General features: G+C 40.5%; 2 protein-coding genes across 5 annotated transcripts; one reads left to right on the forward strand and one right to left on the reverse strand.

Moving 5' to 3' along the window:
* Nucleotides 1-9,891: 9,891 nt before the first annotated feature.
* H1-7 (H1.7 linker histone) lies at nt 9,892-11,091 on the forward strand (the record flags this gene model as incomplete). Its single annotated transcript, XM_082635306.1, is given in 3 exon segments — nt 9,892-10,002; nt 10,167-10,937; nt 10,939-11,091. Coding segments are annotated over 3 exon segments (1,035 nt in total).
* Nucleotides 11,092-15,534: 4,443 nt separating this feature from the next.
* ZNF641 (zinc finger protein 641) lies at nt 15,535-29,383 on the reverse strand. 4 transcript variants are annotated; one of them, XM_082634876.1, is made up of 6 exons: nt 29,152-29,383; nt 25,866-26,074; nt 25,150-25,241; nt 23,832-23,961; nt 22,934-23,047; nt 15,535-22,064 (listed from the first exon to the last, which is right to left on the reverse strand). In XM_082634876.1, exons 1-6 carry the CDS (start codon nt 29,157-29,159, stop codon nt 21,310-21,312), a joined length of 1,308 nt encoding a protein of 435 aa, XP_082491002.1. In that variant the 5' UTR covers nt 29,160-29,383; the 3' UTR covers nt 15,535-21,309. The 4 variants fall into 4 exon arrangements, with proteins under 4 accessions (XP_082491002.1, XP_082491005.1, XP_082491003.1 ...); XM_082634879.1 differs by lacking the exon at nt 29,152-29,383 and adding an exon at nt 28,739-28,858; XM_082634877.1 differs by lacking the exon at nt 29,152-29,383 and adding an exon at nt 28,677-28,713.
* Between the last annotated feature and the right edge of the window lie 42,706 nt (nt 29,384-72,089).

A 72,089-nucleotide genomic window follows, 5' to 3' on the forward strand; every position in this document is an offset into this window, starting at 1 on the left:
TGCTCAGACAGAGAAAGATAAACACCATACGAGGTCACTTATCTGTGGAATCTAAAAAAAAAAAGCACAAGCTCATAGATACAGAGAACAGACTGTGGTTGCCAGAAGTAGGGGGTGTGGGTGGGTGAAATAAGTGAAGGGGGTCAAAATGTGCAAATTTCCAGTTATAAAATAGCTAAGTCATGGGGATGTAATGTACAGCATGGTGACTAGAGTTAATTATACTGCATTGCATAATTGAAAGTTGCTAAGAGTAGATCTTAAAAGTTCTCATCATAAGAAAAAAAATTTTGTAACTATATATATAGATGGTAACTAGACAATATATACAAATATAGAATCACTATGTTGTACACCTGAAACTAATATAATGCTATATGTTAATTATATAAAAACAAACAAAATGCAAATTATTGGGCCTAACCCTAAATGTACTAAACCAGAAACTTCTGGAGTAGGACCCAGCACTGTTTTTTTAACAGGCTCTTCAAGTGATTCTAATATGTATAGCCAAAGTTTGAGAATTAGTTCCCAGCATGACAAAACAAAAACCGAAATTCTCCTGAAGATATATTTACAAGTATCTTGTTTATCATTTATACATTCTCAAAGGCATAAACTAGCAGTAATACTGGGAGTTAATTTTAATAACACTGCTTGTCAAAACTTGCTGATGGGCAGGAGAATGAGGTAAAGAGAAAGCCTGAGTGCTCAAGGCCACTACAAGCACGCTAAATGGAGAGCCTGTAGTGGGAAAGAACATCAAAAGGCGGAAACGCAGGAAGGGAAAGGGTATTTTCGTTAAATATTCAGAAATCTCTAAGCGCTGGGGAAAGGCCGTCTCCTGGCTCTGCCCACGCCGTTCATTCTGACTAAATGCCTTGTTTCCTTTTCTCTGCCCAGCCTAGTCCTTTGATAAGCAACTCTTCCTCACCTCAGGAGTCTCCTCAGCGGTCCACTTGGCCAGCGTATTCCTCTCCCCGGCCTAGCGAAGTAACCTTTGTTCTCTGCGTTCCTTTTGCTCTTTGGCCTTACCCCAATAGAGACTTTTCACGCCTTAACTGTTTGTCTTTTTTTGCTCTGGGTATCCCTCTCGGCACGTGCTCTTCGCCAGTGGTTACCAATTTCCTTCACAATTCCCGTGCTAGGCTCTGAGGAGCCTCCTACCTCCCGTCTCGGGGCAAAGGGTGGGAACACAGCAGGGGCGGGGCCAGCGGAAAGCTGCTCTCATTGGCCAACATTTGCTTCCCCGCCCCCCACCTCTGGGAAGTGGGGGTTCCTGGGAGGGGAAGCAGTGCCCTAATTACTGGGCTTCACTGCTATTGGGCGCATGGTTTCCCGGTCCTCAAGGCACTGGGTTACCTTCCTCTGTGGGCGGGGCAGCTCTGGGAGGCTCTACCCTCTCTCTGAAAGAAGTTTTCTGGAAACCACCGTTTTAATGTGGATTACTCTGAGCTCCTGAGGCCCCCGCAACCTCGCTGGCAGGCCTTCTGCCTACATCACTCACAGGACTTCCTGTTGTGACCCCTCGCTTCTGGAGGTGCGAAAGATTAAGAATTTTTGAAACCGGTTTTTAGAAGACCCGTTAATGGAGGTTTTCTGACGGTTTTTTGATGTTCTTTCCCACTACAGGCTCTCCATTTAGCGTGCTTGTAGTGGCCTTGAGCACTGAGGCTTTCTCTTTACCTCATTCTCCTGCCCATCAGCAAGTTTTGACAAGCAGTGTTATTAAAATTAACTCCCAGTGTTACTGCTAGTTTATGCCTTTGAGAATGTATAAATGATAAACACTATGGAAGGAATGAAAGAGGCAGATGGAGATTCATTATGTAATCAGTGCGGGTAAAGTGAACAGGAGGAAGATTCACTTTTTTGAGAAAATTTCTCAAATTTTCTTTGCGAAAATTTCCCTGGCTTTTATGGATTGAAAACCCCTACATCTCTGTGACCACGGGAGGAGCAGTCCTCCTTGGAGTCAATTTATTTGGGCATTCTTTCCCTGTCCTTAATTTTCTCTTTCTAAAAAAGTCCTGCCCTAACTTCTTCAGAGTAGATGCTTTCATTTTTAAGGCTCCTTTAGGAATACTCTTATTTATTTATCTATTTTTATAAATTTATTTATTTTTTATCTTTATTTTTGGCTGCATTGGGTCCTCGTTGCTGCGCACAGGCTTTCTCTGGTTGCGGCGAGCAGGGGCTACTCTTCGTTGCGGTGCTTATCATTGCGGTGGCTTCTCTTGTTGCAGAGCACGGGCTCTAGGCGTGCAGGCTTCAGTAGTTGTGACACGTGGGCTCAGTAGTTGTGGCATGCGAACTCTAGAGTGCAGGCTCAGTAGTTGTGGCGCACGGGCTTAGTTGCTCTGCAGCATGTGGGATCTTCCCGGACCAGGGCTCGAACCTGTGTCACCTGCATTGGCAGGCAGATTCTTAACCACTGCGCCACCAGGGAAGCCCCTATTTATTTATTTATCTGTAGCACTTTTTGTATTTTCCACATTCTTAACAATACACCTATATGAATCAGAAAAATAGGATATAAATATTACTTGAAAAGAAAAATAACTGTTGAAGTTCAGAGGCTGCACACAGGGCAGAATTCGTTTATCTAACATATTGTTTCAATTTTTTAGGACTCAAGGTGCCTTCTTCAACCTTATCCAGCTACAGGCAGAAAGAAACTTGGTACTGTATCTTAAGGATCTTAAGGCAACTGAATCCTGGCGAAAGGACCCAGGTGAGGAACATATAAAGAATGGCTAGATAAAAGCAACTAGTAGATTAGGAAAAAGGAGCAGCTGTATCTGAAAGTTCTTAAAGTGCCGAAATAATAGTTCTCAGCAGACTAGGTATTTTATCTGTAGTCTGGTCCTTTTCTTCTGGAAAGTCATATTTTAGAATTCTGATACATGAAATGAATGTGATTTTACCCTCTTTTGGATAATTAAGGCCTTTGGATACTAATCCTGAAACCGAACTTTTTTTGCTAGTGTTTAAACATACTTTATTGACAGAGACCCTAGAGGCTTTTTCCCTATTGGTTTTAAAAATAGTTAAAAAATTAGTTTAAACCATAACTTTTATTCTTTTGATGGTTGAAGGAGGAAGCATATAAGAAAGTGGGACAGGAACTATGAAGGGGAATGTTTCCCAAGCATCCAATAAGGGAAACTGGAAATGAGTGGCAAAGAAAGAGTACCTCAGTTTTCCTGAAATCTATGAAAGGTGGAATCTGATAGGCCAACAGGAATCCAGTGTAAGAGGAAAAACTTGCCAAGTATTTTATATATGAAAACTTTGGGTTGATTTTAAGTTGGAGTTATCCTTGAGTGTTGGACCATCATATCTGTTGTTTTAGAAGAGCAGTGTAGTTGTTGAAGGACAAAACTACTTCTGGTGGTGATGAGGGTGGGGATTGAAATATGTGGGATTTGTTTCCAGCACATGCTGTTTTGTGTCAGTTTATGCTAGATAAGTGATTCTCTAGCACATAATATGAATAGTAGAATTCTATGTTTTTAATAGTATAACTTCTGAATCAGTTTAAGTGCTTTGTAAAGTTAGTTCTTTAATCTGTTAAGTTTGTAGCCATCTTGCAGTTGTAGTATTGGTAGATAATCCAGATTTCTAGCCTGGGTCCACAGGTCCATGTATTTATTTCTTTTAGTATTTGTAGAGAAGGTTGCACCTCTTTTTGGCATATTTTTGTATATTAGCATCAAAGGAGACTTTTTTGTATAATACTTAGCTGTAAAAATAATTTCAGAACTCTCATATATATTGATATAGAGAATTTGTCCCCAAGAGGCAGGGGGTGGTATGAGGCAAGACTATGCATGAGCTTCCAGCTCATGCTTAATTGTCCCATACAATTTCACTTACCAGACACAAACTCAAAAATAAAGTTATTAAGAATTTTAAGAATTTTTAGATAGCAACCTCAGTATTAAACTTCATGCATGGAGCCCTGTGTGACTGCACCAGTCACATGACCAAGAACCTGGCCCTGCTAATTACATTAAAGAAATTTTCTCCAGTGTAAAAGATGAGGGATACACACTCCTTATGTATTCCTGCTGTGTTATTTATCTTGTGCAAAATAGAAGGCTCATTCACACTGATGACATTCAAAGTGTTTCTCCGTGGTGTGACTGCTCATCCATTACCTAAAGATAGAGAAATTGCCCCCTACTCATTGGTAACATTCGTAAGATTTCTGTCCAGTGTGAATTCTCTTAGGTTGTCTAAGGGATGAAAGATCAATAAGTGCTTTTCAACATTCATTGCATTCATAGGAATTCTCCCCACTGAGTACTCTCTTATGCACACTGAGCAAAGAACTTCAGTGGAAGGATTTTCTGTACTGATTACATTCGTAGGGCTTTTCTCTGATGTGGTTTGTCATGTTTACTAGGGGATGAAGTAGCACTGAAGGCTTTCCCACAGTCACTGAATTCCATTTTGTGTTCTGTTGTACACAGTAAGGGAAAAGCTACTCCTGAAGGATTTTTCATATTGATTACAAACATAGGGTTTTCTCCAGTGTGAGTTCTCATGAGTGCTTCCTGAAGATTGTTCCACAATCATGGCATTCATAGAGTTTCTCACCAGTCTTCTGTGTGCAGTGCAGGTAGAATTTACACTGAAAGCCTTTCCATATCAATTACATTTATAGGGATTGTCCCCAGTATGAATTCTCGTGCCCTCCAGGGGCAGATCTAATGCTAAAGACTCAAAAACACTACTTATGTTCATAGTGTTCTATTCTAGTGTGAATTCTCATATGTATCCAAAGGGATGAGTGATAACCAAAGGCCTTCCTATAGTTCTTACACTCTTAGGGTTTCTCTTCATTATATATTCCCATATGCATAGAAAGTTAAGAGTAGTACTGAAACATCTTCCACATTAATTACATTCACAGCATTTCTCACCAGTAGGAATTTTCTTGTGTTGAGTAAAGGAGGAAAAACCCTTTCCTCCTGCAGTGTCCCTCCAGTGCCATCTACTGACAAGGCTTAACATCATGTCAGCTGGAAAAGGAAAAATATTTAAAAGGCCCAGATCCATTTTCACATATCCAGCAACAAAGGGTGAATTTGGTGGAGAGGCAATAAACTGGTAACTGGAATAGCTAGTATGGTAGAAATTATGGTAGGAAAAGGAGAATATGTATTGCTTGTTCAAAGCTTTGATTAGTGAGATGATACAAGAAAAGAGAGATGGTGCTGCAATTTCTCTTCCCTAGGTGGAAGAGGAAAATTTGAGATCCTTGTTGGGTTTACTTGTGAGGTGTGGAGAATTCTCATTCTGACATTTTTCTTTTATATACCATTTACCTTCTCATCTGTAAATGTGAATAATATCCACTTTTCAGTGTTATTGAAAGAATTAGTGATAATTTATAACTAATTATAATGCCTGGTTCATAGGCCTTCAATAACTAGTAGCTCTTCTTCCCTAGATGGATCAAAGGCTGACAAAAATCCATGGGAGAGTAGTTGTGTTAAAATTTAAAAATGGGTGTTATTTTCCCAGGAAATGGAAAATTGTTTTTTGAATTGAAATACTTAGAACTGGAATTTTGAAGAAAAACTTGGGGGAAGTTATGCAGTACAATACAAGACTGTGTATTGTTAAATGGGAATGCAAATAAAGCCTGCTTTTGGCTGTATTCTTTAGCATGGACATTTATTTACATGGTTACTCAATTTGGTGGAAAGCAATTTTTAATAAGTGAATTCAATTTTGTGGAATTTTAGGTGTTTAGAGATTAGGATAGAAATATAAATGAATTCAATTTTGTGGAATTTTAGGTGTTTATAGATTAGGATAGAAATAAAATTCTTCATGGTGGGATTGGTATATCAAATTGGGCATGTAGGTATGAGATGTTTTAATTCTTGGACTATAGGAGTTAACATATACATGGTAAATGATTGCTACTTTGCAAATTTCTGTTTCTGCTTTGGCTTCATTTGTACAGTATTCTGGGAATTTGAAAAGGGGTGGATGGCTGGGAATTATGATAACAGAATTGAATGATGCCCAGAATGTAGTGTTATTGGGGAGCAGCATGACTGTGTCTTAGGATTTCCCAAGCCTCATGTTGAAAGTATAAATCCTCAGAGAAATGGGTTTTCAGCTTGAGATTTAACTGACTGTAGTAGAACAGTTCTTAGATGTCCCATATTTTAGACTCATGGAAAGACTTAACTATTAATAAGCCTTGGATGAAAGGCTTAATTTGTATAGAATATCTTTGTTTGGGTTAGGATTTTAGTAATACCAAAGCCCATATTTCTTTCTTGCTGTCATTTTTTGGGGGGATATAGATTTTATGTATGTGGGGATGGGTATGCTTAGAGCTTCTTGGGAGGAGTTAGAGAGACCAGATCTTCATATCTGCAGGCTAATTGCTGAGAGGTTTGCCTGGTCCTCCAGTAAGATCACCTGGATCTAGATTTTCTGTACTCCCTTCTGAACAGTTGTGCTGAGGATTAAAATGATGAATGTCCAATTGCCAGACTGTCTCCATGCTTTTAAGGAATCTTGATATTTTATCTTCGCATTCCTTTTTGTGAAACCACTTTAGTCCTCCCGAAAGCCATGAGTGGACTAGTGGGCTTATTTGCTCAGATGACTGTTATGGGGTTATTTGCATTAAAGTGGAAGGCACAATAGTAGTTCAGGAAAGGAAAAGGGTTTTAGAATATAAAGCAAAATGAGATGGCAAGTTACTTTTGCAAAAAAAGAGCTAGCAGTTTAAGGTCAGTTGTAATAGATTGTTGAACAGGTTTCTGTCATTCAGTTTGGGGAGAGATAAATCAAATCAGTGCAAGATAACTGAGTCAGAAAGACCTAGCCCCTGGGAACTCGAGGCCTGTGGATCAGGGAAGGGCAGTGAGATATAGATTGAAGTGAGATCAGAGTGTGCTACTAAATTTTGCTGTGCTCTGACATGGAGTTGTCCTTGGTGAAGTTAGAGTTATATAACTCTGTATGAGGGAATGAGATTAACAAAACCTTGATGTTCTTAGAATTTAATATAGTAATTAAAGGTTGCTTATTGTCTAAATCAACGAAGATACTCTATAGACACCTCATAGAGGCATGACTACCCCAGAGGAAGGGTCTTGTTTCCAACCAAGGACAAAACGATCTTGCTCTGGAACTTGAAGCAGAAGGATTATGACCAGACATTATTCCCAAGTATGCTTTTTCCTCTCCCCTGACCCACTGCCACCTCCAGCCCCCAGGACTTCCAGAAATTAAGAGCTATTGCTCTTTCTCACAACAGGGTGGTACTGTCCTCTCTAGGTGATAACTTCTAGTTTGTAATCATAGACCATTAAAATTGGAAGGGATAGTTCAGTCTTATATTTCTGGAGCTGGGGTTGGTATTTCCTGATTGGGGGTATGATGTTGGTTTGCACTGACTCTTTTCCTGAAGAAATCATTTTCTCCTGAAGTATGTTTTCCTTTTGGGGTGTCAGATGATGGGGGCTAGCAAGTAGATTTATTCTAAAGAGGGAGGGATTGGTGCTATGGAAAATGTCAACTGGCTTTCTTGTCCTCTGAACCAGCTGAGTGGTGGGGGGGCATTTGTTTCCTACCTCCCATTTTTGGTTATTCCTCTATTACTTACAGCATATTTATATAGAAATCTATGTGAAATGAATGGTTATATATAAGTCAAAATGTTTGCTCTTTTTTGCCATAGGTGTTTTTGATATTTTTTTCATGTATTTCTTTTCCTTTGATTTCTGCCTCTCCCAAAGGTTTCCAATTGGCCTCCTTTCTAACCACAGGGGTATCAATAAACATGGTTGTTTGATCTGGTTCTTTTCTTTCTTTTGTGATGATACCATTATGTGCAGCCAACCTGTTTTTACCTGGAGTCAGCTGATTTGAAGATCAGACTTCATTGACTTTCCTCCTATTCTCAAAGCAAACACTTTTGTTTCTTTTTTTCTCTGGTGCTTGCCCCATCCTGTGACCACTGGCCTATGCAACCATGAAGAATAGCCAGACCAAGAGACCACACAAATGGGAGAAATCAGCACCATGTGGTTATGCCTCTCCATCTGGCAACTCTTCCTTGATGCACTGTCCCTGTGCTGATGTGTTAGCCCCTGCCCCTGGAGATCCTCAGCATCACAGTACTCTGCCCTGATTGAAAGACTGGGAGAAGGTACAGTGAGTGCTTATAGATACTCTTGATTCTGAGCTGTGATTATAAACTTCCCTCTAGTCTATGATGGAGATGTATAAGGGGGTGGGAAGGGTCAACCTTGGAGAAAAGGAAACGTAGCATAGTAGTTTTAAGAGCTCAGGCCTTAGAATTAAGTAGACTTACGTTTAAATCCAAACTCTACCACGTACTACTGTGTGACCACTGACATCTGTGTCATTATTATTGTATCTGTCCTTCACACCTTGGCCCTAACCCACCTTTCCAGCCTCATCTCCTGCCACTTCCCTTTTCATTGTCTACTCTCCCCCACCACCCAACACTTGTGTTTTAACCAGGAACTACCTGGGAGCTTGTTGGAAAGGTAAAATCTCTGGATCCATCCCAGATCTAATGTATTGGAATCTGCACTTTATGAAGTAAGTGCACATTAAAGTTTAAGAAGCACTGGTCTAAGCAACTTCCTGGAACTTTGATTCCTGGAAGAAACAATGCCACAGTCTAGCCTATGACTGCTGATTATATGTGAATGTTCTCTGGAAAAGTATGATATGCTTTGCAATTTGAGGTATTCTTTGAATTATTCCCAGCTAAACTGTGTCCAAAATAAGAGGTCCACGAGCAGCTAGCTTCCTTGGTTGCCTTCATTTCCAGTCCTTTGAAATTCTTCCTGCTCTTTTCTCCTGATTTTCTGGGAGTTTCCTTCTCAATCCAGAGAAAGCCTCCTCACCAGCAAGGAACTTAAGCAGACTCAATCAAATGCCTGCTATATATAATGAAGGATAGTGTTAGGTACAGCATGGGGCATAGAAATTCAAAGACTGTCTGACTCTCAGGGACCTTTTTATTTAGTTGGAAAGACATAAACATTCAGAGTAAAATAACTTTGTGCTAATTTTATGCTTTATATTTGAGTAGCCCTTTGTTATCTACCATCACCTCTTTTGAATCTTTGCAATAATTCTATGATATTGGTAGGAAGGGATTATTAAGCCTTTTTATTTTTATTTTAGATAAAGAAGTAGGATTCAAAAATATTAAGGGATTATTAATGTCATATGGCTATTAAAGAGCTAGGATATGTATCCATATTTTCCAGGTCCAGTTTTTTTTCTTTTTTTAAATATTGTGCCACATTGTACCATCTAATACCAAATTAATTTAAAATAAAGAAAAAACAGTATAGGATTGCAGAAGTAATTGTGGGAGTTAAAAGGAGAGAAATTATTTGACTGAAAGAGTCTGAGGAGGCTTCAGTGAAGGAAGCATTTAGTAGGACTTTGAAAGATGAGCAGGATTTATCTGGACAGGGAAGGGATAGGCAATCCAAGAAGAGGACAAGAAGCAGAAAAGCACAAAGTCTGTTCAGAGAATAATGATTAGACCAGTGTTCTTAGGCTATTTGGAATCTGGATTGTTCCAATCCAATTGAATGAAGCATCTGAACTTCCTAGGTGTGGGAATTATGTTTAGGATAGAGGGACCACAGTGGGTTCTTCCTTTGTGTCATACTCTTCCAAAAAATCCACCGTGCAGAGAGTCAGGGAGATATGACTGCATATATCTATCTGGTGGGATGTAAAAGTGGGAGTTTCTCAGCCGGGTTGTGTTTTATAGACTACTACACCTACTTTCTAAAGGCATCGTATTACTTGTGGGTGGTTGGGAGCAACTTCTCTCACTTTGGAGAATGTGGGTAGATGGCGTGCAGGACCACAGGAAAAATAGTGACCTTCAAAAAGCGGCTGAGATCAAGATCAATGAGAAGTATGAACATAAGAGCAGGAAACAAAACCCTGGACATTATGAAGGTGATTCTTTAGGTCTGCATAGGCTCTGAAAATCCGGATTGGTTTAGACCTAGAAGGAAGTAGCGTCTGATTGGCTATTCAAAGTGAGAAAGACCCGCTACCTGCGTGGAATCTGCCGCCCTCTTACTAGGACGTGACTTACTTGCCTTTGTGACGTGGCCCAGCCGGCCTCAGCCTTAGCTCACACCTTGGTGAGTGAGGTCCAAAGCCAGCGGCCCCGCGGAAGTGGGAGCGGGGCCGTAGCCGAAGGGGACGAGACCATGGGCAAATTCCAACGTGCTGAAGTTAAAACCCAACAGACCACGGAAAATGTCCTCGGGGGACCGCTGAGGCGGCGCCCGCTCTCCGTGCTCAACGTGGCCCAGCTGTTGCTCCAAGCCATCGCTGCGCACAAAGGGCTGACTCTGGCAGCTCTCAAAAAGGAGCTCGGAAATGCCGGCTACAGAGTGTGCAGGAAGGGCAGCCGCCACTCGCGCGAAGGGTCCAGGTCTCGTAAGAAAGGCATCCTCCTCCGGGTCAGCGGCGGCAACGCCGCCGGCTTCTTCAGGATCTGGAAGATTATGAAGTCTAAGAGAAAGCTGGGATGCCCGAGGTTGGAGGAGGGTGTCCGCTCGCCCAGGAGAACCCCTCTGCAGACGCGGAGCCCACGCAGGCGCTGCGGGAGACGCAGGGCGGCCAAGAAGGCCCAGGAAGTGTGGAGACAGAGCTTGAGGGCAGACACGAGGATGAGGGCCAGGGAACCAGTGAGTTCCAGAGCCAAGGAGGAAGGGAGGGCCAAGGCAGTGGACGATGGGAGAGGACGGACCGAGAAGGAAGACTTCAGGCCCAGGACCCCCGACGAGAAGAGGCCACGCTCGAAGCCCAGGAAAGCGAAGAAACAGGCCCCGGAGAAGCTGGTAAAATGTACCATCCAGAAGCCAACCTCCGTTAAAAGCCGACAGGGCTTCGAATAGGCAGGGGAAGACTCATGACCCAAGGGCTGCTCGCACAAAGACTTCCATTAAATCTGAAGGTCCTCAGAATGCAGCCGGGACTCCACGGTGTGGGAGCAACTTCCCTTCCTCCAGGCACAGATGCCTTTCCCCATAGGCTCCAATGAGAGCAGCTCCACACTCACTGAAATGGGCAAAACTATTTACAAGACCTTTCCACCACATTGTGTCTGTTTCCTCTCTCTGTCACACCTGGAAGGGAAAGGGGGGCGGGTATTGAGGTGAGACCTGTAGCAGAAGCATGACGGGTGAAGAGAGAAAAAGGAGTTGAGATTCGGTTCCTGTTGCAGGAGCCAAGAAAATGCCTTTCAGAAGGAAAGAAAACAGGTAGAAGAAAGCCAGCAACTTCATGGGATTAGACGAAGTGTTGAGTTAATGTTAGATACCCTAGCAAATACATATTGAGTTCTGGGGGGACGGGCATGTAAGGAGAGAAGTGTGGGCATCACTGGGGCAAGTGAAGAATAGACAGCCTTTAGGCTAAGTGGTCCCACTGATCCAAAGTGTTCTTACCTGAAATTCCTTTTAGGAAAAAGTCCCTTCTCCCAAAATTGATTGTAATGGGTTTGTAGTTTTTGCCCTGATTTGATCATTGTTTTAACTTCGAAAATGTCTCATATGTTAATCCTTAGTTAAATAACAGTGTGTGTGAAAGCTAGCACAAGGCTTGACACATGGTAGGTGCTTATCACAGAGAGTTAAATACGAGTATAAATAATTTTTGATGGAGTCATAATGTGCTACAGCAGAAAACTACACTGGATCAGTACTTAATGAGACCAGGATTCTAGTCAGAGTTCTGCCACTCTGACCTTAGCTGAGTTATTCACTTAATCATTCATGGTCTTGGTTTCCTTCTCTGTAAAAAATAGTTGGAATTGGACTAGGATTATTTTAGGTGATATTAAGTGTCAGTAAAATGATAAGAGGGACTTAGACATCATGGTATATGCTTTGATTGACAAAATTCATTAAGGGAATTATCAACTGGGAAAGTAATAGCTCCTAGAGAGGAAACTATTCAGATATACAGAATGCATATCAGAAATATAAGACGGAGAAGGCTAAATAATGAATAGCTAGGTCTTTGCTCTTCTTAAAAAAACAACATGTACTAAGCATATACCAAATTGGAGCAAATGTATGATTTCTTTTGGTTCTGAAAGCAGGGGCTAAGCACAGTTTGAGAGTAGTTCTCAGGCCATAGGCCATGACAGGACACAGAAATGATGCCTAGGGGACTAAACATCAGTGTTTTTTTAGAGTATACCTGACCAATCTTTTCCCAGGAAAGTCTAGTATCTTCTACAAGGGGGAACAGGATTTGTATTTAAAACAAACAGACTTAAGTGATGCTAATATTCACTCTCACACCCTTAAATGGGAATCACTGCTTTAAGCCTATACAGTGTAACAGCAAAATGCTTGCAGTGTATCTCATCAATAGATGATTTGAACTTTGAAATCTGCCCCTGCTGTAATTAGGTTTATTGTGCACTTGAATTGTCTGTGAGTGGCAGAATGAAGCAAACAGTCAGAAAATAGACACCTGAAAAGAGGCAATGAGAAACATTGTCGGTTGAACACAGTTAGAACAAAATTAATCAAATGCTCTTATGATAGCCAGACGTATTGCTCCTTTATAGTCCCAGGATGTTTTTACCTAAAGAACAAGGTGGTCTGGAATTAGAAATCCTTTTCCCCTAAGTTAGGATGGGAAGGACACTGACAACAATTTGTTTTCTAGATTTCCTAAGAATCTTCATGCTTCTGTTTGTATTATGATGATTTCTTCATTTAAGCAGACTTCATTCACTCAGTAAACTTATCAAATTTATTAAGTGCCAGACTTATATAACTTACATAGCTAACAATGGTCATTTCAGATTATTTTTCATTGATAAGCTTTAGGGTGGTTCTGATGAAATATGAGCAATGACCTTAACTCATACGTAGGCTATCCAGATTATCTAGACCATACTTCTGTGGAAGAAATTCCCAAGAATAGCTCATCTTATCCCTGTTGTTCACAAATGACTAAGTGTCTGCAAGATTCTCAACCCTTTGCTGGGAATAAAGATGGATAAAACATAATCCCCACTTTTCAGTGCTCACATTCTAGTGGCATATTCGGGTATTTAACCTTGGTCAGAGCAAATAGAACATCGCTGACATCAATTCTTTGCTCACCTCTGATCTCAACTGCCTAGTGTAACGATGATCAGAAAATTGTTGGACTTTAGAGTTGTAATGTCCTCTAGCATCAAATATTCAATAGTTGTTGAAAAAACAAATACAAATGGCCTTTAAAAATATGAAAAATGTGTAACTTTACTCATAAGGGAAATGTACATTAAAACAATAAGACAGCATTTTTAATCTAAAATGTTTAAGAACCTACTCCATTGGTGAGGCTGTGGGGAAACAGGCACTCACATACAATGCTAGTGAGAGTGTAAATCTCCATGACCCCAGTGGAAGAAATTTGGCTTTCAGAATTACAAATTCAAATGTCCTTTGACCCAGCGGAACCACTTTTAGGAATTTACCTTTTAGATATTAATGCATTTGTGAAAAGACTTATGTCCAAGGTATTTAGTGCAGCATTGCACTAAATGATATTAATGGAAATATCACTAGGGGACTGGTTAAACTGTGAACCTTCAATACAGTGAAACAGCATACAGCTACAAAAAGGGGGAGATTCTCTATGTATTGTTATGACAAGCTCCCCAAGATAGATTAAGTGGAAAAAATTCAAGACATTGAGTATACCAAACTACATTTTGTGTAAAATGAAGGAAAATATATCTCTTTGCAATTGTATAAAGAAACTCTGGAAGATTACACAAAAAAATCTAAGTGGTTCTCTATTGTGAGGGAAGGTGATGGGAATTGTAGGAAACACATAGAAATGTGTTTCATTTAACACATTTTCAGATTCGTATAAATTGTAACTTGTTCAAAAATAAGGTAGAAATTTCCACATAATTGTCAGTTATAGCTTTTTCATTTATAAGGTGGTTTATACTTTCGCATGCACTATTTCATTTTACTTCATTACAATCTCTTAGATTTTAAATTAAAAAGCTAATGTTTAGAAAATGTACAACTTAGAAATTGACTTTTAACTGCAAATCCAGTGCTCTCTTCACTACAGTTATAGATGTTGAGTGGGGCCTCACCATCTACTCATTAGCTCTACATCTTTTTTTTATGTAGGGAAAGGTCAGAAGTTTAGAATTCATTTATACACTTGAGTGTTTTAATAATTTAGAGGTTTCTTGTAGGGAAAAGTGTTCTCCAACACACTGGGGGGAGTGTGTTTTCAGAACATGAAAATATTTCCATTTGTCAGTGGTCTCAAAGCAATAGATTTCTCCTATTCTTCTTTCTCCTCTGAGGACTTCTAACATGGCAAGGCTGTCTGGTTGGGCTGCAGATCCAGCCAAAACCTAAGTGCCTAGCAAGGACAGGAAGACAGGTTGCTTGGGGAATTAATTGAGGGACACCATGCTGGAAAGGACTTTAAAAAAGCCAAAAGATTTGGAAGAGAGGAACTGAAGACTGACGGAGTGTCAGCATGAGCCTGTCAATGCTAGGAAAGACACTGATAGGAGAGTAAGAAGGAAGTCAGGATTTCAGTCGACCACTGGAACTGGCTGAGAGAACAGGCCCATCAATGAACAATCATAGTTGTGTTTCTCCTCCCTCTGTCAATTCCTTCCCTCTTCCCCTTTTTGGTTAGGGGAAAGACCAGACATGTCAAACATTTTACTCCAAGTGCCTGGGGGGGAAGTAAGAGTGAACGCAAGAAAATAGTGAAACATATGCAGTACAAGGCAGGTAGCAAAACAGCCTGGCTGGTGGTAAGAAAGCTGCAGAGGCAGATCACCCCCTAAGCAGTAGGACTGAAGCTCTTGAAGGCAACTCCCATGAAGAAGAGCAAAGCCTTTGGGCTGCACCCAGTGCCTGCAAAGTGATTCCCTCTCCCCACCCCAGTGAAGCTCCATGGGTGAGAGGCCATGTCAGTGGGTCACAGGCTGGTGGTTTTACCCAGGCCAGGTTTCCATGTTTTTTCCCCACACTGTTTCTTACCCTGTCCTCTTGATACCCTCTACCAGATGCCCATCCTCTTCACCCTCAAAGGTGAATGCATCTGGTGGACCCAGTTCCTGTCTAACCCCATCTGTGCAGGTTTCCTCTGGCTCCCCCCAAACTTCCAATAATTGAAAATTTGTCTAGGGGGTCAGTTCAGTCACCACCACCATCTCAGGCTCCAGACTCAGGCTCAGCACTCTAAGGGTCTCTCAAGAGTGGATCAGCACTTAAACGACCCTGAGATGGAAGGCCTCCTTAAATTCATGTGCTAGGCCCTCACTCACCTCACCCTTGGCCCGGCCTGCTCAGCACTCTGCTCCCTGAGTCTCCAGAATGGGTTGCCTCCCTAGCTGATGAGAGTGACATCTGGGAGCCAAGACACTAGGAGGGAGGTGGGGAGACCTAACTTGTGGTATCTTGAGGTGTGTGTTTTGGGAGGGGCAGTGAGGGGGCTCCTGCATGGCTGCGTGACTCCCCCTGGAGCTGTCTGGTGTTTCCCACTCTGCTGCAGCCTTTTTATCAGGAGAGAAGAGCTGAGAATGGAAGGGAGAAGAGAGGATGGAGAAAGGAAGCCAGCGACACAGCCAATACATCCTTTATTCAGCTGACAGGGATCATACTGTATTATAGATCTCTAAAGATACAGATGAAGGTCCCTGGTTGGGTAATCCATGGGAAGTTCACTGTCCATCAGAGGGAACCAAGTCAGACAATAGCTAGAAATCTGGCAGGCACTAGGCTGTTGGGCTGGATGGCAAGTGGGCATACACCCCCAGAGTTGCCTGGAAGAGGGTCCCTTGGTGCACAGTGTCCTGAAGTGTGGCAGGAAAGTGGTGGCAGTGGAGGGGTCGGCTGAGGAACATGCTAAGTACAGGGGCCATCACCATACTCAGTCTCCCAGGCCTGGGACAGCCAGTGCCTGGGACGTAGTAAGCACACAAAAAATGGAAACTTCATCAAGGGAAGAAGAGCCTGTAGGGAGGAGTAAAGAGCCTGGATTTGGCAGTACAGGCAACCTTGGCCACGTCCAGATGTGCGGAGATGTGTATGAGAGAGAGAGGTAGAGTGGGGAGATGGCAGCTGAGGTGCTACAGCCAAGAATCTGAGGGAAGAAAGTGGGAAATATGAGCAATGGACTCTACTTAGTAGGCTTGAAGATGACAGAAAAGAAACTGGACAATAGGCAGAGGGACAGGTAGCAAGTGGGCTCACGATGGAATGGAACTGGCTAGAAACTTGAAGCGAGAAACTACAATGGAAGAAGGATAGGAATTGGGAAGAACAAATACCCTTGGAAAGGTGTGGCATTCCCCAGGCAAAACAAAACAGAAAGCCCAACCAAACCAAACCAACTGAAAAACAGAAGTGGGAGTGAAGAGTGGAGGAAGAGCTCTGCTTACTGGATGCAGGCTGTGGCAGGAAAGGAGAGAGGGAGAGCCTGAGGCCTGGAATTGAAGAAAGCTGTAGCCAACCTTCTCTGCCTTAGGAGACTGGGGTTGATTGCCTCCCCCAAAGAAACCTGGGTTCACTCTAACCTTTTGACCTTGCAGAGCCCCACAGAGGTGGTAGGTTTGCAACTGTCTTCATGGGTATGTCTAGGAGAGGGGGTGGAGGAGGTATCAGGGCCAGGGCCTGCAAGACAGATCCCTTCCTGTAGCCTGAACTGGACAGAATCTTCAAAGCAGGAGGATGCAGTTTTGACATAGGTACCATGGCTTAATTGGTTACAACCTCTACCTAGTAAACAGAGTCTAGGTTCAAATCTTGCTTGTGTCATATCTTACTAAATGAGCCTGGTTTCCTCTTATGTCCTGGGGGTTAATACTCCTGCTGCCCTTGCCCATGATTTGGGTTGGCCAAGTCATGGTTAGGAATCCTTTGCATGGCCCGTTATTGGTCTCCAATGCAATTGTGGGGTAGGAATACTTGGGTCCTTAGGGGCTTGGGACAGATGGCCTTACTCTCTACCTTTGTGCTGAATGCCCACGCCGCCTGCCTCCAGGGCAACTTATTAGGCCTGAAAAAGGACCAGATAACTAACAAAGGAGGACCATTTCTTTGGATTTTTCGGTTTTACATTGGATTTACCTTCTTTGAGGTGTCTGCTCCTTCTTGTCTTTTCAGATTTCTAGACCCATGAATTCTTAATACCCATTTAAGAAGCTCCAGCCCCAACCAATTACAACAGCTTGGTAGTTACCCCACCAGTTTCTGCAAGTGGTGACTAACCCAGTTCTTTCACTGACTTAAGGGTGGGGGAGTAACTTGGGACTCAAGAGGAATTGAACTGAGGAGCAACTAGCCTAGGATTTTGCAGAAAATAAATCTGAGAACAGGGGTGTGAAGATTCCATCTCTCCCTATTTGAAGACGGTGAGGAACCACTGATTAAAATGGAATTTGAATCTCCTAGCCAGTGGTTCTTAAACTTGAGCCTACATCAAATACCCTGGTTAAAAGGCATGTTAAAAGACCGATTGCTGGGTTCCATCCCCAAAGTTTCTGATTCAGTTTGTCCAGGGTGAGAATTTGCATTTCTAAGACAAGTTTCAGGTGATATTGATGCTTCTGGTCCAAAGATTGCATTTTGAGATCCATGGCCTAGTACAGCACTCTGAGGAATAGAAGTAAACTTTGCCATCTCAGGATCTCTAAGGGGCCTAAGGGAATAATTTCACTTTTCCGTTGTTGCCCAACCCCACTCACCCCCATCCAGTGCACTCAACTGAATAGAAATGGAAAGAACTTGTCTTCTGGAACCTCTGGTTCTGAGTCAGGGCTCACCTTGCCCTTGATGGAAATAGGAAACAGTGGTTTGATTGTAGGAGTGCTGGAAAAGGAAGGATTTTGTCCCAAATTGTCACCCCTTTGCTCCCTGAAGGCATAACATCACGTTAACAAGGGAAAATCTTTTCCTTTTTCCACTATCAGAACTACAGCTTAAAATGTAGATAGCTCTGAGAAAGCTAACCCTTTGGTTACAATCTCCACTGTAAGGGATTCTTTGCAGAGATACTCTGATGGGGTGGAAAGGCAAGGATACTTGGGCTCTGAATAGGGTAGAGGCACCACACAGAGGGGAAAAGGTGACAGGTTCCTAAAGATGGACTTCCCTATTTTACATTTTGCTCAGAGAGAACACGGAGATATTTTTTATTTAAAGGGGATAGGATAGGGTAGACATGTGGCAGAGGCAGTTGGGAGGAAGATGGGAGTGTTCCCTGTGGGAAAAATCACTCAAATCTCTTTGCCCAGCTGATGGCTGTTGCTTATTTTATTTTTCGTCCAAGGGAAGTGGTGTTGGACGGAGGTAGAGAAGACAGCAGTACAGCAGAAATGACCTAAAGGGATGCCCCTTCTGCAGAATGCCCTTAGACGCCATGTTGCCTTTCAGTTGGGTGCTATGAGTGCACCTACACTTTGGGGGCTTCACTTTCACACCTTACAATTACTAAAACAGGTATCAAAGGCTGGAGGTTAACACCTGGTTGTTAAGAGGCATGATCCGATGGTACGGACAGTCACCTCATACAAGTCTTTAAAACAAGGTTCGTGAGGAGCTGGATTTGTCAGCATGTCATATGAATTTTTTAAAAACCATAGAGTAGAATGTAAGCAATACCCTTCAAGTCATTAAAGACTAGACACTCCTTATATCCTATTGCCTCTGGTATCTTAGTCCTTAAAATGTTTAGTGATCCTTGCCTTGTAATTCTTGACACAAATATATAATGACCAGATTGGGTCAGGGTGACTCCCTTTCTTTGACCCCTGTTTAGTGAATCCATGGATGGGCTCTGAACCTGTTAAATGTGTATGCAAAACTAAGTGAATTACTAATATCTTTTTTTCCTCAAAAGTGAGTTTCTGGTTTTTATCAGATTCTCAAAAGGGCCTGTGATCCAAAACAGGTTTTGAACCATTGCTCACATAGAGCTGATTTGTATTAATGAATGAGGCATAGTGGGAGGGTAAAAGAAATGGCATAGTCCAGTTTTGCCAGTGGAACCCAATATTTTCCTGTGCCCTGGGGCATCTCCTAATACGGATCCTAAAATGCTCCTGTCTCTGAGGACCTGGGACAAGGATGCCTTACAAAGGGCTGGCCATTTTGCTCTATTCATAAGAACATAAGCAAGAGAAGTACATTCTGGGCAAAGAGGGAAGGCTGCTCTGAGTAGAAGGGAGGTAGGGGCTGGGTTGCTCAAGTCATATCCACTCTAAGAAGCCCAGTGAGCAAAATGACCCTATTTTTGGCTCCATTTGGGCCCAGGACTCTAAGGAGCTATGATTCACCCAGTTTTTCCTAAGCAAGTGGAACAGTCATTAAACTAGACTGTTGCAGCTAACTTCCTCTTGCCTCTCTGGTTAATTCCACCAACTGTGGTTGAGAAATGTGTGTTAAGGAAAAACCAGGATCTAAGCATTAAAGAGAAAATATCCCACTTCCATCCTCTTTGCTTTTCTCCCTCCCTAACCCCAAACTGCTCTTACATACAAGGTAATTTTTAAATGATAAGATTGGTATTAACATATCATCAACAAAGAGAAACAATGACCAACTCATCAACTAATGGATGCTTGAATACTTATGCAAGTTCTGGAGTTAAGAGTCTTAGTGCAGACACCTTTCCAGAATTGGGAGGAAAACCAACCAGAAAGCTCATTACCCTGCATCAGCTGAATAGCTAAGCCACAGCCATTTCCCCTAAAGTTCTGTTTAGGGGAATGAGATCCACAAGAATAACTCTGCCCCCTTGATGAGGCAGTCAAGGTCAAACAAGAGTGATGATAACAACCTGCAAGCACTGTGACTCCTGCCTTAACTTCCCAGCACTTAAAACAAGACCAAAAAATCCACTAAGCACAAAGCTTCTATATGTGCCTTGTTTGAAATCTGTAAGAAACAGCTCACCTCACTGAGGATGTCTTTCTCTCTCTACTTTGGCAAAAAGAATCTGTGGCCCAGAGATTCAGACCTAGGCTTAAATATCCACAGTTGTCTTGATCTCAGTGATACTGGGAAAGGCTTTATATCTCAACTCCCACAACTTAACACTTTAAACTAGGGCTCCCTTGATCACTCAGCTTACTTACTATCTTGAAACAAAACAAAAAAATCCTTACAATCCCCACTACCCTCATCCCCAGAACATAGCCCCTAGAAAATCTAGCTTATATAGTTTGCACTTTGCATGCTCTCTTCAAAGACCCTGCACACAGATACACAGACACATAAAGACACTGTCAAGAGGAAAGGGGTCTGTTCAAGGGGATAAAGTATTTTTCTTCTGTGTGGGCCTGGGTTACTTGGGGGTATAAGGTCCATCTCTTAGCACTGTAGTGTGGTCTCTCAGCTGGATATATGTATATGCAGGGTGAAGGGAGCAGGAATAGGGGTGAGAAGGTTATTGTTTCTGTTTTTCAGCAGGTTGGGTAAGAGGTGTGGATGTATATTCAGATGATCGGTGTAAGGATGATGGGCCCACACAAGAATGATGTCTGCCCCTCAGCTTTCATCTGGATCAAAAAGGGGGCTCTGGGTGCCTGATCACTATCTCTTTCCTGTTTCCTCGTTACTCTCTAACCCAGTGTTCACCAGTATGTTTCATGGAGTCACCAGTTCTGTGGGATGTGAGATAAAAAGGATACTGAAGTCAAATAAATTTAGGAAACACTGCATTAAGAGGCTTAACCGTTTGCTCTACTGCATAAATTTTCAGAGCCTTTAATATGCCAATATGGTCTTTCTCTTCATATATATATATATATATATATATATATATATATATAGAGAGAGAGAGAGAGAGAGAGAGAGAGAGAGAGAGAGAGAGAGAATAGTTATGTTATGGAAGGGTGATACTCAAAATATTTAACGACTGGTATGGCATAAGCTCCAACCAACCAATCCAAGCAGTTTGGGCCTTAGCCAAAAACTGCTGGTACCACTGTACCCTGGAGAATGGGCTCAGGCTGAATATCAGCCCATGCAGTAGGCACTGTTTCCCAAAAGTTTTGCCCAAAGAACTCTACTTTATGTGGCATCTCATAGAACTGGTGAGAAATACTCTGGCCAATGCTGGAACCTCATCTTTCTAGGGATGGACTGGGACTCATGACTCTGGCCACGGGGGTGCAGGAGAGGGTCAGCTCTGGCAGAGACTCCTGGTAGCACCGGTTGAAAGATGTGACCACAGCTGCAACAGAAACAGGTTTCAAAAGACAGATGTCCCTCTGTCCCAGCTGCTCCGGGGACTCTGTCCCTGGTGGGTCAGCAGGTGCCTGTCCAGGTGATGTTTACGGCCGAAGCTCTTCTCACAGCGTGGGCACTGGAAGGGCTTCTCCCCAGTGTGCGTCAGCCAGTGTCTCACCAGGTGGTGCCGTCGGCCAAAGCTCTTCCCACACTCCGTGCACACGTGGCACTTTGGCACTGGTGGAGCGCGCTGCCGCTTCCGAGCCCCAGGGCTCTCTCCAGCCTCTTGGCCCTTGCAGGACTTGCCTTCTGCGTGTACCCTCTGGTGGCTGGCCAGATGGGAGTTGCATCGGAAATTCTTGCCACACTCAGAGCACTTGCTGGGTTTGTCATGTAGGTGGGTTTTCTGGTGTCGGATCAGGTGATGTCTTCTCCCAAAGCTCTTCTCACACTTGAGGCAGCTGTAGGGCCTCTCCCCAGTGTGTGTTTGCTGGTGCCTGGCAAGGTGGGAGCCCCACACAAACTGTTTCCCACACTGGGGGCATGTGTGCGGTCTTAACAGGGAATCCATTTCTGTGCTACACAGAAGGTTTGAGAAGCTATCTTCCTGAAGAAACGGTGGGCCAAGGAGCATGCCTCTGGAGCTCCTGGGCATGGAATCCCAGCTCTCGTCCTGCTCTGGGTTCCAGAGAACGGTATCTTCAGACACACTAGATAACATTCTGGGAGGTTCTGCTTCTAGTTCAGGGGTATCCCCTTCGTGCTCACTTCCATCTCCTGTGGAGAAGGGAAAATACCGACCCCAAGAGGGGAGTCACAAGGGAGTACCCCAGGACCTGAGTCATAGGTGAGGTTGTATGATGCCTATTAGGGCCTAAACCTCACCCCATAAAGGCTGAGAGAACAGATTTTAATGTTGTATAAGACAGTGCAAGAGGTACAGAGGTTAAAAGCCTAGGCTTAGGAGACAGATACCCAATTTTGAATCTCAGGTTTCCCACTTAACTTCTGTAGGCTTTCATTTCTTCTTCTGTAAAATGGGAATCATAAAATAGATGTTATAAGACAGATAGGATAGTACCTGCATATAGTAAGCACTAGTAAATGGTCTATGCTCTTATTGTTACTTATTTATTACTGTTATTTATTTAGCACTTAAAAAAAAACTATTAATCACCATCTTCCTGCCTAAGCATAGATGGAGAGTTAAGAAATGTGCTACAATCATCACTGGCTGGGTGACCACCTGTCAGCACTAGAGACATTGTGGAAGGCATTTCCACAATGGGTGGCAGGTTGAACAGCAACAACAATTAACATATACTGAGTGCTTATTATGTGGCTGGTACTGTTCTACCATAGTTACATATTTAAATCTCACAATAATTTATAGATGAGGAACCCAAAGATAAGTTAATTACTTTTCCAAGGTTCCACAGGTATGGTCCTCGATTCAGATCCACAAAGTTTAGCTCCAGAGCCTGCCCTCTAAACCACTGTGTTACACCGTCTTGCTTTTGAAGAAAAAGATCTCCAAACCTTTCAGTACTATAACTCTCTGAGGCAGAGGAGGGATTAGAGGGACATGTAATGATGAAACTCCAAAAGGGGTGAAGGCCATGGCTGAGTGTATTCTATGTCATTACCTGTATATGTGACCTTCAGAATTTCCCTCTCTTCTAAGTCCTGGGGGTCAGGAACCCATTGTTCTTCCCCTCCTTCTAGTTGAGAAAGCATATCCAGTTTGGGGATTGGAAATCCTGCCCATGGGAAAGGAAAACAGAGATGTCAATTAGTTCAACCGTAATTCTCATTTCTGAAAAAAAGCTGTTTCCTAGGTTATTCCCTGGAACTCTATAGATAAAAAAAGGCCAGGGGTCTTCCCTGGTGGTACAGCAGTTAAGACTCCATGCTCCCAAGGCAGGGGGCCCGGGTTCGATCACTGGTCAGGGAACTAGATCCCGCATGCCACAGTTAAGACACAGTAGAGAAATATTAAAAAATAAAAAGATAAAAGGCCAGATACAAGCCTTTCCCTCTTCCCCCCTCCCGTCGCTGTTCAGTCCCTCTTCTTTCTTTCAGAAAATCATACTTTCTTCCCAATGAGTGCTCTCTTCCACTCAAATTTCAAATACTTCCAGTCCAACTGTCTTTTCTGGTCATAACTTCACTTAATTAGCCCTACTGCAGCTGTCTCACCACCTACACTCCCATCTTTCCCTAGGTGGTTTCTGAGTTTCCAAGGACTCAGTTCCATCTCTTAGATGTCCTTCTCTCTGCTTTGAAAGAACCTCCCAATTCCCAACCAAGAAGAGCCTAAAGTTCTCTTCTCTAAAAATTCACATCATTTTGTTGTTTTCAAAAATATGACACTTTACTTCCACTCCCTTTGAATTAAATCTAGCGTTCTTTCTCTAGTGGAAGCCTAGACAGATTCTCTGCCTAGAAAAGAACCCCACAGAGACACTCTCCAACAGCCCTGGAGCAGATGACTCCATTCTCCCCGAGTACAGTCATTTAGTGGCTGGGGAAGGTCATGCTTACTTAGAGAGACCACTATCCCACAGTTTTCCTGCATGACGTATTCTCCATAAAAGTCTGTCTGAGAAGGGTCCAGGCTCCGCCACTCCTCCTGAGAGAAACACAGTGACACATCCTTGATGGTTACCAGGCCCTGAAACAAAATGTAGCATCATCTGTCAGCAGCTGTTCCTTAAGGAAAACGCGTTCTCAGTATAAAAGGCTGAGGTAGTAGTAGAGGCGAGAGGGCAAGAGAGTGTCTAGAAAAAGAACTGCCCAGAGGTCCCTGGGCAGGGCACATGGTTTTGGTGAAGAGGAAATGAGGAAAGGGGTAAAGGTAATGGTCCGTGAATGAGCGAGGAAAACGGCTGTAGAGGAGTTTCCCAAATTGGGACCATGAGAAGTTGGAGGCACCACAAACTCTTTGGTCCCTCTGTTTAGTTACAGGCGTCTGCCCAGTCTCTTCTCACCGGCCTTATTCTTTTCCTTGTAGAAATTGTGTACTAGCTCCTCCTTTCTCCACTTGACCTTTCCTTTCCTATCAGCACGAAAAAACATAGACAAAATATTCTTTCTTGCCCCCTTCCCCTATTATGCCATATCCTTATCTTTTAAGGCAGCATAGTGTGGCAGTTAGGAGCCCAGATTCTGGAGCCAAATGTCTCCTAGCTCTACCACTTATTAGCAGTATGACCTTACACAAGTGCCTTAATCTTTTCCTGTCCAATCTTCTCATCTGTAAAATGGGGATAACTGAGTTTCTCTCAGGGTAAACTGAGTTAATATACATGAAGCACTCAGAGAACAGCAAGCATGGCAAGCACTTGGGGAGTATGGATACTACTACTACTCTTATCACTGTCTTCCCACGGCTCTCCCCTTGCCTTCTGAATCTAAACCTGTTTTCTCTCTCTGGCTCGGCCCCTTTTTACATCTTTCTGTCTTCTGTTCTTTTCCATAAATGCTCTATCATCCACCCAATCCTGTCTACTTTAAGTTCTTCCAAGCTTCCTTCAGGTCTCTTTTCCTAATCTTTCCAGATTTCTTTCTTAAAGGACATTAATGAATTGTTCTTAAATTCCCCCTGTGGATAGCACAGCCATCCATTCAAAAAACAAACAAACACCTAACCTCTAGGAATTCCCTTCTTCCCATCATGCCTCCATTCATTTTTTAAAAGGGTATTATGAGCCCCTTGGAAAGGGACAGAATCTGTTCAGACATAAAATGGACATACCCTTAGTGGTCACGTGAAATGACAAATCAATGGAATGACGCAAAGGCTGTAGAAAGGCAGCGTTGAGAAAACCCTGAGAGAGGCCAAGGGAAGAACACAGCCCACCTGTGATCCAGCTGCAAGAAGTGCAGCTGCCATCTCCCAATCTCCAGTGCTCCCTTCCTGGGGAATGGCAGGAACCCAGGGAGCCGACTGAGCTGGTGAGGGGAGAGAGGAACCATTAGAGATGGAGCATCCATCCTTTCCCAATTAGAGCCTGGGCCCTATTTTAGAGGAGCTTAAGGGTCACTTTTTTTTTCTATATTTATACCCATTGGTAAGACTCAAATGTATAAATGTAGTAGAAAAGACCCTCCCTCAAAATATCCTGAAAGGGTACTGAGTGGTTGTTAGTAGAGCATTTATCTCATCCATTTCTACTCGACTAGCTGTGGTTTGAATTTATATTATTTGAATGTAATTTTCATCTTGTAAAGTGCATTTTACTGAGTGTGTTTTCCAACAGCAGTCAGTGTTTCTGTCACTTCCTTTGTCTCCCATATTTGTTGCCACTAACCATGTAGCGTGTGGAGGGAGTGATTATGCAAGAAACGGGAGAAGCCCAGTTACATGGTTTGCAGAATCCAGGTGTTCATTATATTAATATTTCTGTGACCAGATCCCAGAAGTTCCCTATATTTCTGTGACCTAGTCCTGGTACTGACTATGCTGTTCAGTCACTCCCTGGCAATTTGGGGATTTTTAACTCTACTTTTTCAACAGAGATTAGAAGACTGTTCTCTGCACTGTGCTTCCCACACACACCCGCTCCGGACTCTCACCCTTCTCCTGAAGTGACTGTGGCTCCTCTTCAAGGTCACAGCACAGGTGCTCCAGTGGCCCTGGTGCTGTTCTCCGTGGCCCCTCTTCCTGGCTTCCCCTTTCCACCTGGGGCTCTGCTCCATCCAGCTGAACACTCATTGACTCCCATCCTGTCCCCAGGGCTGCTGTCTGTTCTGAAAGCATTTTTGCTACAAACCCAAATTGTGACCTGGAACAAATTCAAATCAGTTATGCCCATGAAAATGGAAAGGGGTGATATTCCTAAGGGAGTTATGGAGAACAGCCCAGGGATAAAAGATGACACTGGATAGGAAGAGCTTGATGAAAGATGAACTTTAAAAGCTTGATGTGTTCCAATCAATTGAACCTGAGCCAGAAAAGAGCAGGTGCTATATTGCAAAGTCACAAATGGTTATTTGGGGGCTGGAAGAACTTCATTAAAAAAAAAAGACCAATCCTGGAAATTCAAAAGCTATCAATTAATTTCAACAACTGAAAATACTCAACTGGAAATTTCAACCACTGAATGTAAGCAATCTGGAAATATGCAGGACAGGATGCAAACAGACTTGCACTCAACAAAAATAGATGTAATTACACATAAGATTTTCTGCCACAAATCCCATTCTCATCAGTTAGTTTAGAATGAAATGATTACTATAGGTAGAAGTCCTAGTCAAAGGGTGTATTTTTTATGAGGCTGTACCAAATGGTGCCTTACTTAGGACAAGCCTCAACAAACAGACATATAACTTGTCACTCTGTTGTAGAAAATGAGAACTGGTAGTAAATATGGTAGAAAGATCAATAACTTGGAAAGCAGGTATAAGACTCTAAAGCAACCCTAAAAGATAAGAGAAACTGTTCGTCAGTGAGGAGCTAACGTCTGATTGGGAAAAGAAAAAAAGAACAGAAAGGGTTTGGACTAGGTAGAAAAAGGGGAAGCAGGTGCTGCTAACATGACCCTGGGGTGAACTAACAGCCCTGTGATTTAAGACACAGGAAAGAACCTGAGACACAGGATAGAACCAGTCAGATCTCATTATAAAAACGTATTCAATTTTAAAGAAGCGTATGGTAAAGCCAGAGTGTGTTCCATCAGAAGAAACAAAAGTGAAGAAAGGGATGGGAAATATGTACATTGGGGGCAAGTTCAAAACAATGGACATAGTCTTCTCTTGACTAGGGAAGAAGGCTGATGAATGATGCTGCCAATGAATAAAAAGAGATGTTTTCTATCTCTATGTAGATCTCTTCTCTTGATTGCAAGAGAAGAGATTTAGGTTAGATTAAAAAAAATCCTAATAATCCTGCAGTGCATAGGACCTGGTTGAAGGCTTTTTGCTCTGGACATCTTAGGAGCAGGACAGGTTGTGTTGTGATAGCGGTCTCCCTGCCTTACAGCAGGGAAATAGTCTATGAGACTGTGAAGAGTCCCTTTTTGCTTGGCAATGTCATATTTTTGTGATTCTTACTCAATGCCCAAGCAGTCAGAGCCAGTGAAAGTCTTCCCAAAACAGGTCAGAACCTTGGTAACTGTTCTGGCTCACTCATATCCATCCAAAAACAATTGCAAGAATCCAAGAGCCCAGGATAGGTAATGACAACTGTCAAGTTGTTTATTTTCTTGCCTGTTTGTCTTCGACAAAAGAGGTAGGTGGGAACTCTAAGCTCAATGCACAGGACGGGAACAAATTTCCCTTTCATCTCAGAAGTCCAGAGATGTCTCAGGGCCTCATGGGAGCATCCTGGACGGATTCCCAGCTTACAAGGTTTCCTTTTCAGAGACTTCTCATGAGAAAGGAAAGTTCCCAATAAAGCAATAAAGGGAAAGTTCCATTTTAGCTTTTTCCTCTGAATTCCAGCCCCTGTATTCACTTAACTTTTAACATATAAAGCATGGATTCCCCCTCTTCACCAGATGTCTTCCTCATTCTAGCTCCGTTTGAAAGTCCTCCTTCAGGACTTCACCTCTAGGTAAATATCTGGACACCTGAGACCCACTTCATCTCTCCAGCAGCAGAGTCCCTTGATAGGAAGCCTCTTTCGCAGGCCAGATGTGAGCCTCTCCAGACCACCGAGAGAAAACCTGTGGAAGTGCTAGCAGAAATATCAGCAAAGGAGGGGGCAGGTACTTGTCCTCAGACTGCATTTGCTAAAATATTTGCTCTCTCAGAGCCAGCACCTGGGCAGTTAAGGTGTCAGCCCTAACCTGGTTTCTCCCTGCTCCAGGATGATCCCAGGCCTACTGGAGTCGGGGTTCTAAGACTTTCACTTCCCCCTTTTCCTCACATATCTGGGGGGCATGGCACCTGCAGAAGTTGGTTTCTGCAGCGAGTGTTGTTGGATAGAGAAAGGGCCATGCTACCGAAATGAGTAGTCCAAGGACACAGGGACAGTCGCGCTGTCAGAGAAGCCTGGCCCCTGCCCCGGGCGGGGCGTGGGCGGGACGGGCGCCCGCTCCGGAGTAAGGTTGCTTCTGCCCTCCTTGTCACAGTGCCCCTGGAGAGGGTCAGATTTCAGAGAACCCGAGAGCGGCAGAGCTGGAGCAGGGGAAGTGAGGTCAGAAAACAGGTTTCTCGTGAACTGGGGCATGAGCAAGTGAAGAAAAAGGAGCCGCGGGGTAACCTGCGCGCAGTGACAGCGGTGGGAACCCGCGGGACCTGACAGCGACGATGGGGGGACGGGGAGACAGGAGAGGGGCGAGCACAGAATGTCAGTGTGGCCGACCCACCCCCACCAGAATGGCAGCGACCCAGAGGCCGCGACGACCCTCCTCCCCGCCCCCACGGGTGACCGGCCCCACTCACCGCCCCGGGAAGCCAGGCGTCCCTTCCTACAGCCGCGACTCCCTCCGCCCGGCCCCACTCACCCCAGTCGTCTTGGCCTGCGGCCCGGTGCCTCCCTCCCGGGCGCCGCCTGCCCCTCCCCTCTGCCCTCGCTTCCTCGGAGCCGGCGGCCGCGGAGCCAGCGACAGGCGGAGACGGCGGCCCGGCGGGCGCGGGCGGGGCGGGCACAGGAAATCCCCGCCCGCTTCCGGGGCTCGGCGGCCGCGGCGGCGCCGAGGGGCGTGGGGGCCGGGGCGGGGGACGGGCTGCGGCTCCAGGGCCCCCAGGCGGCCCGGCCCCGCATCTCGGCGCCCGCCGCCCCTGGACGCGGCGGGCCCAGGCGCCAGGATCCCGGCAGACCTTGGCGGCTCGACCCCGCCCTCTCCCTGACTGACCATCTTCCATCCCGGCCACGCGGATTCCCGCGGGGTCCTTTGCACACAGGTTCATTAATTACCTCGACATTTAACAACCGCTGCTCACATGCCAACGATCGCTGTGAGAGAGATTTCTCGAGACAACGGTCTGGAATTCCTCAAGGAGCTCACCTTCTAGGTTTCAGGATAGCCACGGTGATGATAAGGGGCTGGAGAGAGCGTTGAGGAGGAGTCACTAATTCTGAACGAGGTTGAGGAGGAGTCACTAATTCTGAACGAGGTTGACTTCACCAAGACGTGTGTCTGAAGTCGGCCTTGGCGCCTGCATTGTCCAATTTGCGGGAGCCACCAGCCTCCGGATTGAGGTGTGTTGTAACATACACACCAGATTTAGAAGACTTAACTAACAAAATGTACAATAGCTAATAAGCAATATTTTGAGTATGTTCGGCTAAAATGTATTGTTGATATTCACTTCACCTACTTCTTTCAACTTTTTAAATATGGGTACTACGGTGTTTAAATTATATTTAATTTACATTTTATTTCTGCTGGACAAAGCTACCTCGAAGCATTAGACAGATTTGACTGGAAAAGATGAGAAAGGGCCTACAAAACAGAATAAACAGATTACTATTAGAATCTGTTTATAATCTACAAATCACATTCATTACTTCATCATCTGAACAATTCTGTACAATTTTATTTTATAGACTTAAAAAATAAGTGACTCACTTAAGGTCATAGGTGACAAACATTCCTTTAAAATATATTTATTTTTTGCTATGTGCCAGGCACTGTAACTAATTCCTGGAAGTCAAAGGTCCCAAAGGAATTGTCTGTCTGTGGATTCAAGAACTCAGTCTGTGGAAACACATGTCAACAAATATTTGCAATAAAATGTGACAAATGCTGAAGTAGAGGAATATACTTTGCACTAGGAGCATGGAAGTAAACATGTATGGGTGGGAGGTCAGAGAAGGCCTGACAGAAGTCTTGAGGGAGAGAAGAGTGGGGAGGGCTCCATTAATGAAAAAGAGGAGAATGTGCTAGACATGCAGTTGAGGAAGGGTATAGACCATGTTCTAGAGCAGATCATAGGGTATTTGGGGGAGGTGGTAAAGCCAGGATTTGTATCTTAGGTCCTGGAACTAAGTCCAGAGGTTCTTTGCATTTATGTTTCCACAGGTGAGAAATACAAGGTATGTTAATCTGGGTATGTTAACAATACCAGTGTCTCAGTGGTTTAACATAATAAAAGCTTATATTTCACATAAGTCACAGTGTGTAGCAGGCTTGTTGGAGCCAGTGGGTGGGGTGTCTGCTCCTTGCAATCATGGAAAGACCAGGTTTCTTCTATCTTGTGGTTCCACCATCCCCTGTTGCCTTGGAATCATCCAATCTGTGGGCCTCAGATAAAGAAGGAAAGCTGTGGCTGACTTATTGGAGATATCAGGGACAAGCCCTGGAAGTGCTGTATATCATTTTCACCCATTTCCTTAGCCAGAATTCATGACTAAGGTGCATGATCATATGGTTCCACCTAATTGCAGGGTGGCTGTAAAGTGTGTGCACCCCAGTAGAAAAGGAAATGGGGTTTGATGAACAATTAGCATTGCCTCTGTCACACATATAATTAAATTAAATTAAATAACCAAGCTGACTTTACTTGAAAGAGAGATCTGGGGAGAGCTGGCAGATTATATCAAAAAAGGAAAGAAAAAGGAGGCAAAATAGTCATCTTCGGCCTGATGGCACAATAATGGATCATTAATATTTAATAAACATCTACTTTATGCCAGAACTTTGTTTTTTAACATCACAGGGAAAAAAATATAAAAGACCTTTATATTTAGCTTATTAGCTTTAATGTGCCATCTCTTTAGCTTTCAATCGGCAAACTGTAGATATTATCTCAGCATGGGTTTAGGAGCATTCAGTGAGCCAAAAGGCAAAATTAGGAATTGAACCCTGGCCTTAGACTTATAATCTGGTGCACCTGTCACCAGAGTGGTACTTTACCTTTCACAGTAATATATGGACAAGTCCAAACTCCTGTGTAAGGTGGGGTAATTAAATATGCAGTGAGTAGCAGGCAGGTGATTCCATCTTTTTAAGACTTTCTGGTGGAAGAGTTTCAAGATCAGCTTTGAAGGCAAAATGTAGGAACAGCATCTTGGGTAGAATCAGAAGGCAGAATTGTACCTGCTGTGGGGTGAAGAACACACAGGTGTGGACATGCCTATCTAGAGTAGAGAAGAAATGGGGAAATTGATAGATTAGAATAGTGGGTCAAGGATTTTTAATTTGCCACGTCAAGTAATAGAGAGTCACTATATTTAGTGTTATAAGGAAGTGATATACCTGGTGGGTCCAATTATATCATTCTAAGGAAACTTGGTCATCCAGGGCTGCCCTGTTGATAGAGTTCAGAACGACAGAATGGGATGAGTTGGACCCAAAGCCAGATTCTAGTGTGTGGAGTACAGAGCTCCTCAGGACACAGCAGTGTTCTTCCTGGGGCTCAGGGAGAGGTCACAATCATTTAAGGTTCCAAGTTCTCCGCTGGACTTCAAAAGACCTTAAGAGACTCAGTCTCTTGCCTGTCAGCCTTAGCTCCTTCATTTCTGAACTCTTGTTCTGCTGTGGTTTGAATAAAAACATAATGCAGGTGTTCACCAGTTTAGGATTGTGTTATAAGAGTTTCTTTATTAGTCAGTTGATTGCAATGAATTAGTAGCTTGGCTTACAAAAACCTTTTCCGCTATAATAAACCATACCTCCAGTTGCTAATTAGAGCCTAATCACCATTTATGACACTGCTTTTCTTCCATTCAAAGTTTTGAAGCTTGATGTCAGAGATGAGTTTTCTACCAACAGGGCAGTGCAGCTGTTTGCGTCCTCTATGTCTAGGACTATAAAAGAAAGAGGAAGGTTGAGGGAAGTGTCAGGTTAGGATTCCTGTGGAAAGAAAGGGTAAGGGTCCCCTAGTCAGTAGTCAATAATTAAAACTGGTATTTGTGGAGCACTTCACAATTTGCAAAGTGCTTTTGTGTACATGTGATCTTCACAACTCACGGAGATAGATAAATTATCTTTATCCCTAGTTTATACTTAAGGAAATAGTGGTTCAGACATTTAAAATCGTAGAATCTCACTTTTTATTTTTATAATCCTGGGCAGATTTATGTAGATATACCTGTTTCCTAATTAATAAAATGAAAATCATTATACCTACTTTGTAGGGTTGTTGTGAAGAGTAAATGAGATGATGTAAATTGCCACCTTCAAATTGTCATTCGCCATCTGCCTCTACAAGGATTAGGTCACTAGCCACTGTAGTTGCTGACCTTCAACACACCCTAAAAGGAGTCCAGGGTGGAGGTCTTCTGCCAAAATGTGTGCTTGATTGCACGTATCGCCCTTCAGCAAAATCACATATATACTGACCTCCCCCCAACCTCTTCGAAGCAATTCCTCAGAGCTATCTGAGCGGCTGTCTCCCAGGCTATAGTCCTCATTTTGCCCCAAATAAAACTTAACTCACAACTCTCACATTGTGCATTTTTTTTCAGTTGACAAAATAGACAATTTAATACATAGTAAGAATAGAGTAAATGATAAGACCTAGGGATTGAAGCTGTATAATGGGCGAAAAGAAGACTTTAGTAGGGTGAGACAGAGCAAAGATGGGATGAAAGATCAATTTTATTCCTGAGTCTCAGTGAGGTAGACGAATTGGTTGAAGCTGAAGGTGTAGGTGGCAGAGTAGGATGCTTTAACTGGAGATTAGGATGGGGGTTGCAGTTGTTGGTAATAACTAGATGTAGGATGTGATTGTGAAAGTGGGTGACTGAGGTGGTGGACAAGATCATTTAAGGTAAGAAAAAGCCAAGGAACTGGGAGGCTTGGTATTAGCAGGGATAGTAATCAAAATATTTAACTGCCAGTACTAGGGTAGGCATGAATCCATCAAAATGAATGTAGCCTATCGTGCTGTGCAGGGTCTCGGAGGCACTAGTGGCTAGGAAAATGTTTCATTATTTTAATGATCATACTTGTGCAGTCGAACCCAGGCCATAAGATGGATCGTCCACATGGATATTACCAGGAATGATGATGGGGTTATGGAGAGTGAGATAGCAAGCTAGTTGAGGGAGTCTTTAATGAAGGAAGGAGAATGACCAGGACTATGGTAGGTGATAATAACAAGGAAGGGTAGTGTGTGGAATGGCTTGATGTCTCAAAGGATCAGGACACTATTTAGGGAGGAACGAGGAAAGTGGTACTTGAGGCAGCAATGAAGAGCAAAGAGAATATTTACTCCACTTCTAACCCTAGAAGGTGTAAAGCAGTGGCTTTCAAATTTCATATATTGTATATGAAAAAATATTTGAAAAAAACATATATTTGAAAGTCATCATTTATTATAATTGAAAAAAATCTTTCATGGAACAATACCTTAACTACATGCAGTATATGCTGATGTTTTCTATTACTTTATTTTTATTTTTATTTTTTTATTTTTTATTTTTTTTTTGCGGTATGCGGGCCTCTCACTGTTGTGGCCTCTCCCGTTGCGGAGCACAGGCTCCGGATGCGCAGGCCCAGCGGCCATGGCTCACGGGCCCAGCCGCTCCGCGGCACATGGGATCCTCCCAGACCGGGGCACGAACCCGCATCCCCTGCATCGGCAGGCGGACTCTCAACGACTGCGCCACCAGGGAGGCCCTATTACTTTATTTTTAAAGTTTTCTATTTCCTACCCACGATTTAGATTTCATAAACCATAGATGGGTTGCAGTTTACAATCTGAAAAGCATTGGTATGTAAGTTGTAGGAGAAAAAGTAGCCACCCCCTTGAGAGGACTGCAAAGGAAGCATGCTTTTTCCTCAAGAGGTAGCCAGGTTTCAGTTAGATAAAGGAGGTGAAAAAAACATCTATCAAAGAGGTTGAAGGATATAGGAGTATCTTAGTCTGTTCGGGCTGTGGCAACAAATACCATAGACTGGGTGGCTTATAAACAACGAACATTTATTTTCACATTTCTGGAGGCTGAGAAGTCTAAGATTAAGGCACTGACAGATTCAGTGTCTGGTGAAAAGTGCTTTCTGGTGTCTTTTTGCTGTGTCTTCACATGACCAAAGGGGCGAGGGAGCTCTCTGAGGCCTCTTTTTTTTTTTTTTTTTTTTTTCCTTGGCGGTACGCGGGCCTCTCACTGTTGTGGCCTCTCCCGTTGCAGAGCACAGGCTCCGGATGCGCAGGCTCAGCAGCCACGGCTCACAGGCCCAGCCGCTCCACGGCATGTGGGATTTTCCCGGACCGGGGCACAAACCCACGTAACCTCCTGCATCGGCAGGCGGACTCTCAACCACTGTGCCACCAGGGGAGCCCATCTGAGGCCTCTTTTATAAGGACATTAATCCCATTTATGAGGGCTCTGCCTTCATGACCTAATCACTTCCCTGAAGGCTGCACATCTAAATGCCATCATATTGGGGATTAGGTTCCAATAAATGAAATTTGGGAGGTCACAAGCATTCAAGCTATAGCAAGGGGATTTTTTTTTTTTTTTTTTTTTTGTGATACGCGGGCCTCTCACTGTTGTGGCCTCTCCCGTTGTGGAGCACAGGCTCCGGACGTGCAGGCTCAGTGGCCATGGCTCACGGGCCCAGCCGCTCTGCGGCATGTGGGATCTTCCCGGACTGGGGCACGAACCCGTGTCCCCTGCATCGGCAGGCGGACTCTCAGCCACTGCACCACCAGGGAAGCCCAGCAAGGGGATTTTATTGATGACAGATCCTGAATTCCAGAGGTCACAGTGGAAGGAGTTAGATGTTATTTTGGGGGTTATAGTCTAATTCAAATTAGGCAGTGTAGAGGACTACGATAAGGTAAGAATCTCTATGATGAGGAATGATCTGGAGGCCAAGGATTCTTGTGTTGTAAGCAGAGATATAGGACATGAGGGGATTAGTACTCTCAGGGGTAGGTGGATAATCAGTTCTAATTATAGCCCCCTTCTTGGGACTGGTCTAGTCATCTTGTCAGTGGTGAGGTGAGGTATAAGGGTTGGCTGGGAGTGAGTAGATGAGGTGTGTGTGGTAGAATGAGGATCTCATTAGAAGTGTGCTGCACTTGTGGACCCTCTTCCAATCCTATTGTGGACAGAGTTAAGGCTAGAGGGGCTGTCTTTCCAGAAGTGCCAGAGTTCCGAGGTCCCTTAAATCATGCTTGGCAATGGTGGTGATGGTGTCAAGGCTTAGGGAGTTCTGTGGCTTACCCTTAAGTCCTATTGTCCTTGATATTGAGGGGGAGGAAAGGAGTGGCCTTACAAGGAGTTACCAGTTTCTTGTGTACTCTTTAAATATAAAAATTTTAATTTAAAAGACAGTGCTAAATTGAATGGTGGGCACAAAGTTGTTCTAGAAATAGCACTGAACTAAGAACCAGAAGATTTGTTTTTAGTTCTGGCTTTGCCTCTGGGTGACAGATCAGAGCCTTAACCTCATCAATCAAATTGGTGTAATATCATGCCATTTTTTCCTTAAAAGCTGTTGTGAGGACTAAATTAAGTAAAAATATAGGCATATGGTGTAAAACTTATAAAGCACTATTTAAAGGCAAGAAGTTGGCAATTGGCGCTACTTGGCAGAAATAATTTGTAGTCAGTGTAAATAGTGAACCAAGTACAGGCAGCTGTCAGTTAGTGACAGCTGGTGTTGCAGTCAGGGTAAGACTAGATGTTTTATAAGATTTAAAGTTTTTTTGATGGTGGGACACAACTCAAAGACAGATAGATGAAAGGCAGAACTCTTTGTTACCTATAGCTCCAAACCAGACAAGGCTGTCACACAGGGCCACACAGGAATTTGCACCCAGGGACAGGTAACAATAAGCTGGAACTGCAGGAAATGCTTATGTATGGCAAACAGGATGTAGTAGCTAGGTTTCATAGGCTTCTAGGGTATTGGGTATTTTGAATAATTCTTCAGGCCTAAGAAAGAAGGGGCTGTCCCTTGGTATAGGTATGGAGAAGGGGGCCTCTGGCAGTTGGGTATATATGTATTATAACCCAAGAGTGGGCACTTCCCTGGTGGTCCAGTGGTAGAGAATCCGCCTTCCAGTGCAGGTGATGCAGGTTCATCCCTGGTCAGGGAACTAAGATCCCGCATGCCGTGGGGCAACTAAGCCAGCGTGCCACAACTACTGAGCTCGTGTGCCTCAACGAGAGAGCCTGCATGCCGCAAACTACAGAGCCCACATGCTCTGGAGCCTGCATGCCACAAACTACAGAGCCCATGCACTCTGGAGCCCATGCATCACAACTAGAGAGAGGAAACCTGCAGGCCATAACTAGAGAGAAGCCCGCGAACCACAACAAAGATCCCACAGGCTGCAACGAAGACCCCTCAGGCCACAACTAAGACCTGACACAGCCAAAAAAATAAAGAAAAAGAAAGAACCCAGTAATGTTAGAGCCTGATAAGGGAAGTAGTTGGGATGGGGATTTGACAAATTGCAGGTTAAGTGGAATAGAGGGTTTCAGTCATGGCAGGAAGACTAGGTCAAGAGAGCACTTGTTTTGTTTTTTGGCCATGCTGCGAGGCTTGCAAAATCTTAGTTCCCTGACCAGGGATTGAACCCAGGCCCCCTGCAGTGGAAGCATGGAGTCCTAACCACTGGATCACCAGGGAATTCTAGCACTTGTGAAATATCATGTTACAGGCAGATGGCTTCAAAGTGGTGTAATCTCAAATTGCCATTATTTTATAGTGCAAAAACTTACTCTAAGCAGATTTCTCATTGACATAGTATAGTTTCTTAATTTAGTTATTTGTTGTCTTTTTTAAATTGAAGTATAGTTGATTTACAATATTATATTAGTTTCAGGTGTACAGCAGTGATTTAATATTTTTATAGGTTATACCCCATTTAAAGTAATTATGATATATTGGCTATACTCCCTGTGCTGTACAATATATTTGTGTTGCTTATTTAGTTTATACCTACTAGTTTGTACCTCTTAATCCCTTTCCCCTATCTTGCCTCTCCCCTCACCCCTCTCCTCACTGGTAACCACTAGTTTGTTCTCTATACCTCTGAGTATGTTTCTGTGTTGTTATGTTCATTCATTTGTTTTATTTTTAACATTCCACATATAAGTGAAAACATACAGTATTTGTCTTTCTGTCTGCCTTATGTCACCAAGCATAATACTCTTCAGGTCCATCCATGTTGTTGCAAATGGCAAATTTTCATGCTTTTTTATGGCTGAGTAATATGCCATTGTGTGTGTGTGTGTGTGTGTGTGTGTGTATGTATGTATGTATGTATGATTTTATATATATAATCACAGCTTCTTTATCCATTCATCTGTTGGTGGACACTTAGGTTGCTTCCATATCTTGGCTATTGTGAATAATGCTGCTATGAACATTGGGGTGCATATATCTTTTCAAATTAGTGTTTTTTCATTTTCTTTGGATATATAACCAGGAGTGGAGTTGCTAGATAATATGATAGTTCTATTTTTATTTTTGAGTAAACTCCATACTGTTTTCCACAGGGGCTGTACCAACGTACGTTCCCAGCAACAGCGTACTAGGGCTCCCTTTTCTCCACATTCTCGCCAACATTTATTATTTGTTGTCCTTTTGATGATAGCCATTCTGACAGGTGTGAGGTAGTAACCCAGTGTGGTTTTGATTTGCAGTTCCCTGATGATTAGTGATGTTGAGCATCTTTGCATGTGCCTGTTGGCCATCTGTATCTCTTCTTTGGAAAAATGTCTATTCAGGCAATCTGCCCATTTTTAATCAGGTTGTTTTTTTGATATTGAGTTGTATGAGCTTTTTACATGTTTTAGATATTGCCCCTTATCAGACATACCAATATAAATATTTTCTTCAAATTCAGTAGGTTGTCCTTTTGTTTTGTTGATGCTTTCTAAGCTTCTAAGTTTAATCAGGTCTCATTTGTTTGTTTATTTTTGCTTTTGTTTTTCTTGTCTAAGGAGACAGATCCATAAAAAATATTGCTAAGACTTATGTCAAACAGTGTACTGCCTATGTTTTCCTCTAAGAGTTTTATGGTTTCTGGTCTTACATTTAGATCTTTAATCCAAATTGAGGGTTTATTTTTGTATATGGCATGAGAAAATGTTCTAATTTCATTCTTTTACATGTAGCTGTCCAGTTTTCCTGGCACCAGCTATTGAAGAGACTGTCTTTTTCCCATTGTATGTTTTTTCCACCTTTGTCATAGATTAATTGACCGCAAGTGCATGGATTTATTTTTGGGCTTTCTATTCTGTTCCGTTGATCTATGTGTCTGTGCTTGTGCCAGTACCATACTGTTTTGATTACTGTAGCTTTGAAGTATAATCTGAAGTCAGGGGGCATGATTCCTCCAGTTTTGTTCTTCTTTCTCAAGATTGATTTGGCTATTTTAGGGTCTTTTTTGGTTCCCTATAAATTTTAGAATTGTTTTTTCTTGTTCTGTGAAAAATGTCATGGGTATTTTGATAGGGATTGCATTACATCTGTAGATTGTTTTGGGTAGTACGGCCATTTTAACAATATTACTTTTTCTAATTGTAATTCATGAACATGGCTGTCTTTCCATTTATTTGTATCACCTTCACTTTCCTTCATCAATGTATTATATTTTTCAGAGTACAGGTCTTTCACCTCCTTGGTTAAGTTTATTCCTAGGTATTTTATTCTTTTTGATGTGATATTGAATGGGTTTTGTTGCTTTCTCTTTTTGATAGCTCATTATTAGTGTATAGAGAAGCAATGGATTTCTGTATATTAATTTTGTATCCTGCAACTTTCCTAAATTCATTTATTAGTTCTAAATTTTTTTGGTAGAGACTTTAGGGTTTTCTATATGTAGCATCATGTCACCTGCAAATAGTTAGTTTTATTTCTTCCCTTCCAACTTGGATGCCATTTATTCCTTTTTCTTGTCTGATTGCTGTGGCTAGGACTTCTAATACTATATTAAATAGAAATGGTGAGAGTGGGCATCATTGTCTTGTTCCTGATTTTAGAGGAAAAGCTTTCAGCTTTCACCATTGAGTATGATGCTAGCTTTGATTTTGTCATAAATGGACTTTGCTATGTTGAGATATGTTCTCTCTGTACCAAATTTGTTGAGGTTTTTTATCATTAGGGATGTTGAATTTTGCCAAATCCTTTTTCTGTGTCAATTGATATGATCATGTGATTTTTATCCTTTGCTTTGTTAATGTGGTGTATCACATTGATTGATTTATGAACATTAAACCATCCTTGCACCCTTGGAATAATCCCACTTCATCATGGTGTATGATTCGTTTTATATATTACTGAATTCAGCTTGCTAATATATTGTTGAGGATTTATATATATTAATCATGGATACTGGCCTATAGTTTTCTTTATTTTTGGTAGTGTCTTTGTCTGGTTGTGGTGTCAGGGTAATGGTGAACTCATAGAATGAATTTGGTAGTATTCTGTCCTCTCCAGTTCTTTTGAATAGTTTGAGAAGGACAGGTATTAGCTCTTCTTTATATGTTTGGTAGATTTCCCCTTGAAGCTGTCTGGTCCTGGACTTTTGTTTCTTGGGACTTTTTTCATTACTGATTCAATTTCAATACTAGTAATCAGTCTGTTCAGATTATCTGTTTCTTCCTGGTTAAGTTTTGGAAGATTGTATGTTTCTAGGAATCTATCCATTCCTTCTAGTATGTCCAATTTGTTGGCATGTAATTGTTTGTAGTATTTTCTCAGGAATACTACATGAATACATTGCTTGTAGTATTTGTATCTCTGTGATATTGGTTGTAATTTCTCCTCTTTCATTTCTTATTTTATTTGGGCCCTCTCTTTTTTTTCTTGATGAGCCTGGCTAAAGGCTTATCAATTTTATCTTTCCAAAGAACCAACTCTTGGTTTCATTAATCTTTTCTATTATTTTGGTCTCTATTTTATTTATTTCCTCTCTGATCCTTATTATTTCCTTCCTTCCCCTGACTTTGGGCTTTGTTTTTTCTCTTTTTTCTAATTTCTTTAGGTGGTAGTTTAACTCGTTTGCGATTTTTCTTGTTTCTTAAGGTATGCCCATATCACTATAAATTTCCCTCTTAACTGCTTTTACTGCATCCCATAGACATGGAAAGTTGTATTTTTGTTTTCATTTGTCTCAAGCTATTTTCTAATTTCCTCTTTGATATCTTTGTTGACCCATTGGATTTTTAGTAGCATATTGTTTAGTCTTCACTTGTTTGTGTTTTTTCCATTTTTCATCCTGTGACTGATTTCTAGTTTCATGCAATTGTAGTCGGAAAACGTGCTTGATATAATTTCTATCCTATTACATTTGTTGAGACTTGCTTTGTGATCTAGCATGTGAGGTATCCCAGAGAAAGTTCCATGTGCACTTGAAAAGAACATGTATTGGGCTTCCCTGGTGGCGCAGTGATTGAGAGTCTGCCTGCCGATGCAGGGGACACAGGTTTGTGCCCCAGTCCAGGAAGATGCCACATGCCGCGGAGCGGCTGGGCCTGTGAGCCATGGCCACTGGGCCTGCGCGTCTGGAGCCTGTGCTCCGCAACAGGAGAGGCCACAACAGTGAGAGGCCCGCGTATTGCAAAAAAAAAAAAAAAAAAAAGAATATGTGCTCTGCTGTTTTTTGATGGAATGCCCTGTGGATATCTATTAAGTACAACTGGTCTAATGTGTCATTTAAGGCCATAGTTTTCTTATTGACTTTCGGTCTGGATGATCTGTCCATTGATGTAAGTGGGGTGTTCAAGTGTCCTATTATTGTATTATTTTCAATTTCTCCCTTTATGTCTGTTAGTACTTGTTTTATATTTTAAGTGCTCTTATATTAGGTGCATATTTGTTTATGAGTGTTATATCCTCTTTTTGTATTGATGCCTTTATCATTACATGATGCCCTTCTTTGTCTTTTGTTATAGACTTTGTTTTAAAGTCTATTTTGCCTGACATGAGTATTGCTACTCCAGCTTTCTGTTTCCATTTTCTTGGAGTATATTTTTCCATCCCTGCACTTTCATTCTGTGTCTTTATCTCTGAAATAAGTCTCTTATAGCAGCATATAGATGGGTCTTGTTTTTTATACAAACAACCCATCCTGTTTCTTTTGATTGGAGCATTTAGTTCATTGACATTTAAAGTGATTATTGATAGGTATGTACTTATTAACATTTTGTTAGTTGTTTTCTAGTTGTTTTGGTAGTTCTCCTATGTTCTTTTCTTCTTTTAGTCTCTTCCCTTGTGGTTTGATGATTTTCTTTAGTGGTACGCTTGTATTCCTTTCTCTCTAGTTTTTATGTATCTATTGGAGGTTTTTGATTTGTGGTTACCATAGAGGTCATATATGTTAACCTATTATAGCTTACCTACTTGTTTTATTTATTTATTTATTTATTTATTTATTTTCTTTTTGCGGTATGCGGGCCTCTCACTGCTGTGGCCTCTCCCGTTGCGGAGCACAGGCTCCGGACGCGCAGGCCCAGCGGCCGTGGCTCATGGGCCCAGCCGCTCTGCGGCATATGGGATCCTCCCAGACCGGGGCACGAACCCGCATCCCCCGCATCGGCAGGCGGACTCTCAACCACTGCGCCACCAGGGAGGCCCCTACCTACTTGTTTTAATCTTGTTATTTCAGTTCAAACACATTCTAAAAGCTCTACATTTTTACCCTCCCCCACTATGTTTTGTGTTTTCAATATCATGTTTTACATCTTTGTGTCTATCCTTTAACTGTTTATTGTAGTTATATTTGATTTTACAATTTGTCTTTTAATCTTTGTACTAACTTATTTAAGTGGTTGATCCACAGCCTTACCATATATTTGCCTTTACCTGTGGGATTTTTCCTTTCCTATAATGTCTTATTTTTGTCGTAGTCTTTTCTTTTTCAGTTAAAGAAGACCCTTAAACACTTTGTAAGGTCAGTTTAGTTTTGATTAACTCTTTTAGATCTTGCTTGTCTGAGAAGCTCTTTATCTTTCCTTTAATTCTGAATGATAACCTTGCTGGGTAGAGTATCCTAGATTATAGGTTTTTCCCTTTCAGCACATTAAATATATTATTCCATTCCCTTTTGGCCTGCAAAATTTCTGCAGAAAAATCAGCTGATAGCCTTAAGGGGGTTCCCTTGTATGTGACCCTTTGTTTTTCTCTTGCTGCCCTTAAAATTCTCTCTTTAACTTTTGGCATTTTAATTATGACATGTCTTGGTGTGGGTCTTTTTGGTTTCATCTTGTTTGGGACTCTCTTTGCTTCCTGTACCTGGACATCTATTTCTTTCTTTAGGTTCAGGAAATTTTCACCTATAATTTAATCAAATACATTTTCTACCCCCCTTTTTTCTCTCTCTTCTCCTTCTTGGTGTATGTTTGATGTTGTCATAGAGGTCCCTTAAACTATCCTTATTTTTTTTAATGTGTTTTTCTTTTTGCTGTTCTGATAAGGTTGTTTCCATTATTCTATCTTCCAGATCACTTGTGTGTTCTGTATCATTAAGCTGCTGTTAATTCCTTCTAGTGTAATTTTTATTTCAGTTATTATATTCTTCAGCTCTGACTGGCTTTTTTTTATATTTTCTAGTTTTTTTTAAAAAATTCTTGCTGTGTTCATTTATTCTTTTCCCAAGTTCAGTTAGCATTCTTATTACTATTGCTTTGAACTCTTTATCAGGTAAATTACTTTCTTTGTTTCAGTAGAGTGGTTTTTTTTCTTGTTCTTTTGTTTGAAACATATTCCTTTGTCTTCTCATCTTGTTTTTAATATTCTCTTTCTTTATGAAATTAGGTGAAGCAGTTACCTATCTCAGTCTTGAAGTCATTTCCTTGTGTGGGAGCATCCCTATGTAGTCTGCATGTGCCCAGTGGCTTTGGTAGGAGAGCTGGATCTGAAGTGAGCATGGGCCACATCTTACCCTGGGTTCTGCTGGCAACCACCACCTTGGTGGGAAGTAGGGATGGATTTGAAGGGCTAGAGCCAGAGCCAAGTGTGATCAGGACTTTTCCTATGCTTAATGGCTATTGCAACCCTGTTGGAAGTAGGTTTGGGGCCCAAGGTGCTGGAGCAGGACCCCTGAAGCAGTTGTATTTCTCCTGGGTGTGATGGTAGTCTTTGCCTTGGTTGGGGTTATGGCTGGGGCCTGAGGGACTGCACTTCTATGCTGGTTTCACTTTTTCCTCTGTGTATATGCCTTAGTTAGAGGCTGGGTTGGGGCCTCAGTGCCTGGTGCTACACTATTAAGCTGGTTTTTCTCCTACAGGCTTTGGTGGTCTCCACCCTGGAACTAGTTTTTCTCCTCCCAAATGTAGGCAGGGACACATACACTGGAAAGGCTGCTTCTGCCCTGGTCAGAGGCAGGTCTGGAGTTCAAGTCAGCTCTGTTCCCTCTATGTGTGCACACTCTTATTGGCAATGGCAGCCTTTGCCTTAGTTTAAAAGTAAAAGGATGGGAAAGGATATAACATTATATACAATTATGAGAAAGCAGAAGGCATTATAGAAATCTAGGGCAAAGTAGACTTCAGAACAAGCCATAGTATAGGGAAAAGTATACTTCAGAACAAGCCATACTACTAGGGATAAATAAGGACACTTCGTGATAATAAAAAAATCAATTTTCCAAGAAGACACAACAGAGCTTCAAAATAATGAAGGAAAAACTAATGGAATTGAAAGAAGAAATAGACAAATTCACAATGATACTTGTGAATTTATTTTAACTCTCCTTTCTCAGTAACTAATACAAACAGTAGACAGAAAATCAGTAAGGATATAGAAGACTTGAATAACATAACCACAAACTTTATCTAGTAGACATTTATAGAACACTCCATTCAACAACAGCTGAATACACATGGAACAGTCTCAAGCTAGAACTATGATTATCCATTAAGCAAATTGATCACAATGGAACTAAATTATAAATCAATATTTGAAAGTATCTGGAAAATCCCAAAATAGTTAAATATTAAACAACACACTTTCAAATAACCCCAGAGGTCAAAGAAGAAACCACAAAGGAAATAGTAAGTTATTTTTTAACTGAATGAAAATGAAAACATCAACATTTGTGGGGCACAGCTAAATTAATGCTTAAAGGGAAATTAAATGCTTATATTAGAAAAGAAGAAAGGTCTAAAATCCATCTTAAGAAGTCACAGGGGCTTCCCTGGTGGCGCAGTGGTTGAGAATCTGCCTGCTAATGCATGGGACACGGGTTCGAGCCCTGGTCTGGGAGGATCCCACATGCCACGGAGCAACTAGGCCCGTGAGCCATGACTACTGAGCCTGCGCGTCTGGAGCCTGTGCTCCGCAACAAGAGGCCGCGATAGTGAGAGGCCCGCGCACCGCGATGAAGAGTGGCCCCCGCTTGCCACAACTAGAGAAAGCCCTCGCACAGAAACGAAGACGCAACACAGCAAAAATAAATTAATAAATTAATAAAAACTCCTAAAAAAAAAAGAAGTCAGAAAAAAATCAACTTAGACTGAAAATAAATATAAAGAAACAATAATGAAAAGTTGAAGTCAACAAAATAAGAAACAACAAACAATAAAGAAAATGAATTAAACCAAAAACTTTTTTTTAAATCAGTAAAGTCAATAAATCTCCATTAGATTGATTAAGAGAAAAAGAGAAAAGACAAATTATCAGTACCAGGAATAAAAGAGTGTACCATTACAGATCCTTCACAGACTTAAAAGCTAATAAGAGAATGTTATAAATGATTTTATGCCAATGAATTTGACAATTTAGTTGAAGTGGACAAATGCTTTGAAAGACACAAATTACCAAATTACAAGAAAATATAGGAAACCACAGTAGTCCCATATCAACTAAATAAATTGAATTTGTAACCATAAATCAGAAGGAAACCCAAGGTCCAGGTGGTTTTCCTGGTGTATTTGATCAAGCTTAAACAAAAGGATAGTAATTCTACAAAAATCTGTTTTCAGAAATATTTATTCAGATCTTGTTTTATGACACTAAATATAGTTTTAGTCGTACAAATTCTATACCTGTTTTGTTTAAATTTATTACTAGTTATTTTATGATTTTGTTGCTAATGTGAATGGATTTTCTCCTATTTTCAGTTCAAATTGATTATTAATAGGATAGTGAAAGACTATTTCTGTGTATTTATTTTTTGTGTTGCCAACTTAATCTCTCTTATTCTCATTCTTCCACCCAACCCTCAGCCTATTGAGTCCAAGAATAAAATCATATTATGTGCATACAAAATAAGTAATTTGGTATTTTATAATTATTCTAAGTATTTCATCTTCATGTCTATTACATTAGTTATAACTTTCAAAACAATGTTAGGAAATAGTGGAGAAAACAGGCATCTCTGCCCAATATCTGGTTTTAATCGAAATTATTTTAGTATTTCACCATTTATCTTGTTGTTTACAGTTTATTCAAGAAAGTAAAATATGCCATATATACTGAAAAGTACACAAAACATATATGTACAATTTAACAAATAACTGTAAAGCAAAGGTCTATGTGACCACTGTACAAGAAAGAATTTTAAAGGTTAACAGATAGTACATTACCAGCACTGGGACTGTACACAACTCCACTACAAGAACCCTGTTCCTTCTCCTCTTAGTGATAACAGAGGTTGCCCTAACATTCTTACTGATTTCCTTACTTTTTTAATAGTTTTATCATTTATATGTGCAACCCTAAATAATATAGTCCTGTTTGGCTTTATTTGAACTTTATATGAATGGAATAATGTTTTATGTATCATGTTGTTCAATATTATATCTAAGATTGATCCATGCTACTTCATGTGAAAAGGTTTATTCATTTTCTTTGGTTGTACTCACTTCACAGTATGGATATATCAAAATTTATCTTTTAATTTCTATTGTAGGTGTCCATGAGTTATTTCCTATATTTGGTTATTACAAACATGGCTACCGTGAACACTTTTGTACATTTATTTTGGTGCAGTGCGTATGAGTTTCTCTAGGATAAATCCCTAATAGTAGAATTTGGGGCCGAATTAACTTTACTACACAATGGGTAACTAAACCTTTTTCCCAAATGAGAGTTAACATTGTTCTACATTAATGCTCCAACCAAAAGACAGAGACTGGCTGAATGGATACAAAAACAAGACCCATACATATACTGTCTACAAGAGACCCACTTCAGACCTAGGGACACATACAGACTGAAAGTGAGGGGATGGAAAAAGATATTCCATGCAAATGGAAATCAAAAGAAAACTGGAGTAGCAATTCTCATATTAGACAAAATAGACTTTAAAATAAAGACTATTACAAGAGACAAAGAAGGACACTACATAATGATCAAGGGATCAATCCAAGAAGATATAACAATCATAAACAAATATGCACCTAATATAAGTGCTGTTTTCTACAGCCGCTGTACCAATTTACATTCCCACCAACAGAGTAGACGGTTCCAATTTCTCCAGATCCTTGACACTTTTTATCTTTTGTTTGTTTTTTTTAATAGTCATTCTAATAGGTTTGAGGTGATATCTCACTGTTTTTGATTTGCATTTCCCTGATGATTACTGATATTTAGCACTTTTTCATATACTTGTTGACCATTTGTATGTTTTCTGTGGAAAATGTCTATTCAGTTCTGTTGCCCATTTTTTAATGTGGTTATTTACTTTTTCTGCTAATCTCTTTATTTATATTGGCCAGTTAAGGTTTTCTATTTCTTCTTTTGTTTTTCTGGAAGACTTTATCTTGCCTTTATTTCTAAGGGACAGTTTTACTGGGTACAGTATTCTTGGTTGTTAATTTTTTTCTTTCAGCACTTTGAATATATCATCTCAATCTTTCCTGGATTGAGAGGTTTCTGCTGACAAATCCACTGATAGCCTTATGGGGTTCCCTTATATGTGATGAGTTGCTTTTCTCTTGCTGCTTTCAAAATTCTTTCTTTATCTTTGAAAATGTGATTATAATGTATCAGTATAGACTTCTTGGTTTCTTCTATTTGACATCCTTTGGCATCCTGAATATGGATGCCCATTTCTCTCTCCACATCTGGGACGTTTTCAGCCATTATTTCCTTAAATAAGCTTTCTGCCCCTTTCTCTATCTCTTCTCTTTCAGGACTCCTAAAATGTGTACATTGGCTCAGTTGATGGAATTCCCTGAGCCCTTTAGGCTTTCTTCGCCTTTTTCATTCTTTTTCCTTTTTGATCCTCTGGCTGTATAATTTAAGTGCTCTGTCTTTGAGTTCACTGATTCCTTCTTCTGTTTTTTTTTTTCTAAGTCTGCTGTTGAATTTTTCACTGCAGTCATTGCACTCTTCAGCTCCAGTATTTTTATTTTATTAGTTTCTTTTACAGGGTATGGCAGATTCTATTTTCTAAAGATGATGCAGTATCTCCTTTGACATTCTCACTGATTAGTGGGTCTGCTCTTGACCTCAAATCTGAGTGGGCTTAGACTCGCTTGTAATCAGAGTGAAGTAGAAGTGATGCTGGATGGCTTCCTAGGTAAGGCCAGAAAAGTCCATGCTACTTTTACCTTCTTCTCTTGAACTCTCATACTCAAAGCCCAGGAATGCCATGCATAAGTCTGACTATCCAAAGGGTACCATGCAGTGATGAAGCCAAACCACTCTGATGGGCATTCTCTGTCATCAAGTCCTCCCAGCCCATGTGTCAGATTCTGTGACTGAAGGAGCATATAGGTAATCTCAGCTCCCAGCTGTTGAGTCACCCCAAGCCTTTGACTCCTCCTAGCTGAAGCCCAGATGGGGTGAAGCACATAAAAGTCATCCTTACTGTGCCCTTTCCAATTTCTGACCCACAGAATCCCTCTTTCTGCTGTGTTGTTTCTGGGACTTGTTTCTGAATTAAAGGAGAGATGGATGCTAATGAGATTAGGGGGTGGAAGAGAAGGTAAATAATAGAACTTTAGTTCTCTCTGGCTCAGTAGGTGTTTGTTTATGGTCAGCAAAGTACCTGCATACTGGAGTTAAATGCAGACAGTGTGGGTGGGGTATGCCAAATTTTCCCTAGGTTTTGACATCATCTGTCATGTTTCAGAGGGAGGGGCTCATGAAAAGTAGTTTAAAAGTATGTTTTCAGTCCATCATCAATGAAACAGTTAGTTGACATTCCACCTGGATTTTAGCAACTGTTCCTCTCTCATTTTAAATCCATAGTGTCGTTGCCAGTTTTTCTCCTTTTCTGTATCTTTATGGTCATTTTTTAAATGGTGAGGTTTTTTTTTTTAATTGAGATATTGACATATAACATTGTATTCGTTTTAGGTGTACAACGTAATGGTTGATATATGTATATACTGTGAAATGATCACTGCAATAAGTTTAGCTAGCATCCATCACCACACAGTTACATTTTTTTTCTCTTGTGATGAGAACTTTTTTTTTTTTTTTTTGCGGTACACGGGCCTCTCACTGTTGTGGCCTCTCCCGTTGCAGAGCACAGGCTCCGGACATGCAGGCTCAGCGGCCATGGCTCATGGGCCTAGCCACTCCGCAGCATGTGGGATCTTCCCGGACCGGGGCACGAACCCATGTCCCCTGCATCGGCAGGCAGACTCTCAACCACTGCGCCACCAGGGAAGCCCAGTGATGAGAACTTTTAAGGTTACTCTCTTAGCAACTTTCAAGTATACAATAGAGTATTGTTAACATATTCGTCATGCTGTACATTACATCCCCAGGACTTATTTATTTTATAACTGGAAGTTTGTACCTTTTGACACCATCACCCATTTTATCCAACCCCCATCCCCCACTTCTGGCAACCACCAATCTGCTCTCATCTCCAGTATTTCTGAGTGGTTCTTTTTATTGTTTCTGTCTCTTTATTGATGTTTTTCATTTTGTTCATATATCATTTTCCTGAATTCGCTTAATTGGCTGAGTTCTACTGTAACTCACTGAGCTTCTTTTAGAAGATTGTTTTGAATTTTGTCAGCAAATTCATAAATCTCTATTTCTTTAGGGTCATTACTAGAGATTTATTTTTCTCCTTTGATTATATTTTCCTGAAAGATCAGTCGAGTCCCTTGTAGCTTTGTGCTGATGTCTGCATTTTTTGAAGACACAAACACTCTAAATTGCTCCAGATGACCAGCCTTTTTTTTTTTTAATGGAGGCTGTCATCTCTTATTCCCTCTGGTGTCTAACTTTGCTGGTTCTGTCAGCACTTGATGTGAGGCTACACAGAAGCTGGTACCGTGGGTAGGACCCTGAAAGGTAAAGACATTGGAGGCATGCCCTACTCCTCTGCCTCCCTTCTGAGGGAGAAGCCTCAGTTCTGCACATTTTCCCAATCTTGAAGATCCTTGCTAGCTGTAGGAAGCCATCCTCTGCTTTTCCTTTGTTCTTAGCCGCCCCAGGCATCTGGACTATGCTAGTTCCTTCAGCACTTGGTGTGAGGTGAGACAGGACCTGGCCCCTTGGGGAGTGAGTGCACTGAAAGGCTGGGAGGCTGAGTGCACACTCTATTCTCTTTTCCCCACATGGGAGAAGTCATTGGCTGAGGAGATCTCTCCTGGCCCTGGGCTGTGCAGTTTGCAGGGAGGGGCTGATGCAGTTAAAGTGAAATTGCTCTTCTTACCTGTTTCAACGTGGCTGTTCTTGGTTTTTGTGCTTATCTGGGGTGCTGAAACTTCTTATTTGGAATCTGGAATTCTCATAAAGGTATTTTGGTTCATGTATAACTTTTACATCGCTGTTTCTATGGGGGAACAACGATTGAGTCTTCCTATTTCTGCATTTTGCTGATCTCACTAGCAGTTTAATCTTTAAGGAACAGATTATTTCGTGATACTGTGGTGGAATATGTGTAGTGAGGAATTTAGCCAGGGTAGCTACAATGACTAGTGGGACAGTGTGCATCTTCATTTAGGGGAAGGTGTAAGAACTTCTTCACTTATAATAAGAGTGGTGTTTTAAAACCTGTATGATCATGTTATAACTCAATATTGAGACATATAATTAGATTGATTTATGAAAGGTTTAGCTAAAATAAAGCATGGTCAACAATGTATACACATATCTGTGTGCCCATTTTATCACTGTATTTCTTGATATTTCTTTATGTTTGTTAAGATAAATATAAAAATAATGCTCTCTTGATGTTTTAATTTGCTTTAATTTACTTCGACTTTTTTTTGTTTACAGTATATTTATACATCAAATACAAATACTGTATTTTTTAATGTATGCCTTCAGGCAAGAGGCTGTAGCAGAATGAAAAATCAATTTTTAGCATAACAATATGTTCAATCTTCTTATATGTATATTTATTTATTTATTTTTATTGTGGTAAAAAACACAAAACATAAATTTTACCCTCTTAACAAATTTTAACTGTACAGTATTGTTAACTATATGCATATTGCTGTGTAGAAGATCTTCAGAACTATTTTTATCTTCATGACTGAAACTCTATACCCAATGAGTAGCAACTTCCCAGTTCTCCCTTTCCCCTAGTCCCTGGCAACCACCATTCTACTTTCTGCTTCTATGAGTTTGCGTTAGATATCCCATATAAGTAGGACTACACAGTATTTCTCCTGTGACTGGCTTATCTCACTTAACACAATGGCCTCAAAGTTAATCTATGTTGTCACACATTGTAGAATTTCCTTCTTGTTTTAAAGCCGAATAATACTCCATTGTATGTATATATCACATTTTCTTTATCCATTAATCTGTCCATGGACATTTAATATGTTCATTCTTTGTGTTCACTATTCTTTGACTATTTGCAGGCACACATGCCATTTGATGCCTATGGTGCCACCAGGTCAGGTGAATGGAGGGTGCTGGACTGCCTTATCCTGGAGCATTGTCTGTGTCTAGTTTACTTGTTCTGTGCCCTTCTACTAATGGGCTCCTTTGTGTAACTCCACACATAAAAGTCCTGGGCTCAGAATGTTAGTTCTTGTCAGAGTCTTTGTTCTGGTTCAGCCTCCTCAACTGTAGTGAAGTCATTCTTTCTGGATTAGTTTCCAAAGGCTATGGTAGGAGCTAATGTCTGTGAACCTTTCCCCTAAGACCCAGGATGGGCCAAATACTTCTCTGACTACATTGCTTAGCTTTTGGAAGTTACTTAACTTTGAATAAGAAATAAATACAGTTGAAGTTAATTAAAAATCAAGTTATACATAAGCTCTAAGCCTACAAAGTTCTCAGCCCTTGTAGATTGGTTCTCTTATAGAACAAACATCATGTTGTGGTTTCTTACCCTGAGACACATATTTGCTGCCTCGGCATCCTCTGCAGAGCTGCCTTCACCTCCTGGTTCTTGAAGCTGTAAATGAGGGGGTTTAATAAGGAAGTGATCACACCATACTGTACAGAGATAACTCACTACAGGACTGATCCTGAAGAGGGGCTGATGTACCTGAATAGAGCCATCCCATTGAACAAGAGCACCATGGTGAGATGGGAGTAGCAGGTAGAGAAGGCTTCACCTTGGCTTTTAGAGGAAGAAATACTTAGAATGGCAAGAATAATTTGTGTGTTTGTGTGTGGTACGCAGGCCTCTCACTGTTGTGGCCTCTCCCGTTGCAGAGCACAGGCTCCGGATGCGCAGGCTCAGCGGCTATGGCCCACGGGCCTAGCCGCTCTGCAGCATGTGGGATCTTCCCGGACCGGGGCACGAACCCGTGTCCCCTGCATCGGCAGGCGGACTCTCAACCACTGCACCACCAGGGAAGCCCTATACAGTTGATCTTGAACCAAGAGAGAGTTGGGGCACTGACCCTCCATGGAGTGGAAAATCCACGTATAACTTATAGTCAGCCCTACATATATGCATTTGGGTTCCTCCACATCTGCTGTCTCACATCCCTGGATCAACCAACTACAGATTGCTTAGTACTGTAGAATTTCCTATTGAAAAAAATCCATGTATAAGTGGACCCACACAGTTCAAACCCGTGTTGTTCAAGGTTCAATTGTTTATAAATAATATATATAATCAAAATATATGCTAGCCGTAGAATAAAAGGCAAAAAAAAAAGAAATGCAGTTAAAAGGTTCTAGGGTCCTTCTGCTATTTAGAAAGTAACAGAAGTACTACTCTACATTAGACTTTAATAAAACAAGAACACATGTTATTTCTAGAGCCACTCCTAAAAATAGTGAAAAAAATTTATATCTAACAAGTTAGTAAAGGGGAAAAATAGTATAATAAAAATTCTTAGTAAATTGAAAAATAGAATAATAAAAATTCTTAGTAAATTGAAAGGAAGGAAATAAAAGGATAGAAAAAGGAACATAGAACATATGGAACTTAAAGAAAACAGTCAGTCAACTTAAACCAGAATGTATGAATAATTATATTAAGTGTAAATCTACTGAACACTCCAATTAAAAGATAAAGATGATCATATTGGATTAAAAAACAAAACTCCAGTATATGCTACTTATAAGGGACATGTTTGAAATATAAAGACACTTAGGATGACATTAAAAGGATGGAAAACTATATATCAAGCAACACTAACCTAAAGGAGGTTGGTGACACTATATTAATAACAAAGTAGAATTAAAGCAAAAAAATTTACTGGAGATAATAAGACACATTTAACAATGATAGAGGAGTCAGTCCAATAAGATCATATAAAATTGCTAATTGTAAGCACATGTGGATTAGATCATTGTTCAGCAAATATCTACTACTTAAACCCTTCCTCACCACCTCCATAGAGAAATACACTTCTCTATCCCATTGAAGTTGGGCTTGTCCATGGGAATGAATTGCTTTGTCCAATGGAATGTAAATAGAAGTGCCAGATTGCCAGCTCTGCGCATGCGCTTTAAGAGGGAATGCGTATTTCCATTTGTCTTTCTGAGAGCTTCTAAACTCCATGATGAAACTAATAGCCCTAGGAAGGCACTGCCCCTTCAGCCTAAGCCCCAGAATGAGACATTTGGAATAGATTACAGCCAGGAACCAAGTCCAGCCAATCTGCAGCTGTGCTACCTCAGCTGATCTGTATGCCCATGAGTGAGATCTAACTAAGTAGTTACTGCTGTATGCCACTAAGATTTTGTGGATGCTTGTTGTGCAACAACAGATGACTGATAGATCACCTAATAACAAAACTTATATATATATATATATATATATATATATATATAGAGAGAGAGAGAGAGAGAGAGAGAGAGAGAGTAAAAATGTAACTAAAAAAAAGAATAGACAGGGCTTCCCTGGTGGCGCAGTGGTTGAGAGTCCGCCTGCCGATGCAGGGGACACAGGTTCATGCCCCAGTCCGGTAGGATCCCACATGCCGTGGAGCGGCTAGGCCCGTGAGCCATGGCCGCTGAACCTGTGCGTCCGGAGCCTGTGCTCCGCAATGGGAGAGGCCACAACAGTGAGAGGCCCGTGTACTGCAAAAAAAAAAAAAAAAAAAAAAAAAAGACATAGACAAACCCCACCCTTAATAACCATCTGATAGAAAAGTAGACCAAAACCCAGTAAGTATGTGAAAGATTGGAAAAGAATGAGTAACATCTTGACTTCATTGACATACACAAATCACTGCAGCTCGCAACTGCAGAATGCTCACTGTTTTCATTTTTATGCACAGGAGACATTTTCTAAAGTTCACCATAAACCAGGACACTGCTATATTTAAAATAGATAACCATCAAGAACCTACTGTATAGCACAGGGAATGCTGCTCAATACTCTGTAATAACCTAAATGGCAAAATAATTTGAAAAAGAATAGATACATGTATATGTAAAACTGAATCACTCTGTGTACACCTGAAATTAACACAACATTGTTAATCAATTATACTCCAAAATAAAATAAAAATATTTTAAAAATCTAAATAAATTTCCAATGGATTGAAATCATACAGAGCATGATGGTCTCTAATTTAAGTACTAATCAATAAAAATAGCTAGAAAACCTTAAATGTTTGGGGGGAAAGCAATATAATTTCATGTAACCCACAGATCAGAGAAGGAATAACAATGGAAGTTAATTTGATATGTTAAGCACTCTGGCGGCCATTAGGTTTGCATGTTCAATGTAGAAACCCTATAATAATCCTCTCCCATTGTTTTATTAATGATTAATTATTTTCCTAATTACTAGTTAGAATGTGTTCCTCTGTTACAGTGCTAATTTACAGTTAAAAGACTTTTCCACAGTGAGGGGATATTTTAATTGTTATAGGCAATCGAGAGAAAATACTGATGACTATTCATTTCTTGGGTAAAGTGAAGGGTGAAAGACATCACAGTGCAGTGAAAAATAAAGGTAATTAGCAGTAACTGCATTATTAAATATGAATGAAAGTCTTTTAATTAAACAATGTTGTTTATTCAGTATTTCACTGAAATAACATTAAACTGACTATTTAATCAAAATAGCACATTGGAGATAAAAAGAGTTAATTGTTAAAAAGAAAAATAATGATAATTACAGTGACTCAAATGATAAACCATTATGCTCAGAATCAAATGAATAAAATTGGCCAGTCAAACATAAAGCAAGCAAATACAGCTAATGATAGTATCCATCCCATTAAGGTAGTTACTTGGAGTTTTATGAGTTTTGTAATATTGTGCATGTTTAATTTATATGTTTGATTTGATTTCACAGCGTATTATATGTCATAAAGGTAAGGAAGTTATATTTCCTCTTGTTTGAACATATTTTTAAATGTTATAATAAAATAATGCAGGAAAAGATTGATAATATTGAAAGGTTTTTTTATTTAAATGGGTACACTTTTTGGGTTAGAGAAACAACACCATGAAAATGAGTGTGTGTGTGTGTGTGTGTGTGTAATAAATACTTGTGAAATAACAAATACATAGTATATGTAATATGTACATTATATATATTGGTCTGCCCCCATGTTTCTACCAAAATTTTGTTTTTGACCCCAGTTACTGATATAAGGCTTTAAACACTTATCCATGGGGAATAAGTTCCAGGAATTCCAGTGGATGCCTGAAACCCCAGATAGTACTGAACCCTAAATATACAGTTGACCCTTGAACAATACGGGTTTGAACTGTGGTGGTCCACTTATATGAGAATTAGTTTTCAATAAATATGTATTATAGTACTACAAAATCTGCAGTTGATTGGTTGAATCCATGGATTTGGTATTGCAGATATGCAAGGCTGATGCAGATTTTTTTACTGTGTGGGGTCCATGCCCCTAGTCCCTGCATTGTTCAAGGGTCAACTGTACTATGATTTTTCTTATACTAATGGGCTGGTAGCATATACAGCATGGACAAGCTTGACAAAGGCATGATTCACGTCCTGGCTGGGACAGAGCAGAATGGCACGAGATTTCATAATGCTACTCAGAAAGGTGTGCAGTTAAAAACTTATGAATTGTTTATTTCTGGAACTTTCCATGTAGTATTTTTGGACCACAGTTTAATGTGGGTCACTGAAACCATGAAAAGTGAAACCACAGATAAGGGAGGATGACTGTAATTTCTTGAGTGATAACAGTCTCTGATACAGAGCTCCTAAATCTCTTACAATTTTCTGACTCATAGGAGTGTCAACTCTTGGTGGGCTCCTGGATGAGGGATGGTCATTAGACCAAACCATGATTAGAAGCTTGTAACTTTCAGCCCTACCTACCCAATCCTCTGGAGAAGAGAGAGGGGCTGGAAAATGAGTTAACTGATCATGCCTACATGATGCAGTCTCCATAAATATTCCTAAAGTATGGGGTTTAGAGAGCTTCCAGCTAACTAAACTTGTGGAGATGCCTGTGGGTGGCCTCCAGAAGGGCATGGAAGCTCTGTGCCACTTCCCACATGCTTTGCCCAATGCATTTATTTCATCTGCCCATTCCTGAGTTGTATTCTCTTATAATAAACAAGTAATCTAGTAAGCAAAATGTTTTCCTGAGTTCTGTGAACTGCTCTAGCAAATTATCAAATCCAAGGAGGGGGTCACGGGAATCCCTGATTTATAGCTGGTTGGTCAGAAGCACAGGTGACAACCTGGATTGTGATTGATATCTGAAGTTGGGGTGGAGGGCAGTCTTGTGGGACTGAGCCCTTAAACTTTGGGGTCTGTGCTAACCACAGGTAGATAGTATCAGAATTGAATTGAATTGTAGGACAGCTGACTGGTGTCAGAGAATTGGTCAGTGTGGGGAAAACCCCACACATCTGGTCACAGAAGCATGAGTGTAAGAGTAAAGGAAAACACTGAGCATTTTCCCAAGACACTACTAGTACATATATACTTGTCAGTGTATCAGAAATATCATGTATATGGTATCATTGTTTTCACTATTATATATTCTATTTCCAGTAACAATCACTGGAAATATAATCACAATAACAGAAAAATAGATTCCATTTATATAATCTATAAAAAAACACTAAGACTAATCCTGAACAAGAAACATGTGGAATCAGTATGAAGAAAAACCACCTATTTCTGTCCTAAGTAGAAGATCTCAGTGAGTAGAGAATTTCACTTTTCTGGATCAGAATACTGAATATTGCAAAATATTCTCAGGCACTGACATCAGTGGCAGTGGTTTAGGGCCATTTCAATACCTCCCATGCAAATGCTCTTGGAAGTTTATGGAACTTGGGAGGACATACTTAGAGAACCAATAAACACTCCTGGGGTTTCCTGTAAATGAAGGCAGGTCATAAGGGAGGGAACACATATCTAATAGTAGCTCATGAAAGCAAGCATCCCTCTGCCAAATCCTTCCAAATAGTTTATGTGACTCCATCTTTCATGCCCAGGTATGGCCAGGAGCAATGTGGATATCATGTTAAACAATTTGAGCTGGTGATTCTACTTCTGGGACTCTTTTTAAAGCAAAGAACCTAAAATACAGACCAGTATTTAGGCACAAAGATGTCAAGAACAATATTACTTGTAACAGAAAAACCTGACAAAAAGTCTAATAGTTCCACAATTATGAAAGAGTTCACATTAACCCAAATCAAATTAAAGAATGCCAGATTCTTGCTTTTCCCTCATTCATCAGATCTAATGGGTTATCAAGTTGTCTTAATTCTACTTTCTAAATATTTCTCAGATATTGGCTTCTTAAAGATGAAGTTCTAGGGAAATCAGATATTCTAAATAAGATATGTGGCTGGTTATGTTCTTTACCAAGACCCTTTATCTCTGAAGGAGTAAATTTGTTACCTCCAAAATAAATAAGGAGCTGACATCAAAGGATTAATTTCTGTATTTGAAAAAATTAGTATGAGTATTGTAATTCAATATAATGCAGTTATTGACTTCTTTGTTTAACTAAATTGTTTTATTGAAAACGAGGTTCTGATATATCTTAATAAAGTATAAAATACTAAAAATATCAGTGATAAGTTTGGAAGCCAGAGACACCTGGGCCAGAAATTGGGATGGTAGGATTAGAAAGTATCAAGAATTATTGACTGAGGAGATGACTTCTACTTCTGACAATATAGTACATTAATTGACTCAAACAATGTTTTTGGTTTAAATAACTAACAAGCTGAATTTTAAAAAATTAATGTGTTGCCAAGATGACATTTTTAGCTCTTCACAGTTCACAAATGAAGTGAAAGCAGAAATCCTATAAGTTAAGCATATACCCAAACCAGCTAGATGCAGGGGCAGGAGATAAAACCTAGAGACCATCTAGGCTAGTGAGTCTAATAGGAAAATTCCAATAGAAATGATCCTAATAGGAGAACTCCAACAGGGAGAATGATACACATTCACTGGAATGAACCCCAGAAGCACTATAGCCTAGCAGTTAAGAGCATAGATTCTGGGTCCAAACTGCCTGGGTTTAAATCCAAGCTCTTCCAATGACCTTGAAGAAGGCACTTTTCCTCCCTGGGCATCAGTTTCTTTATCTGTAAAATAAGGATAATAATGTAACTATCTCATATGGTTGTTCAGAGCATTAAATTAGTTAATATATATAAAGATCTTAGAGACGGGGAGTGGAGACTAGATGGCAGAGTACAGGGACATAAGCTCAACTCTTCTTATGAACACACCAAAATCACAACTAACTGCTGAACAACCATCGACTAAAAACACCAGAACCTAACAAAAAAGATACTCAACATCCAAAGACAAAGAAAAAGCCACAGTGAAGTGGTAGGAGGGGTACAATCACAATAAGTCAAACACATTACCTGTTGGGTGGGGGACCGACAAACTGGAAAATAATTATATCATTTCATCCCACAGGAGTGAAGTTCTGAGCCCCACATCAGGCTCCCCAACCTGGGGGTTGGGCAGTGGGAGAAGGAGCCCCCAGAGCATCTGGATTTGAAGGTCAGCAGGGTTTGATTGCAGGAATTCAACAGGACTGGGGGAAATGATATTCCACTCTTGGAGGGTGCACACAAGGATTCATATGACTAGAACCCAGGGGAAAAAGCACTGACCTCATAGGAGCATGGGCCAGCCCTACCTGTTGGTATTGGAGGGTCTCCTGCAGAGGTGGGGGGAATTATGGTGCACTGTGGGGACAAATACACTGGTGGCAGTAGTTCTGGGGAGTACTCATTGGCATCAACCCTCCTGGAGGCTGCCATTTTCTCACCAAGTCCTGGCCCCAACCCAACAACCTGTAAGCTCCAGTGCTGGGACACCTCAGGCCAAACAACCAACAGGGTGGGAACCAGCCATCAGCAGACAGGCTGCCTAAACTATTCCTGAGCCCACAGCTACCCACTAGACACACGCCTTGACATGGCCCTGCCCAGAAGAGGGACAAAACCCAGTTCCACCCAACAGTGGGCAGGAACCAGTCCCTTCCACCAGGAAGCCTGCACAAGCCTCTTAATCCAGCTTCATCCATCATGGGGCAGACAGCAGAAGCAGGAAGGACTACAACCCTGCAGCCTGTGAAATGGAAACTACAAACACAGAAAGGTAGGCAAGAAGAGATGGCAGAGGAGTATGTCCCAGATGAAGGAACGAGATAAAACCTCAGAAGAGCAACTAAGTGAAGTGGAGATAGGCAATCTACCTGAAAAAGAATTCAGAGTAATGATAGTAAAGATGATCCAAGATTTCAGAAAAAGAATGGAGGCACAGACCGAGAAGATACAAGAAATGTTTGACCAAGAGCTATAAAGTCTATAAAGAACAAACAGAAAGAGATAAACAATACAATAACTGAAATGAAAAATAAACTAGAAGAAATCAACTGCAGAATAAATCAGGCAGAAGAACGGATGAGTGAGCTGGAAGACAGAATGGTGGAAATCACTGCTACAGAACAGAATAAAGAAAAAAGAATGGAAAGAAAGGAGGACAGTCTAAGCAGCTTCTGTGATAACATTAAATAAAACAACATCCACATTAATAGGGTTTCCAGAAGGAAAAGAGAAAGAAAGGGATTGAGAAAACACTGGAAGAGATAATAAGCAAAAGCTTCCCTAACATGGGAAAGGAAACAGTCACACAAGTCCAGGAAGTGCAGAGAGCCCTATATGGGATAAAGTCAAGGAGGAACTTGCCAAGACATTTATTAATCAAAAATTAAAGACAAAGAGAAAATGTTAAAAGCAACAAGAGAAAAGCAACAAATAGCATACAGGGGAATTCCCATAAGGTTAGCAGCTGATTTTTCAGTAGAAACTCTGCAGTACAGAAGGGAGTGGCATGATATATTTAAAGTGATGAAAGGGAAAAAACTACAGCCAAGAAGATTCTACCCAGCAAGGCTCTCATTCAGATTTGATGGAGAAATCAAAAACATTGCACGCAAGCAAGGCTAAAAGAATTCAGCACCACCAGACCAGTTTTTCAGCAAATGCTAAAGGAACTTCTCTAGGCAGAAAAAGTAAAGCCCACAACTAGAAACAAGAAAATTACAAGTGGGAAAGCTCACTGAAAAAGGCAAAAATACACTAAATGTAGGAAGTCATCCACACACAAATATGATATCAAAACCAGAAATCATGAGAAAAGGAGAGTATAAATGCAGGATACTAGAAATGTATCTGAAAATAAAAGACCATCAACTTAAAAAAATATTGTTTATATATAGACTGCTATATCAAAACCTCATGGTAACTGCAAACTGAAAATTTACAATAAGTACACACACAAAAAAAGAAAAGGGAATCCAAACACAACCCTAAAGTTAGTCATCAAATCACAAGAGAAGAGAACAAAAGAGGAAGGGAAGAAAAAGGACTTACAAAATCAATTAACAAAATTGCAATAAGGATATACATATCAATAATTACCTTAAAATTAAATAGATTACATATTCTAACCAAAAGACATAGACTGCTTGAATGAATACAATAACAAGACACATATAAATGCTGTCTACAAGAGACCCACTTCAGACCTAGGGACACATACAGGCTGAAAGTGAGGGGATGGAAAAGGATATTCCATGCAAATGGAAATCAAAAGAAAGCTGGAGTAGCAATTTTTGTATCAGACAAAATAGACTTTAAAATAAAGACTATTACAAGAGACAAAGAAGGACCCTACATAATGATCAAGAGATCAGTCCAGGGCCTCCCTGGTGGCGCAGTGGTTGAGAGTCCGCCTGCCGATGCAGGGGATACGGGTTCGTGCCCCGGTCTGGGAGGATCCCATATGCCGCGGAGCGGCTGGGCCCGTGAGCCATGGCCGCTGGGCCTGCGTGTCCGGAGCCTGTGCTCCGCAACGGGAGGGGCCACAACAGTGAGAGGCCCGCATACAGCAAAAAAAAAGAAAAAAAAAAAAAAAGAGATCAGTCCAACAACCCTCAGAATGGGAGAAAATATTTGCAAATGCAGCAACTGACAAAGGATTAATCTCCAAAATTTACAAGCAGCTCATGCAGCTCAATATCAAAAAAAAACCCAACCCAATCCAAAAATGGGCAAAAGACCTAAATAGACATTTCTCCAAAGAAGATATACAGATTGCCAACAAACACATGAAAGAATGCACAACATCATTAATCATTAGAGAAATGCAAATCAAAACTACAATGAGATATCCTCTCACACCAGTCAGAATGGCCATCATCAAAAAATCTACAAACAATAAATGCTGGAGAGGGTGTGGAGAAAAGGGAACTCTCTTACACTGTTGGTGGGAATGTAAATTGATACCACCACTATGGAGAACAGTATGGAGGTTCCTTAAAAAACTAAAAATAGAACTACCATACGACCCAGCAATCCCACTACTGGGCACATACCCTGAGAAGACCATAATTCAAAAAGAGTCATGTACCAAAATGTTCATTGCAGCTCTATTTACAATAGCCAGGACATGGAAGCAACCTAAGTGTCCATCAACAGATGAACGGATAAAGAAGATGTGGCACATATATACAATGGGATATTACTCAGCCATAAAAAGAGACGAAATTGAGTTATTTGTAGTGAGGTGGATGGACCTAGAAACTGTCATACAGAGTGAAGTAAGTCAGAAAGAGAAAAACAAATACCATATGCTAACACATATATATGGAATCTAAAAAAAAAAAAAAAAAGGTCATGAAGAACCTAGGGGCAAGACAGAAATAAAGACGCAGACCTACCTGAGAATGGACTTGAGGACACGGGGAGGGGGTAGGGTAAGCTGGGACAAAGTGAGAGAGTGGCATGGACATATATACACTACCAAATGTAAAACAGATAGCTAGTGGGAAGCAGCCGCATAGCACAGGGAGATCAGCTCCGTGCTTTGTGACCACCTAGAGGGGTAGGATAGGGAGGGTGGGAGGAAGGGAGACACAAGAGGGGAGAGATATGGGGACATATGTATATGTATAACTGATTCACCTTGTTATAAAGCGGAAACTAACACACCATTGTAAAGCAATTATACTCCAATAAAGATGTTAAAAAAATAAATAAAAATTTAAAAAAGAGAGAGATCAGTCCAAGAAGAAGATATAACAATTGTAAGTATCTTTGCAGCCAACATAAGAGCACCTCAATATATAAGGCAAATGCTAACAGCTATAAAAGGAGAAATTGACAGTAACACAATAATAGGGAATTTAACACCTCACTTTCATCAATAGAGCATCCAGATACAAAATCAATATGGAAACAAAGGCTTTAAATGACATATTAGACTACAGATGCACTTAACTGTTATTTATTGAGCATTACATCTGAAAGCAGCAGAATACACATTCTTTTTTTTTTTTTTTTTTTTCTTTTTGCGGTACGCAGGCCTCTCACTGTTGTGGCCTCTCCCGTTGCGGAGCACAGGCTCCGGATGCGCAGGCCCAGCGGCCATGGCTCACGGGCCCAGCCGCTCCGCGGCATATGGGATCCTCCCAGACCGGGGCACGAACCCGTATCCCCTGCATCGGCAGGCGGACTCTCAACCACTGCGCCACCAGGGAGGCCCTACACATTCTTTTCAAGTCCACACAGAACATTCTCCAGGAGAGATCACATTCTGGGACACAAAGCAAGCCTTGGTAAATTTTTAAAATTGAAATGATATCAAACAACTTTATGACCAAAATGCTATGAGATTAGAAGTTGAGTACAAGAAAAAAAACTGTAAAAAACAAGAAGACATGGAGGCTAAGCAATATTCTACTCAAAACCCAATGGATCACTGAAGAAATCAAAGAGGAAATAAAAAAAATACCTGGAGAGAAATGAAAACAAAAGCATGATGATCCAAAACCTATGGGACACAGCAAAAGCAGTTCTAAGAGGGAAGTTCATACCAATACAATCTTAGCTCAAGAAACAAGAAAAATGACTAGTAAACAATGTAAGCTTACAATAAAGCAACTAGAGAAAGAAGAACAAGCAAAACCCAAAGTTAGCAGAAGGAAAGAAATCATAAAGATCAAAGCAGAAATAAAAATGGCATAGAATCCAAGAAATCAATAGAAAAGATCAATGAAACTAAAAGGTGGTTCTTAGAGGAGATAAATAAAATTGATAAACCTTTAGCCAGACTCATCAAGAAAAAATGGGAGAGGGCTCAAATCAATAAAATTAGAAATAAAAAAGGAGACCTTACAATGGATATCACAGAAATACACAGGATCATAAGAGATTATTACAAGCAACTATATGCCAATAAAATGGACAACCTGGAAGAAATGGGCTAATTCGTAGAAAGGTACAATCTCCCAACACTGAACCAGGAAGATATAGAAAATATGAACAGACCAATCACAAGTACTGAAATTGAAACTGTGATTTAAAAACTCCCAAAAAGTCCAGAACCAGATGGCTTCACAGGGGAATTCTATAACATTTAGTGAAGAGTTAACACCTGTCCTTCTGATATTCTTCAAAAAAACTGCAGAGGAAGGAATACTCCCAAATTCATTCTATGATGTCAACATCACGCTGATGCCAAAACCAACGACACCACAAAAAAAGATTACTGACCAATATTACTGATGAACATAGATGCACAATTCCTCAACAAAATACTAGCAAACTGAATCTAACAATACATTAAAAGGATCATACACCATGATCAAATGGGGTTTATCCCAGTGATGCAAGGATTCTTCAGTATCCACAGATGAATCAGTGTGATACACCACATTAACAAACTGAAGAATAAAAACCATATGATCATCTCAACAGATGCAGAAGAAACTTTTGACAAAATTCAACACCCATTTATAATAAAAACTCTCCAGAAAGTGGGCATAGAGGGAACAAACCTCAACATAATAAAGACCATATATGACAAACCTACAACTAACATCATACTCAATGGTGAAAAGCTGAAAGCATTTCCTCTAAGATCAGAAATAAGACAAGGATGTTGACTCTCCCCACTTTTACTGAACATAGTTTTGGAAGTTGTAGCCACAGCAATCGGAGGAGAAAAAGAAATAAGAGGAATCCAAATTGAAAAAGAAGTAAAACTGTCAGTGTTCGCAGATGATATGACACTATACTTAGAAAATCCTAAAGATGCTACCAGAAAACTTCTAGAGCTCATCAATGAATTTGGTAAAATTACAGGATACAAAATTTATACAGAGAAATCAGTTGCATTTTTATACACTAATAACAAAAGATCAGAGAGAGAAATTCAAGGAACAATCCCATTTTCCATCACAATAAAAAGAAAAAAATACCTAGGAATAAACCTACCTAAGGAGGCAAAACTCCTGTACTCTGAAAACTATAAGATGCTGATGAAAGAAATCAATGGTGACACAAACAGATGGAAAGATATACCATGTTCTTGGATCGGGAGAATCAATATGGTCAAAATGACCATACTGACCAGGGAATCTACAGATCCAGTGCAATTGCTATCAAATTACCAAGGCCATTTTTCTCAGAACTAGAACAAAAAAATCTTAAAATTTATACAGAGACCCAAAAGACCCCAAATAGCAAAAGCAATCCTGAGAAAGAAAAACGGAGTTGGAAGAATCAGGCTGACTTCAGACTATACTACAAAGCTGCACTAATCAAAACAGTATGGTACTGGCACAAAAATAGACTTATAGATCAATGTAACAGGATAGAAAGCCCAGAAATAAATCCACACACCTATGGTCTATTAATATACGGCAAAGGAGGCAAGAATAATACGGAGAAGAGACAGTCTCTTCAAAAAATGGTAGTGGGAAAACTGGACAGCTACATATAAAAGAATGAAATTAGAACATTCTCTAACACCATACATGAAAATAAACTCAAAATTGATTAAAGACCTAAAAGTAAGACAAGACACTATAAAACTCTTAGAGGAAAATATAGGCAGAACACTCTCTGACATAAATCACAGCAATATCTTTTTTATCTGTCTCCTAGAGTAATGGAAATAAAAACAAAAATAAATGGGACCTAATTAAATTCAAAAGCTTTTGCACAGCAAAGGAAACCACAAACAAAATGAAAAGACAACCCACAGAATGGGAGAAAACATTCACAATGTGACTGACAAGGGATTATTCTCCAAAATTTACAAACAGCACATGCAGCTCAATATCTAAAAAACAAAGAATCCAATCAAAAAATAGGCAGAAGACCTAAATAGACATTTCTCTAAAGAAGACATACAGATGGCCAAGGGACACATGCAAAGATGCTCAACATCGCATATTATTAGAGAAATGCAAATCAAAACTACAATGAGATATCACTTCACACTAGTCACAATGTCCATCATCAGTCTAAAAACAGTAATTGCTGGAGAGGCTGTTGAGAAACATTAACCCTCCTACACTGTTGGTGAAAATATAAATTGGTACAGCCTCTATGCAGAACAGTATGGAGGTTCCTTAAAAAACTAAACCATATGATCCAGTAATCCCACTCCTGGCTATATATATGGAGAAAACCATGGTTTAAAAAGATACCTGCACCCCAATGTTCATTGCAGCACTGTTTACAATAGCCAAGACATGGAAGCAACCTAAATGTCCATTAACAGATTAATGGATAAAGAAGATGTGGTACATATATAGAAAGGAATATTACTCAGCCATTAAAAAGAATGAAATAATGCCATTTGCAGCAACATGAATGGATGTGTACATTATCATACTAAGTGAAGTAAGGTGGACCGAGAAGGACAAATATCGCATGATATCACTTACATGTGGAATCTAAAAAAATGATACAAATGAACTTATTTACAAAATATAAACAGACTCACAGACTTAGAAAACAAAGTTATGGTTACCAAAGGGGAAAAGAGGGGGGAGGAATAAATTGGGAGTTTGGGATTAACATATACACACTACTATATATAAAATAGATAATCAACACAGACCTACTGTATAGCACAGGGAACTCTACTCAGTATTCTGTAATAACCTAAATGGGAAGAGAATTTGTGGAAGAATAGATATATGGATATGTATAACTGTATTACTTTGCTGTATACCTGAAACTAACACAACATTGTAAATCAACTGTATTCCAATTAAAATATTTTTTAAATGCTATACAGATATAAATATATCAAACATTAAATAAAATGAAGTTCTTAGAATGCTTAGCAGATAGCAAGAACTATATAATTGTTATAAATAGGGACAACAACATGTGTGTAATCATAAATAAGGAATAATTCACCATGTGGACAGGGGCCATGATAAAATTGGGTCTTTTGACATTGTAGTTGGTTAAATGAAGAGGAGGGTATTTCTTGAAAATTCATAACTACAGCTGGTGCTCAGACAAGTTTGAGGTCTGAATTCATGCTGTGGTTTGTTTGCTTGTTTGTTTGTTTGTCTGAAACCCCTCAAGCAGTATGATATGTGGAATCTAAAAAAACATACAAATGAATGTAAATGTAAAACAGAAACAGGTCACAGATTAGAAAACAAACTAGTGGCTAGCAAAGGGGAGAGGGACGGTGGGAGTGGCAAATTAGGGATTTGAGATTAAGAGATAGAAACTACTATGCATAAAATAGATAAGCAACAAGGATATATGGTATAGCACAGGGAATTATAAGCATTATCTTCTAATCACTTTTAATGGAGTATAGTCTGTGAAAATATTGAATCACTATGCTGCACACCTAAACTAATATAATGTCAATCAACTATACTCCAATTTTTAAAAGTGGGGCTGACACCCAGGTAACAATTAGAATGAAATAAATATCCTTTCTGTGAAAATAGAAACTTCAACTCAGACCACACGTTGAATTTTATGGCCAGAAAAATTATCTTTCAGGAAATAAAGTCATTTTCAGGCAAACGAAAACATTACTGAGGGACGGATACTTAAAGAGAATTCTAAAGGATCCAATTTAGACATGAGAAAATGATCCCTAATGGAAGATTTGAGATGCAAAAAGACATAGTGAGTTCAAGGAGCCTGCCTATATTTTATAAGGTCTCATGTGGAGGTGGGCTGGTATTGCATTTGTCATTTGTACCCAAAATGATATTCAATATTTATGAAGTGTTTTGAGTGCCTTCTATAAAAGATACATAAGATCCCAAGTGTTATGGTTTAATAAAATAATACCAAAATTACTGATAAATATTATCAGAAAAGTCAATATTTGTAGTTTGTAATTCTATTGTTAGCATTTCATTGGAATGTATAGGCAATATTGATATAAATAACTTTTAATTGTATACTCTAATAAATAATTGTTTTTTTAATTTAATAAGTTATGTGATCTATAGCATGTATAGGGAAAATCACATCATATAGTCTCCCGTGTTTTTTCTATATGTTGTAAAACATCATTATGGTGCTATAATAATTTGTATTTTGTTTGTAATTTTACCTTCATAAGTATAATTGTCATAAATCAAGTTTCTTCAGCATTCTGTAAGCACCACATAAATAACAACCATATTACAGTATTTTTAAAAAGAAAGGGCAAGCAATGATATGGTAAATATCTGGGCATATCTAAACAAAAACTGACTGAATAAATAAAATAGTAATAATATCTAATTTAAGGGGGAAAAGGAAAAACTAAATTACTGGATTGAAAGGGCATATAAGTTGGGGGTGATGTTGTTTTGAGTTAAAGTGTTTTATGGCCTTCATATTATCTTGAAAGAAGATAAACATACTAATTTTAGAGAGGAGATCAAGATGGCAGAGTAGAAGGACAAGGAGCTCACCTCCTCCCACAAATACATCAAAAATACATCTACATGTGGAACAGTTCTCAAAGAATACCTACTGAACATTGGTGGAAGATATCATACTATCAAAGCTGCAAGAAAGGTCACTGCATAACTGGGTAGGAAGAAAGGAGAAGAAAAGGAATCAGGATGGGACCTGTACCCCTGGGAGTGAGCTGTGAAAGAGAAAGTTTCTCTCACCCTGTGAACCCCCTTCCTCTGCTGGGAGATCAGCTGGGACAGGCAGGGAGCTTCAGAGACTCAGAGGAGAGTACAGCAGCCAGATTGTGGCAGGCAGAATGGAGAGAGAGCAGCACAGACAATCTGGCCACCTCACTGCACTGCCCAGCTTGAGACACGCATCTGATGGTGCATGCAGGGGCTGGGTGCTGAAACTCGTGCTTCAGCAGACAGACCCAGGGAGAGGACTGGGGTCCGTTGCATAGAGACAGCCTGAAGAGACTGTAGGTCAATCTGGGCCACAACCAAGAGTGTATACAGGATGGAGCTCGGGTCTGCCATAGAAGCCCCACTGTTAATGGGTGTGTGAGGTGAGGGGTGGGGCTCCACCACTGCAGCCTCATTCTCACCTTGCTCACAGTGGGCATGGCTCCACCTCTATGAGCTCTGGGAGTGTGAAAGCACTGGTTGGTGGCCCACATGCAGAGGTGGGACTGAAATTTGGGCTGTGTCCCAGAGGCTGTTTGAAGTCAGTGGATTTACACCACTGCCAGTGGCTTTGTAAGCTCAGGGCCTGTGGGACATCCGAGAGGACTACTGGTGCTCCAGTGGCTGGGGTAGGTCCGGTGTTAGCAGTTGTGGGCTTTGCAGGCACGTGCACATGGAGGTGGGGCTGGGGTCTGGGCTGATTCCATAGCTCCCACAGATGGGCCCAATGCCTGAGTTCCTCAGATCTGTACTGGTAGATTTGCACTGGTGGTTTGTGAATACAGTGCCTGAGGGACATCTGGGCCTATTGCCTGCATTCCCCTGGTTGAGGTGGGGCTGAGGTCAGTGCCAGCAACAGTGTACTTTGTGAGCCTGCACGTCAGATGACAGGTGACACCACAAAGCGTACACACTTTCCTGTGGACAGCTCCTGCAGAGGAATACTCAGTGACTCCTCTCTCAGTGGGAGTACTCCAGTTGGGCCTATCTCACACCACAGCTCAGAAAAGGATCTGGGGGCTTCTACTCCAACTGGGGAGCAGACCCTGCCACCAGCAGGGCTGTGAAAACCACCTAGCAAAGAGGAGGTGCTGCTTAACATACAGTGCAGGCTCTGGTCATCACAACACCAATCACACCTCCTATCAAGGGGAAAACAGCCAGCACACACTGAGGAAACAGGTGGCAGGCACTCATATTAAAAACAGCCCTCACACCAAAAATATTAGACTCATGCAGGCTACGCAGGGATGCTCCCATATAAAAACAGCCCTTCAAGACCAGAGTAGATAACTGTTTCTCCAAAATTCATAGTCAGACAAATATAAATAAAACAAAGAAACAGAGGAGCCATTCCCAATTAAGAGAACAAGAGAATCCTCCTGAAAGAACAAACAATGAAACAGACCTATCCAGCCTACTAGATCTCAAGTTGAAACAGGAGGTAAAAAAAATACTGAAGGAATTAAGAGAGCCTATCGATAAAAATTCAGATCGCTGTAAAAGGGAACTAGAAACTATAAAGAGGAGCCAATTAAAATTTAAAAACTCATTTGCTGAGACAAAAGCTGACCTAAAGGCAATAAATAGCAAACTAAATAATGCAAAAGAACAAATAAGTGATCTGGGAGACAGAAAAATGAAAATCACCCAATCAAAACAGCAGACAGAAAGACAAAAAAAAATGAAAGCAAGATATGAAACCTATGGGATAATATAAAGCATGCCAATCTATGCATAATAGGGATCCTAGAAGGAGAAGAAAGAGAAAAGGGATAGAAAATGTATTTGAAGAAATTATAGCTGTAAACTTCCCAAACCTAAAGAAGGAAACAAATGTCTAGGTACAGGAAGAACAGAGGGTCCCAAACAAGGTGAATCCAAACAGAGCTACATGAAGACATATTATAATTGAAATGGTAAAAGTTAAAGAGAGGATTCTAAAGGCAGCAAGATAAAAACAAAGAGTTAATTATAAGGGAAGCCCTGAAAGGCTGTCAGCTGATTCTATACAGAAACGTTGCATTCAAAGCCCTGAAAGGGAAAAACCTGCAACCTAGGATACTTTACCCAGCAAGTTTATCATTTAGAATAGAAAGGAAGAGAAAGAATTTCTCAGACAAGCAAAAATTAAAAGAATACAGCAATATTAAACCTATCTTAAAAGAAATATTGAAAGGTCATCTTTAGAAAAGAAACAAGAATCTATAGAAAAGAGAAAACCACAATTGGAAAGTAAATCACTTAAATAAGCCAGTACACAGATTTAAAAGCAAACAAACAAAAAACTTGTGAAAGCAATGATAACTACAATGAACAGCAAAAGGATAAACATGAAGATGTAAAAGAGGACATCAAATCATAAAATGCGGGGGAGGTGAGTAAAAACATAGTTTTCTTTTTCTTTTTTTTTTTTTAGAATGTATTTGAGCCCATATGACTACTATTCTAAAGCAAGTAGATATAGTAATGGGTTGACATACTTGAAAAACGGTAACCACAAATCAAAAACATACAATAGATTCACAAAAACCAAAAAGAAGAGAACACAAGCATAATACAAAAGAAAACCATCAAACCACAAAAGGAAAAACAAAAAGAAAAAGAAAGAAACCATCTAGAAGAAATACAACTACTGGAAAACAAGGTTTTAGATGGCAATAAATACATATCTATCAATAATTACCTTAAATGCCAATGGACTAAATGCTCTAATCAAAAGACATAGAGTGGCAGACTGGACTAAAAAAAATAAGAGCCTACGATATGCTGCCTACAAATACCACTTTGGGCAAAGGACACACATAGATTGAAAGTGAGGGAATGGAAAAAGGTATTTCATGCAAATGGAAATGACAAGAAAATGGAGGTCACAATACTTGTATCAGACAAAAAAAAAAAGACTTTAAAACCAAGGCCAAAAAGAAAGATGAAGAAAGACACTATATAATGATAGAAAGATCAATACAAGAGGATACTACACTTGTTAACATATATGCACCCAATATAGGAGCACCTAAATATATAAAGGAAATATCAATACACTAACAGACATAAAGAGAGAAATTGACAGGAATACAATAATAGTAGGAGATTTTAATACCCCACTGACATCAATGGACAAATCTTCCAGGCAGAAAATTAGTAAGGAGATAGAGATCCTAAACGACACAATAGAACAGTTAGACTTAATTAATATTTTCACGACATTACATCAGAAAAAAACCAGAATGCACATTCTTTTCAAGTGCGTATGGAACATTCTCTAGGATAGACACAAAACAAGCCTCAACAAATTTAAGACGATAGAAATTATTTCAAGCATCTTTTCTGAACACAATAGCATGAAACTCGAAGTAAACCACAGAAAAGGAAATGAGATAAAAAATGATTATTTGGAGACTAAATAACATGCTACTAAAAAACCAACGGGTCAACAATGAAATCAAAGAGGATATTAAATAATACCTTGAGACAAATGACAATGAGAACACAACCATACAAATTCTGTGGGATGATCATAGTCTATGGGATGCAGTAAAAGCAGTCCTAAGAGGGAAGTTCACAGCAATACAGGCCTTCCTCAAAAAACAAGAAAAAAATATCAAATAAACAACCTAATCTACCACCTAAAAGAATCAGAAAAGGAAGAAAAAACAAAACCTAAAGTCAGCACAAGGAAGGAATAACAAAGATCAGAGAGGAAATAAATAAAATAGAGATTAAAAAACTAGAAAAATAATCAATAAAACCAAGAGCTGGTTCTTTGAAAGGGTAAACAAAATCGACAAACCTCTGGCAGGGCTCACCAAGAAGAAAAGAGAGAGGACCAAAATAAACAAAATAAGAAATGAAAGAGGAAAAATGAGAACTGATACTCAAAATACAAAAAACCATAAGAGAATACTCTGAGCAATTACATGCCAACAAATTGGGCAACCCGGAAGAAATGGACAAGTTTCTAGAAACATACAGCCCACCAAAACTGAATCAAGAAGAAACAGGTAATTTGAACAGCTTATCACTAGAAGTGAAGTAGAATCTGTAATTTTAAAAATCCCCTGCAAACAAAAGTCCAGGACCAGATGGCTTTGCTGGGGAATTCTACCAACCATAAAAAGAAGAACTTACATTGATACTTCTCAAAACAAAAACCCCCAAAACCAAACAAACAAACAAAAAAACAAAAGAATTTCATCATCAATTAGATGATAGGGTAAAAGGAAGTGAATAAAAAATGATTCAGGTTTCTGTCCTTG

Source organism: Mesoplodon mirus (genome assembly GCF_964341445.2).
Source record: "Mesoplodon mirus genome assembly, chromosome: 11".
Taxonomy (NCBI): domain Eukaryota; kingdom Metazoa; phylum Chordata; class Mammalia; order Artiodactyla; family Ziphiidae; genus Mesoplodon; species Mesoplodon mirus.

Excerpts from the sequence above, each read along its gene's own strand:
- ZNF641 (XM_082634876.1), bottom strand. Across the intron at positions 23,962-25,149 it reads TTCTTGCAGCTGGATCACAG|GGCCTGGTAACCATCAAGGA; the intron begins GTGGGCTGTGTT and ends ATTTTGTTTCAG. Across the intron at positions 23,048-23,831 it reads TGGGATAGTGGTCTCTCTAA|GATTTCCAATCCCCAAACTG; the intron begins GTAAGCATGACC and ends TCCCATGGGCAG.